The sequence below is a fragment of the Cenococcum geophilum genome, assembly GCF_001692895.1.
Source record: "Cenococcum geophilum 1.58 unplaced genomic scaffold K441scaffold_59, whole genome shotgun sequence".
NCBI lineage: Eukaryota > Fungi > Ascomycota > Dothideomycetes > Gloniales > Gloniaceae > Cenococcum > Cenococcum geophilum.
In genome coordinates, this window is record NW_027137617.1 from 520,506 (window position 1) to 587,911 (window position 67,406).

At 39.4% G+C, this 67,406-nt stretch overlaps 8 protein-coding genes across 8 annotated transcripts in view; 5 read left to right on the forward strand and 3 right to left on the reverse strand.

Annotated features, from left to right (window-relative positions):
• Nucleotides 1–2,770, forward strand: part of K441DRAFT_285914 (purine and uridine phosphorylase) — a 3,253-nt gene extending 483 nt beyond the window's left edge. Inside the window, exon 1 of the mRNA XM_067640960.1 lies at nucleotides 1–2,770. This exon is cut by the window's left edge and continues 483 nt beyond it. Coding sequence (XP_067498701.1) covers nucleotides 1–2,611 — 2,611 coding nt within the window. The 3' untranslated portion in view covers nucleotides 2,612–2,770.
• K441DRAFT_410535 (TPR repeat-containing kinesin) lies at nucleotides 2,656–3,021 on the forward strand (the record flags this gene model as incomplete). The annotated part of the gene is made up of 1 exon (XM_067641509.1): nucleotides 2,656–3,021. A coding segment is annotated over one exon (366 nt), but the record flags the coding sequence as incomplete, so codon positions are not given.
• An 18,057-nt stretch (nucleotides 3,022–21,078) lies between these two features.
• Nucleotides 21,079–25,089, reverse strand: K441DRAFT_620035 (structural maintenance of chromosome complex subunit SmcA). Its single transcript, XM_067645904.1, has 7 exons — nucleotides 24,901–25,089; nucleotides 24,555–24,812; nucleotides 22,697–24,502; nucleotides 22,576–22,648; nucleotides 22,397–22,524; nucleotides 21,736–22,346; nucleotides 21,079–21,685 (listed from the first exon to the last, which is right to left on the reverse strand). The coding sequence occupies exons 1-7, from the start codon at nucleotides 25,045–25,047 to the stop codon at nucleotides 21,316–21,318; spliced, it is 3,393 nt and encodes a 1,130-aa protein (XP_067498703.1). The 5' UTR covers nucleotides 25,048–25,089; the 3' UTR covers nucleotides 21,079–21,315.
• Nucleotides 25,090–25,394: 305 nt separating this feature from the next.
• On the reverse strand, nucleotides 25,395–27,395 carry K441DRAFT_668025 (fumarate hydratase-like protein). The gene is made up of 3 exons (XM_067649933.1): nucleotides 26,801–27,395; nucleotides 25,730–26,747; nucleotides 25,395–25,674 (listed from the first exon to the last, which is right to left on the reverse strand). Exons 1-3 carry the CDS (start codon nucleotides 27,252–27,254, stop codon nucleotides 25,488–25,490), a joined length of 1,659 nt encoding a protein of 552 aa, XP_067498704.1. The 5' UTR covers nucleotides 27,255–27,395; the 3' UTR covers nucleotides 25,395–25,487.
• A 398-nt stretch (nucleotides 27,396–27,793) lies between these two features.
• On the forward strand, nucleotides 27,794–30,150 carry K441DRAFT_668026 (uncharacterized protein). Its single transcript, XM_067649934.1, has one exon. It carries the CDS (start codon nucleotides 28,105–28,107, stop codon nucleotides 29,704–29,706), a length of 1,602 nt encoding a protein of 533 aa, XP_067498705.1. The 5' UTR covers nucleotides 27,794–28,104; the 3' UTR covers nucleotides 29,707–30,150.
• Nucleotides 30,151–30,374: 224 nt separating this feature from the next.
• K441DRAFT_645445 (kinase-like protein) lies at nucleotides 30,375–33,023 on the forward strand. The gene is made up of 4 exons (XM_067646796.1): nucleotides 30,375–31,199; nucleotides 31,250–31,674; nucleotides 31,730–32,619; nucleotides 32,672–33,023. The coding sequence occupies exons 1-4, from the start codon at nucleotides 30,605–30,607 to the stop codon at nucleotides 32,763–32,765; spliced, it is 2,004 nt and encodes a 667-aa protein (XP_067498706.1). The 5' UTR covers nucleotides 30,375–30,604; the 3' UTR covers nucleotides 32,766–33,023.
• A 159-nt stretch (nucleotides 33,024–33,182) lies between these two features.
• Nucleotides 33,183–34,964, reverse strand: K441DRAFT_668027 (uncharacterized protein). Its single transcript, XM_067649935.1, has 4 exons — nucleotides 34,612–34,964; nucleotides 34,432–34,540; nucleotides 34,135–34,329; nucleotides 33,183–34,069 (listed from the first exon to the last, which is right to left on the reverse strand). Exons 1-4 carry the CDS (start codon nucleotides 34,918–34,920, stop codon nucleotides 33,210–33,212), a joined length of 1,473 nt encoding a protein of 490 aa, XP_067498707.1. The 5' UTR covers nucleotides 34,921–34,964; the 3' UTR covers nucleotides 33,183–33,209.
• A 275-nt stretch (nucleotides 34,965–35,239) lies between these two features.
• On the forward strand, nucleotides 35,240–37,054 carry K441DRAFT_681319 (uncharacterized protein; the record flags this gene model as incomplete). Its single annotated transcript, XM_067651460.1, has 6 exons — nucleotides 35,240–35,500; nucleotides 35,576–36,348; nucleotides 36,408–36,525; nucleotides 36,603–36,635; nucleotides 36,740–36,963; nucleotides 37,042–37,054. The coding sequence occupies 6 exons, from the start codon at nucleotides 35,240–35,242 to the stop codon at nucleotides 37,052–37,054; spliced, it is 1,422 nt and encodes a 473-aa protein (XP_067498708.1).
• Nucleotides 37,055–67,406: the final 30,352 nt, after the last annotated feature.

Genomic DNA, 67,406 nt, shown 5'->3' on the forward strand with positions numbered 1-67,406 from the left:
GGCCCACATGCCGGACATGGGGAAAGCAAACGCGGCAAGTGTGGCAGCCCACTGCCGAGCCAGCTTCGAAGGCATCAAACTCGCTCTAGTGGTTGGGGTGTGTGGCGGCGTGCCTGTCGGCCGCGATGAAGAGGAAATCTTACTCGGAGACGTCATTATCAGTACTGGCATTATCCAATACGACTTCGGAAGGCAGTTCCCTGATGGATTTATCAAAAAAGAGAAGTTACTGGAGAGTCCAGGGAGGCCTAACACGGAAATCAGAGCTCATTTGGCGAAGCTTGAGAGTGGATGGGATCGCAGAAGGCTACAAGATAAGACGTCTGAATATCTTACCGTCCTACGCAAGGAATCAGGCGAGACAGCAGACTACCCGGGAGCGGGGGAAGATAGACTATTCAAGCCAGCATATCGTCATAAGCACCAAAATGCGTCCAGCTGTGCAACATGTGCCGCCTGCCAACAGAGGACGGACCCTGTATGCAATGTGGCTATGGGGTCAACTTGCGAGGACCTGGGATGCGATAGCGAGAAGCAATTACCCCGCCGTCGGCTTGAAGCAGTCCGACAGGGCATCTTACCAACAGAGCAGGCAAGGCTACAAAACCCTATGGTTCACTTTGGTCTGATCGCGTCTGGGGACAAGGTCATAAAGTGTGGAGAAATTCGCGATGCCATCTCCGAGAGGAATGGTGTCATAGCATTCGAGATGGAGGGTGCTGGCGTATGGGATAACGTCCCTTGCGTTGTCATCAAAGGGGTATGCGACTACGCGGATTGCCACAAGAACAAGAAGTGGCAGAATTATGCAGCAGCAACAGCAGCTGCATGTATGAAGGCGTTCCTGGAGATCTGGACTCCGACCGTCAACCCAGAACGAAACGAGCAGCGAGGATTTATGGCCAAACTCGTCCTCTTCTTCTGCCTGATGACGGTCCTATTAATAATACAAACAGCATATCACAAGTGGGACAGTTGGTTGCCAGTAACGCAGAATCTACGAGAAGAGGGACTGGATGCGACTCAGATTTCAAGCACAGAATCCTACTGGACCGTCCCGTTTGGGCGGAACAAGGACTTTGTTGGACGTGGATCGGAACTAGTGCGGCTTGTTGAGGAACTCCGACCTGGTTTGCCCGAGGATGATTGTCAGCGCATTGCCCTTGTTGGCCTTGGGGGAGTCGGCAAGACGCAGATTGCGCTCGAAGCATCCTTTCGTATCCGTGAACAGTGTCCGGACTGCTCTGTGTTTTGGGTTCCAGCCACAGATACCACAAGCTTTGAAGGCGCCTATCGCGATATTGGTCGAAAGCTTCAGGTTGAAGGAATCGAGGGAGATAAGGCAGACGTCAAATTGCTGGTCAAAGCTGCCCTGAGCCAGGAGCGTGCTGGGAAATGGCTCTTAGTTGTCGACAACGCGGACGATATGGAGTTACTCTATGGCGAAGCTAAGGCAACGAACGGCCACAACACCACTGCATTGGCCCGATACCTTCCGTTTAATCGGAAGGGTTCTATTCTCTTTACAACAAGAAATCGAAAGGCTGCAGTGAAACTAGCAGGGAAGAATTTGGTCAGTGTTGATGCGATGAGTAGACCCGATGCTCTTAAGCTTTTGGAGACCAGTCTAGCTGAAAAGCGGATGATGATGCGCAACACGGAAAGCACGACACAATTGCTTGACCTTCTAGCCAACTTGCCCCTAGCAATACGGCAAGCATCGGCGTATATGAACGAAAATCAGATGTCGACAACTACGTATCTCGAGATTTATCGATCAGATGACGACGACATGATCCATCTGCTAAGTCAAGACTTTGAGGACCTAGGTCGATACGAGAACGTTAAGAATCCAATTGCCATGACTTGGCTAGTCTCATTCCGCGAGATCCTACGCCACGATCCGTTAGCCGCCGACTACCTGAGATTTATGTGCTTTCTGGCGGAGCAGGATATCCCGCAGTCCCTGTTAGCGCCAGCCCCAAAAGCAAAGATGGTAGAAGCTATTGGCACGCTGAAGGCATACGCATTCCTCACTGAACGGGAGGACGTGGGTTCGTATGATATTCACCGGCTCGTCCAAGTATCGGTGCGAAGTTGGCTAAAGGAGAGGGGAGAATGGAATGTATGGATCACGAAGGCACTACAACAGCTAGCAAATGAATTTCCTTTTCCGATACACGAGAACAGAAACGTGTGGGTTAGGTATCTTCCCCATGCGCAATATATTCTGGAGTTGCGTGAGCGTTCCGACAACGAGCAGGCGGAGCGGGATCTTCTATTCAAAGTGGGCTGCAGCTACCGTATTATTGGAAAGTATAAAGAATCCGAAATAATATATCGGCAGACGCTCGAGCTGAAGAAGAAGGTACTAGGCAGAGAGCATCCTGACACACTTAACAGCATGAACAACCTCGCAGTTGTGCTCGGGAACCAAGGAAAGTATGAGGAGGCGGAGCAGATATTTCGGCAGACGCTTGAGCTGAAGGAGAAGGTGCTAGGCAGAGAGCATCCTGACACACTTATCAGCATGAACAACCTCGCAGGCGAGCTCGGGAGCCAAGGAAAGTACGAGGAGCAGAGCAGATGTATCGGCAGACGCTCGAGCTGATGGAGAGGGTGCTAGGCAGAGAGCATCCTGACACACTTATCAGCATGAACAACTTCGCAAGCGAACTCGGGAACCAAGGAATGTACAAGGAAGCGGAGCAGATGTATCGACTGACGCTCGAGCTGATGGAGAAGGTGCTAGGTAGAAAGCATCCCGACACACTTAACAGCATGAACAACCTGGCGGTTGTGATCGTCAACCAAGGAAAGTACGAGGAGGCGGAGCAGATATGTCGGCACACGCTCGAACTGAAGGAGAAGGTGCTAGGCAGAGAGCATCCCGACACACTTAGCAGTATGAGCAAACTCGCAGTTGTGTTCAGGAACCAAGGAAAGTACGAGGAGGCGGAGCAGGTACGTCGGCAGGCACTCGAGCTGAAGGAGAATGTGCTAGGCAGAGAGCATCCAGATACACCTGGTAGTATGTACGACCTCGCATTTGTGTCAGTGATCTTATTGGACTGGACTGGACTGGACTTCGGGATCGGATCCGAAATCTGAAACCCCTCGTCATCTATTCGGTATCAGCACCACACTCACCCTCCAGTCCAGTTTCCTGGAGAAAGGATTCCCAAACACTGAATTCTGTAATACGGACATGGAAGCTGTCGACTAAAATCGGGTTGTCTTACCACCCTGACTCGGCTACTTACCCCTTTGACTGTTACGGCACTGGCAGAACTGGCAGAACTTGGCAGAACTTGGATGGCAGAACTTGGCAGAACTTCGCACCGGCAAGTTGCCACAGATTGCCGTATATTGCGGTCACGTGACACAAAGATCTTATAAAACATTGAGCGGCGCTACTCTTCTTCTCCTTTCCTTTCCCTAGCTTTAGATTCTTGTTTATAGACAATCCAATTATATAGGCTTGCGCGTCCCTCTTACTGTGCCTATGTCTATTTACTAGGCCGATGCTATATATAGGGATTAGGCCTTCATGAAAGATATATAGCTTAATCTATAACGGATCTATATACTACGCCGCCCCCAGACTACCTATATTATACTACCCGTATTAAAGACTTAGGAAGTTAATAATAACCTAAAAAAGCCCCCTATAGAGAGCTTAGGCCCTATATAGCTACGAAGAATAGCAAGGAATATTAGATGCTATACTAAACTAATAAACTAAAGGGATAGCTTATAAAAGATAGAATAGGAGCTAAGAAAGATTATAAACCCTAAACTATAAAATACGGTCCAGTAAACGGCTATAAGGAAACCTACAGACCTCCCACCAGTTAATATCTGCTATATTAGCGCTATAGGATTCTACCAAAACTTAGTCCAGCTTAATACTATTACTTTTATAACTAGCTTATACAAAATTAACTAAATACTTAAAAAAAAGGAAAGCAAGCTTATAGACGAGGAGCTAGTAGAATAGAAACTACCCCATTAATACTAAAAGTTTAAGGACGTATTCTTTAAGGCCGCATCTAATATACTTCTATTGTACTAACTATACGACCATAAAATCGAGATTAAGTCAGATAAGGGAAACGCCCTTAGCTATACCCCCCTTTATAAACAATATATTACTAAGTTATAGGCCACTAAGTAGTACCTTATTAATAACCTAGTAAAGGGGTTTATTAAGCCTAGCTAGGCCCCTTTCGCCTCTCCTATTTTCTTTATAAAAAAGCTAAACGGAGGACTTTATTTATATATTAACTACTATAAGCTTAATAATATAACCCGCAAAGACTGTTATCCGCTACCCCTACTTAATAAGACACTAGCCTAAATAAATAAAGCTAAGGTATTTATAAAGCTCGATATCCGTTAGGCTTTCTACTAAATTAAAATAGACCCTAGATCTGTAGATCTTATTATATTTTAGACTTAATATAAATTATATAAATATAAAGTACTTCCTTTTAGACTAACTAACGGACCGGCTATATACTAACGATATAATAATAATTCATTGCTTAACGTCTAATTTGGATCCCTATTGGGCCTACGCGGACTACTCCTTATATACATATAGGGAGAAAACTCTATTTAAGAAAACCCTATAATCTATCTCCCTACCTTTTAGAACTCGCCTATAAGGCGCCTATAAATCACCTATAGTGCTCCTACTACCTTACTTTTTAACCTTCTTAGGAACTACTACTACCGTAATAAGCCTATGGACGCGCTAGTATCGCAAACTTTACTCTACTACTATAGAGTTATTAAGGGGCGCCCGTTACTCGCCCCCTTACCCTCTATTACTATTTCCTTTATAACCCAGAATTGGTTTAGTATATTTTAGCTAATAAGCTACTAGGTAATCGCCTTAAGGCCTTTTTATATTAAGAGCAGTGTCTTATAGTTCTCTATACTAGCTACTAAGAGTATTACTTTTTAGTTAGTGCGTAAGGGGCATAACAGTATTACGTATTTTAGTGTCTATCTTAGCCAGCTATATTTATATCTTAGGCTACCTACTAGGACACTTACCCAGTAGAGCTAGTCTTTTAGTCCTATTATTCCTATTCTTAAGAGTATTACTATTATATTTTCTGCCTTTATTAGGCCTTTTTAGAGCCCTAAAGTATTTACCCCCTATAGCGTTAACCATACTACGGCTTAGGTTCCTCTTACCTTAGTTAGCCTCTATACCTTTAACTCCTATATACCTCTCCAGCGTTAGTCTAGCCAGTATTATATTACTATAGATAGTTTCCTAGCGTTCTTTTATGCTCTACTTTAGCTCCTTTTTCTCTCTTACTATTATCCTTACTGGCCTCTTACACGTCTCCCTTCCTCCTCTATATAGGCCTAGGCCCTAAAGTAGCACTATTCTTCTTCTACTTTCTTTACCTATTTATCTAATATATCTTCCCTACTTTAGGGTTATTAGTTTATTCTCCTGCGAGGCGCCCTAGGGTCCCTCTATAGTTTATTTAAGCATATCTTAATATACTTTATAACGTTAGAGTTACGTTCCTTTTATACCCTTTATATTGCAGCGGCTTTAATATATAGTTATAAGGGGGGAATATTAGCTTCCTTCTTAAGCAGTGCTGTGGCCGTTTGCTTATATCCGCCTATTATACTTTAGAGGCAGGCTATTTAGACCTTTTAGAGTAGTTTAAGGAGCGATTTAGGGGGGCCTTTCTTAGATTCTCCAATGGCCTAAATACTAGACCTATATGTTATAGTTGGCCGGATAACTACTATATATAGTAGGCGTAACCTTTAGAAGCATAGCAGGTAGTTATATATTAGCTATAATATAGTAGAGTTCGATATACCTACTTATCTAGGCCTCTACCCTAGTTTTCAGTGGCTTATTTCTACCTTTAGGCGTCACCACCTCTATAGTTAAGACTAGGCCAAAACCTCTCCCGCCTAAGTAACTCCTATTTACTCCTTAAGCGTACCTCACTAGCGTACTGCCCTAGTAAGCAGCCGTACTACCCTAGTAAGTAGCCATACTACCCTAGCAAGCAGTCCTATCTATTAGTACACTAATACGCGCATCTGTTCTCTTAAGCTATATAGTAATCTCTCCGGCTAGGACATAATCCTACCTACCTACTAGGTGCACTAGGGGTCAGAGCCTAGCTAAGGGGTAAGGTCCCTAAAGCTAGCAGTAGCTACTACGCACTACGCCCTATGGGGGCTAGTAGTAATATAAGGGCGCAACACCCTATATATACTACTAGCTCCCGTTTTACGTTACCTATAAAAGTCTCCTTATAATAGGCCGACCGTATCTTATAGGAGGGGGCTATAGACTAGGTCCCGTACCAGGCGACCTACTCCCCCCTCTCCTACTAACTAAGCTTATATCCCCCCTTCCTATAAGCTGGCCTATATCTCTAACTGTTAAAACCTTATCTAACTAGCCTGTATTTCCCCTACAGCCTCCCCCATATATATACATTAGGTTACGTATACCACGCCTATTAAGACCCTCCTATAAGTCACCTTTTAACGCCATAGGGCCGTCAAAGCTGGCCTGTGTTTCCGCTGCCTAGAGCTTTACCCATATTTCTACCTCGTTAAGCCATCTAGTCGCCGTCGCGTCGCTGTCGCTGTTAACCAGGTCGCGCGCACTACGCCTATTAAGACCCTCTTCTAAGTCACCTAGGTGTACTAAATACCAGATAGGCCCTTATAGAGGGGCCTTAATAAGTTCTCTAGGTAGGGCCTTAATAAGTTCTTCGCGGTAGCCTTAGGGCCTTAATAAGTTTTGTATAAAGTATCTATAACGCGTTAACCTTAACAAGTTCTTATAAAAAGAGGATCCTTACGCCCTTATCACGTTCCCTTTGCGATCTCAGAGCTAGTGCAAGCCTAAGGGTGTCCTGTCGTACGCCTAGGCGCGTCCACGTCGACTAGCTGGATAAGGCCAGTTTTGGGCCTGGCTGCGAGCCAGGTAGTTATACGTCGGGCGGTTTTCGTATCCTAGTTTCCCTTAATGCCCCCCCTAGATGGTATAGTAGGAGCCCTAAGTAGGGGCAGTAGGTCTCCTAGTGTTGTTAAGGGCGATGCTTTATACAATACGTCGTACGCGTCGCGAGCTCAACACCATAGAGTTGCCACGACAGCGCTGCGCGCGCTGCGACGGCTCTCTACTATCGCCTCTGCACTTGGCCATCAAGAGGAACGAATTCCAGATAATATTTCTACCCGTGGCGACGTAGACGTGTGCAGTAGGGCTTCGCAGGCTATACTAACGATATATAAACAATATACTCTTTAACTACCTTAATAACTTCTACACGGCCTACCTAGATAATATTATAATTTACTCTAAGAATAAGTTAGAATACAAGGAGCACGTCTATAAGGTCCTATAATAACTCTATAAGGCTAGCCTCTAGGCTAATATTAAGAAGTTAGAATTTAGTATAAAGTATATAAAGTACTTAGGGTTTATTATTAGTATAGACGGAATTAAGGCTAACCTAGAAAAGACAGCCGTAATTAATTAGTAGGAACTACTACGGATTATAAAAGGGATATAGTTATTCTTAGGCTTCTATAACTTCTACTAACGCTTTATTAAGAACTATAGCAGGATTACTTAACCCCTTAGCCGCCTTACTATAAAGGACTAACCCTTCTACTTTAACACCGCTTATAAGTAGGCTTTTAATAAGCTTAAGAAACAACTAGTTTCCGCTCCCTTACTTACCTACTTTAACCTAAGACGGCCCTTAATGCTAGAAACGGATACCTTAGATAGTGTTATTGCTGGCGTTTATTCCTAAAAGCAGACAGACGGAGAATGGCACCCTATTACTTACTACTTAAAGACTATAATAGATGCTAAGCTAAACTACCCAATCTATGATAAAGAAATATTGGCTATTATCTCTAGCTTTTAGCACTAGCGAGTATAGCTAAAAGGGACCCCTAAACCTATTTAGGTAGTTTTAGATTATAAGGCCCTAAAATACTTTATAATAACTAAGGCCCTTATAGCCCGGTAAGCGCGCTAGGCAGATTTTCTATCCTAGTTTAACTTCCTAATTATATATAGGCTAGGCGCTACTAACCGTGCGGACGCTTTTATAAGATATAAACAGGACCTAAATAACCAAATAGCCGCGAAGATCTTATTACGGACCTAGACGCTACTATAACTAGAGTACCTTAACCCTTAGATATAGGAAGAACTAAGTATAAAATCTCTAAGCGCCAAGATATATCCCATTAACCCTATAGAATTCAACCTTATTAATAAACTACTGTAAGTAAATTATACGGACCCTTCTCTATAGGAATACCGCAAAAAGGCAAAGGATGTTACTAGCCTATAGTCCCTTAAAAATAGACTACTTAAGCACTAGAAACGGCTAGTAGTAGTAAAGGAACGGAACTTATAAACCTAGCTTATTACTAAAGCATATACCTAGGTCTCTATAGCTTACCCTAAAAAAAATAAGACCCATAAGATTATTAATAACCGTTATTACTAGCCCAGAATAGTTATAAATATTAACCGTTACGTACGGAACTGCAACAACTACTATAGGTCTATAATTCTACAAGATAAGACCCTAGGATTATTAAAACCTCTCCTAATACCTAACCGCCCTTAGTAGTATATCTCTATAGACTTCTATAAGCTACCTATAGACCGCGACAGATATAATATAGTTATAATTCTAGTTAACCGCTTTAGTAAGCGCCCGTTTTTAATTCCCTATTATAAAAATATTAACGCTAAGGAGGCGGCCTAACTATATAATAATAATAATTCATTGCTTAACGTCCGATTTGGATCCCTATTAGGCCTACGCGGACTAATCCTTATATATATGTGGGGAGAAAACTCCATTTAAGAAAACCCTATAATCTATCTCCCCACCTTTTAGGACTTGCCTGCAAGGCGCCTATAAGGCGCCTATAAGTTACCTATAGTGCTCCTACTACCTTACTTTTTGACCTCTTTGGGAACTACTGCTGCCGTAATAAGCCTACGGACGCGCTAGTATCGTAAACTTTACTCTACTACTGTAGAGTTATTAGGGGGCGCCTGTTGCTCGCCTCTTTACCCTCTATTACTATTTCCCTTACAACCTAGAACTGGTTTAGTATATTTTAGCTAATAAGCTACTAGGTAACCGCCTTAAGGCCTTTTTATATTAAGAGCAGTGTATTATAGTTCTCTATGCTAGCTACTAAAAGCATTACTTTTTAGTTAGTACGTAAGGGGCATAACAGTATTACGTGTTTTGGTGTCTGTCTTAGCCAGCTATATTTGCATCTTAGGCTACCTACTAGGACACCTACCCAGTAGAGCCAGTCTTTTAGTCCTATTATTCCTATTCCTAAAAGTGTCGCCATTATATTTTCTGCCTTCGTTAGGCCTTCTTAGAGCCCTAAAGTGTTTACCCCCTATAGCGTTAACCATGCTACGGCTTAGGTTCCTCTTACCTTAGTTAGCCTCTATACCTTTAACTCTTATACGCCTCTCTAGCATTAGTCTAACCAGTATTATATTGCGGTAAATGGTTTCCTAGCGTTCTTTTATACTCTACTTTAGCTCCTTTCTCTCTCTTACTATTATCTTTACTAGCCTCTTGCGCGTCTCCCTTTCTCCTCTATATAGGCCTAGGCCCTAAAGTAGCACTATTCTTCTTCTACTTTCTTTACCTATTTCTCTAATATATCTTCCCTACTTTAGGGTTGTTGGTTTATTCTTCTATAGGGCGCCCTAAGGTCCCTCTATAGTTTATTTAGGCGTGTTTTAATATACTTTATAATATTAGAGTTGCGTTTATTTTAGGCCCTTTATATTACAGCGGCTTTAATATATAGTTATAGGGGGGGAATATTGGCTTCCTTTTTAAGCAGTACTGTGGCCGTTCGCTTATATCCGCCTATTATACTCCAAAGGTAGGCTATTTAGACCTTTTAGAGTGGTTTAAGGAGCGACTTAGGGGGGCCTTTTTTAGATTCTCTAATAGCCTAAATACTGGACCTATGCGTTATGGTTAGCCGGACAACTGCTATATATAGTAGGCGTGACCTCTAGAAGTATAGGCCCTATATAGAATTAACGATCCTAGATAATGCGATATACTATACTTGGCCCTTATAGGCCGCTTATACCGCATATACACTCTACCGGAGCTTACTGTCTACCCATACTCCTAATACCCTTAGGCCCTAAACTAGTTAACCCCTAAAGCCTTAGATGCGGATTATGTGCTAGAGATCTATAGATTAGTTACATTTTCTTATAAAATAAATTAGCTAGTATTTCTCTAGTAAGAATTAGACTCTATATTATCTTACCTATTTTATATAGGTATTATAAGCTTTCTCTAGCATTCTGCAATTCTCTGCGGCTAATAGCCCGTATATAATTAGGTTTGTATTATTAATAAAGCCTATCCCCTAGGTCGCCCCTTCCTTAAAGGAGTTAAGTAGGTTACTTATAAAAAAAGGAAGAGTATAGGTAAGAGGGGTGATCCTTATAGTATTCCTGTTATAACTATAATAGGGGGGCTCTAGTATCCGCTAAAGATTAGTAATGTTTCTTTCTAACCTATAAACCCTTAAATAAATTATATAATCTATTTTAGGAAGCCTTTTGCCCTAAGGATATATAGGAGACGCTTATAGGGTACGTTATCGTAGGCGCCACTAATATCTAGGCTAAGCATTAATACTATAAAGTCCCTTCGCATCGCCTATGTAGATTTAATAGTGGTAGCGAGTAGCGTAAGTGCTAATAGTATTGAGCGGTTCTTTCTTGCCCCTATTTAGCTCTATAGTAGTAGGGCGTATTCCTTAGCCGTGTCTGCTATATGGTTTACTATTACCTTTTTTAAGATCTTGCTAAGGGTGTTTTCTAAGGTAATAGGGCGGTAGCTTCCTAGGATTAAGTAATCTACTTTACCTTCTTTTTATAGGATAACCATCGTTATAGATCTTCCGAGTTATAAATAGTAGCCTATAGTAAAGTATGCTCTAGCTACATCTACAAGCTAGGGTGCTATAAGTGGTCTATAGGTCTTTAAGGCCTTATTTAGAATCCTATCTAGACCTAGTGCTATATTATTTAAAAGGCGGCTAATAGTTCTAGCTATTTCCTCTATTGTTATATCGCTGTTAACCTATATAGGCAAGTTACCGGTGCTTTACCCGTAATATTACTAAGGTCTACTAGAGCTAGTTAGGGGAAAAACCTCTCTATAAGGATCTTTACCTTCTTATTGTTGTTGTTAATAGCCTATAATTCCCCTGCTCTTTATAGGGGTAGTAGGTATAGGTCTTCTGCTAGTCGCCCTGCCTTTTTCTTTACCTATTTCGCTATAGCCTATAGGCCCTTATTATAGGGGAGGCTTAGGTTAAAAGTGTGCTTATTTATAAATTATCTCCAGTTGTTTCTTGCTTCTTTTTTTAGGGTATTCTTTAACTAGTTTCTTGTATCTTTATATCGTCTCTTATCTTTAGGATTATAGCTACTTAAGTATTTCCTTCTTACTCGTCGTTGGCTAGCTATAAGAACTGCGCATTGTGCGGACCATATATATCGCGTATAGGGGCCCGGTCTTAAGACCGGGTAGTGCTCTTTTAGCCTATTTTTAATCGCTGCCTAGATCCTTTCTAGTCTTTAGTTAATTTCCTTAGGGGTAGCTAATAAGCCTTGCTTATTTAGTATCGGGTGGATTTCTTCTAGGTCTTAGAGTTATTATTCCACTATATTAAGGAAACTATCTGCCTTAAGCATCCTTATTACGTATCTTTTGCTATTTAGTTACGCCTTAACATCCAAATCTAGCTATATCTGGATGGGGATATAGTCTAAGGTAAGTGCCTATTCTTCTTTAGGGTTATACCTTTTAAGTCTCTGATATAGGCCTTCGTCTATAAATATAAGGTCAATTGTGCTTCTAGCAGGTCCTCATTGCCATGTAATTACTCTAGGGGGGGTGGCTAGCTTAAGGCCCCAGGTATCTATAGCTTTTAGTAGGCACTCTACCTGTCGTTTAGCAGCGACGTAGATACCCCCCCACCGCAGGTGGTGGAGGTTTATGTCTCCTAATAGGATAGACTCTATGCCTTCAGTTTTGAGTAGGCTTATTACTAATATAATATTCTCTGTTTATGGGACCCCTTCGACCCTAGGGTTATATACATTAATGATTTATACCGGTCCTCTATATATCTAGATTGTTATAACTATAATATCTGGATTAACTGCCTACTATAACTATAAGGATAGGCTAATAGTTTTACTAATTATAAAGCATACGCGTGTAGCTGCTTTTAGTTTATATAGGAGCTAGAACGGCCTAACTATATATTCACTACGTCTACCGCATTTATAGACTACCAGATACTATTATATCCGATTATAGCCCGTAATTTATATTAGCCTTCTAGAACGAGTTTACCTAAATCCTAGGTATTAGGCTAAAGCTCTTTATAGCATACTACCCCTAAATAGACGGTTAGACGGAGATTATAAATTAATATTTAGATTAAAGATTCTAGCCTTTTATTAACTACTTCTAGGATAACTAGGGTAAACTACTACCCCTAATAGACTACGCCTAGGCAACCCTACCCTATAACTCTATAGGATTTGCACCTATCTAACTAGAAATAGGGTACTTACTATTACGGCACTGACCTAACGCATACTGTTTCATACTATCTCGTACTGTTTCCTACTATTGGCTAGCCTACCACTAGCGACTTGGCGGCCGGCCCTACTATTTATATACAATACCCCTTTTCCACCTTCTTCCCCTCTTTATACCACAACGTAGTTATTTAGTCTACTTTATTACAGCACTGTGATAGTTTATAGTATCTTTAATTTGCGCCCCATCGCGATCACTAATTCCTTATACCCTAGCCAATTAACCTCTACCCTAGAGCAATCGTAACCTATACGCGCCTCTACTGAAACTGACACGTCCCTAGTATAGTCCTAGAACGATCCTTAGTTTTTACCTAGCGCTTAGATGGGCGACACTAATAACGCCAAAATAGCTAAAACCTAAAACCCCCGTAATATCTTCGTAGACCTCTTTATAGAGACATACCCTAATATTACGTAGACAATCCGCCACTCCCTACTATACCCTAAAACCTTTAAGCCTAGCAAAGTTTACCTTACCCTTATTAACTATACTAACGAGTTCCTTAATAATATTAAAGTAGGACTATAGTATATATATAACATAAACACCGCCAATAAAAAAGCTAACGAAAACCTTAGTGCCCTTATCGCTTCCTAGATAGGAACTATTAACTCCTAAGTAAAGACTATTACCGTTCTAAAACAATTAACCCCTATAATAACGGTAGTAACCTAGCAAAAAAAACGGAGATCTAAAGACCCGCNAATATTNAGCGGAAAAGGNACCCTACTAGAATAATAAGCTAATTTCAAGACCTGGCATATTAAAATTAAGGGAGTCTTTAACCAGGACTAGGACTACTTTAATATAGTTTAGTCCCAGATCCTTTACATCTCGGATATACTAGAAGATAAGGCCTATAAGTTTATTAAATAGGGCCTAGAGCTTATATACGAGAACCCAAATAATATATCTATATAGAAATGGCCTACTAAGAAAGATATACTTAAAGACCTTACTACCTACTATAAGGTCCTTAATATAACCTAAGTCGCAAAGAATAAGCTTAACCATTTCCCCTAGGGCGAGCGTAATTACTAGTCCTAAAAGGGAGAGCTTAATAAGCTAATAGTCTGCGCCAAGAAGACAAATAAATAGAAGGTGGACCTACTCCGAAAGTTTATCTCTCCAAAAATGGAAGAGCTAGTACTTAGACTTGCTTATAAAATTAATAACAGCGACTATACAGGTTAGAGTAAATAGATAGATGTGTTCGCTAAGAATCTTATAAACTATATACACCAAGCCAACCTTAAGAAGAACGCTAACTACCGCCTATCTGCCTAAGCCCCTGCCCCTATATTAACCCTAACCCTAGCAGTAACTAGAGAACCTATAAACCTTAATAGAATCTTAGACACGGAGCGTAAGCGCTGCGTTAATAATAAACTGTGCCTTGCCTATAGCCTGCCTAGCCACTAGAAGGATGCCTATAACCCCGCTAAGATAGTAAACCTAGTTTTAATACCACCCTATTAAATAATACGAACTAATAACCGCGGACGCGGTAACTATAAAGTCTATTATAGACGCGGCGACCGCGGAGCCTATTATAGCCGCGGCGGGCGACCTCCCCCCTTTAACCCTATAGCTTAGTTACTCTAAACTATACCCTATATAGGAGCTCAACCCGTTAATAATACCTAGTATTAGTAACTTCGCGCTAGCGAATATAAATACGGCTATGTTATTAGTAAGGTATTATCTTCCTATACCTTAACTAAAACTAGACCAATACCGCCAGCCAGACGGACACTAGACCGCCCCACTAAGACAGCCCTATACTTTAGTTATTAAAAGGTAGACCCTTAAACTAAATTACGTCTAAGGGTCTAAACCATATAAGGAGGAAAACGAGAAGATTAGGTCCCTGCTACTAGATTAATTAGTCCTTTCTATTAGTAAACTACTACTTAATCTTAAATTAGCAAATAGTAATAAGAAATTAATCCTTATTTAAACCTAACTCTCCTTATTACGTAACCTATACCCCTAAGTTTATATTAATATAGTAAGCCTAGTAGACTCCGGTAGTACTATAATAGCATTTACTAACGTAGAGTCTATTATAAGAAAGTATAACATTATAATTAAAAAGCTACTGGCACCTAGGCCACTACGCCTTATAAACGGTATCCTAACTTCGCTTATTACGGACTACTTTACCACCTAAATATTAATCGGCCTCCATACTCTTTTTTATTACTAAACTCTCGCCTACTACCCTAATTATCCTAGGTATGCCCTAGCTTTAGAAGCACGAGCTCTGTCCCAGCTTTAGGAAACTTAAGATCTGCTTTAACTTAGACTACTGCTCTAGGCACTGCCTCCTATAGGGGATAACTAATGTTAGCAGGGACGCCCTATATAGATACTTAGCACTACTAAGCCTAGTGCCTAGGACTATATATAAAGCCCTAATAGTAAAAGACGTTCCTAATAAAGGGGAGCCCGTATAGCTGTAAAGAAACGAGATAGTGGAAGACTAGACTACCCTAGCACTTAAGACTAAAACAACAGGCTAGCTAGCCCTACTAAAACTAAGGAAGAAGGTCTGCTTTACGCCGCTACTACTAAGAATCCAACCCCAACCCAGGCACTATTTAAACCCCAGCCGCCTAGCCTAACACCTAGAACTAAGCCATATGCCATATACGCACACTACAGCTCGCGTTATAGTAAGGATTAGCTATAGAACTACCGAGACCTAGATAATAAAAACCGCGCTACTGTAACGCCTAACCTTATACCTATCTCCTACGCGTATTATATAGGGCTACTACCTCGTTTCCGCCCCCCTAGGCCAATTAAGCTATATTAGCCTAGCCGTAGCACTAAAGTACCAGACATGCCCTAACCTAAACAATATTAAATACACTCGTGCTATTAATTTCACCCAGTTCTGTAAATAAAAAGACGTAAAGGTAATAAGGATCTATATAGCAGAGCTAGTAGAACTAGTTAAATAAGATAAGCACTAATAGCTGCTTAAAGAGCTGCCTATAGGCCTAATAGAAGTACTAAACCTATTAGAAAGGTCTTTCCGCCGGCTAGTAGAAGGCGACTATATAATAAAGGAAGCCCATAAAGTGCTCCCCCCCTATTTCTATAACTTCCTTAAGATAAATCTAAAAACTAAACCCAAGCTTTAATGTCGGAAGATAGTTAATACTAATGTTAAAAAATTCCTAAAAGGCAAACTAGGATTAACTTGTAAAGACATTCTATAACGCCTACTAAAGGAGTTTAGTAAATATATTAAGCACTTCCTCCCTAAGAACGTAGATAAGCTACCCCCTTACTAACTATAGGACTATAAAATTAAGATTACCCCTAGAAACTAGGCCCTATACTATAAAAATAGACTACTCTTATCTGCTAAACTTAGGTGTATAAAGAAGTGGATTAATAAGATACTAGATAAGGGTTTTATCCACGAATTAACCTTACTAGCTACTGTACTACTCCTCCTTGCTACTAAGCCTGGCGGTAGTATGTAAATCTGCTATAACTACTAAGGCCTAAACATAGTTACTATTAAGAATTAATACCCACTGCTACTAATTTATAAGACACTTAACGCACTTTATAGTGCTAAGTACTTTACTAAACTTAATATAATTGCTGCGTTTAACTAAATCCGGATTGCGGAGGGCTATAAGTGGCTTATAGCATTTATTACCCGGTTCGGACTTTATAAGATACTAGTTACACTATTTAGCCTCTATAACGCACCCGCTACGTTCCAAAACTATATTAACTATATTCTACATAACGCCCTTAACAACTACTACACTGCCTACCTTAATAACGTCCTTATTTTTTCTAAAATACGTGCCGAGTATACTAAGTATATAAATAAAGTTATCTAAAGACTTAATAATGCTAGACTTTAGATTAATATTAATAAGTTTAAATTCTACTCTACTAAAATAAAATACCTTAGCTTAATTATCTCAACTAATGGCATAACTATAAACCCTAAGAAGGTACAGGCCTTATAGGAATAGAAGAACCTAACATTAATTAAAGAACTATAACAATTTTTTGGCTTTGTAAACTTCTACTAACAATTTATCTAAGGCTACTCTGCTATTGCTATACCTATAACAAAACTCCTAAAAAAGGATATAGAATAGTTATAGGGACTAGAATAAGCTAAATTATTTAAGGCCCTTAAGGGAGCCTTTACTTTAGCACTAGTACTAGTATACTATAACTACACGAAGAAAATAATGGTAGAGATAAATGTATTAAATTAGGCTTCCGGCGGAGTCCTTTCCCAGTATAATAATAATGGAAAATTAAAACTGGTTGCATTCTTCTCTATAAAGCACTCTACGCCAGAGTATAACTATAAAATCTATAATAAAGAACTCTTAGCTATCGTTAAGGCTTTAGAGGAATGGCGTCCTAAGCTATAAGGGACTAAGGAGCCGTTTAAAATTATTACCGACCATAAAAACCTATAGACGTTTATAACTACTAAGTAGCTAAACTAGTACTAAGTCTAGTAGGCAGAGTTTCTTTTATAGTTTAACTTTGTAATTATATACAGACCCAGCAGTAAAGCTACGCTCCCTAACGCCTTAAGCCGGCTACTAGGAATAAGACCTAAGGATACTAATAATAAACGCCTCCGCTACCAAGCCTAAGTTATTATACCGCCCCAGAAAGTTAACCCTATAATCTTAGAAGAATTACTATATAAATCCTATAACTCTAATAACGCGGAGTTTATAGCCGCTTTAGACCCTAAAATAGCTAAAAAGTCACTAGATAAGTTAATCTGGCTAGGATACTAGGAGAATAAACTTATAAGAGATATAGTAGCAGCCCTATATAATCGGAAAGCTCGCTAATAGCTAAAGAAGATTAGGAAATTACTTTATTATAATAAGTTAGAATATAGTATTATTAACAAACAAATCTACTTCCGCTAATATCTCTTTATCCCTAACACCCTAGACCTCTACCTAAAAGTTACCTATTACTCTTATAGTAGCGGCCCCGCGGGTTACCCTAGCCGGGTTAAGACTCTTAACCTCTTAAACTAAACATACTAGTGGCTAGGAATCTCCCAGTTTATAGCTACCTTTATTAAAGACTATGCCCTATGCTTTCGCACTAAGACCCCTTATTCTGCCCCGCCTGGTTTCCTAAAGCTACTAGAATTACCCGCCTACCTATAGACCGATATCTTAATTAACTATATTATAATACTGCCGGTATACTAACGCTACGGTAAGGTATACGAATATATCCTTATTATTATAGACCGCCTAACTAAAATATAATACCTTGTCCTAGTAACAGGACTCTTAATAGAGGAGCTAGTTAATGGCTTTATTAATAATATATATAAGCTCTATAGTGTACTAAGCACGATTATCTCCAATTACGGTATATAATTTATCAGCAACTTCTAGCGATAACTAAGTAAACGCTTTAAGACAACCTTGTAACTAAGCTTAGCCTAGCACCTAGAAATAGACGGCTAAACTAAAATTATTAACGCTGCCGTAAATAAATACCTCTATGCTTTTATTAGCTTTATATAAGATAACTAGGTTAACTACCTACCGCTTACTAAGTTTACTATAAATAACTAAGTTAATAAGAGTATAGGCATCTCCCCGTTTTTTACAAACTATAGCTTTAACCCTCGCCTTAGAATTAAGCCTGCTAGCCTCTACCTACTAACACTATTAGTATAAGTAAAGAAGAAGTTCTTCCGCGTAGATTCTATAGCCAACCGCTTTAAGCGGATATTAATATAGCTTAAGGCCCTAGCCTGGATTTTATAGTAATACTATAAAAATAATATTAATACCCGTAGGGACAAGAGCGCGTTATTCTACAAAGGCGATATAGTTATAGTTAGCTTAGAAAATATAAAGATAAATAAACCTAAGAAGAAATAGGACAACAAATAGGACGGCCCGTACCCCGTACTCGTAGTATACTAAGGGGCAGTTATAGTAGACCTTTTAGACTATATTTAAGTAAACAAATCCTTTTATACATCTAAAGTCCGCCTCTAGGCTGCTAAAGAGATCCTTAGCTAAGCAAATATTAATACTATAAAGCGCCGTAATATATAAGGACGAGTAGTAGAGAGAGANNATAANNGCAATATAGAAGACAANTNGGAGTTTAAGAAAATCCTTAATGTATATAATAAAGACCCCTAGGGCCTAACTTATAAGATTAAATAGAAATATTATAAGGATATAACCTAGCAGCTAGAGAAAGACCTAAAGGGTTATAAATAAGCTATACAGTGCTTTTATAAGCAACATCCTAAGAAGCTAGGACCCCCAGACTAGGCATAAGATAAGGAAAAGTTACGCTAAGGTCACGGCCGACCACCGTATTAAAATTTGTAGTGGTTAAAATGTTATAGAACTTTAACCAGCAGTTAAAGTTATCTAATTGGCCAAATTCTCGCCAAGAAACGCCACGCTAATTGATTTAGGTAGCGGTATAGAGTTCTACCAACCTTACTCACTAAACTAACCAATTAGGATTTTCTATGCCCGGCATAGAAAATCGCTATTAGCTTGGTTAAGGGCGGTAAGCGGAACTAATATCTTTGCTGTAAAAAATAGGCAACCCCGTACACTGCCTATCTTTAAGTTATCTATTTGGTTTAGGGACCAAACCATCTAAGGGAGAGAAGTACTGTTATAGCACTAACCTAACGCATACTGTTTTATACTATCTCGTACTATTTCCTACTATTAGCTAGCCTACCACTAGCGACTTGGCGGCCGGCCCTACTATTTATATACAATACCCCCTTTCCACCTTCTTCCCCTCTTCATACCACAACGTAGTTATTCAGTCTACTTCATTGCAGCACTGTGACACTTACCTTAAATAAGCTTTGACTAGGATAGACTAGAAGGACCACGGATTATATATAAAAAACTATCTTATAAGGAAGCCTAGCAGTACGCCAAGCGCTTAAAAGAAGCTTAGATAGTAGCCTATACAAATCTAAAAAAGGCCTAGAAATTAATGGAATAGTAGGTAAATAAGTATAGGCGCGAACCTAACTTTACTATAGGTAATATAGTTTAGGTTATAATAAAGAACTAGAAGACGAAACGGCCTAGCTATAAGTTAAACTATTAAATAGCGGGACCGTATAAAGTCCTTAAAAAGATAGGTAACTTATACAAAGTAAAGCTCCTAGATTTAATTAAGGTTTACCCCGTTTTCTTACCAGATAAGCTATAGAAAGCTATAAACAACCTATTACCTAGACAAAAGAACAAACCTCCCCTACCGATTTAAGTCAATAGCGACAATAAATGGGAAATTAAAGAAGTACTAGCCTGTAAACTAGTAAGGAAAACGCTAAAGTACCGCATTAGTTAGAAAGGCTATAACCTAGACCCTACTTAGTACCCTATATAGAACTTTATTAGTAGTCCCCATAAGCTTTAAGAATTCTATAGCTATTACCCTAATAAACTAGGACCCCTAAAGTACCTAGATAAGTAGATAAAGTACTAGCATAGCAAAGATAATAGGCTACTAGAAGAATATAAAAATAAGAACGCCCTATAGAAGTAATACGGATATATAAAGCCCGAGGGCAGGCTTTACTAAAGAGGGGGGTAATATTACGGCACTAGCAGAAAATGGCAGAACTTGGTTGGCAGAACTTGGCAGAACTTTACACTGGCAAGTTGCCACAGATTGCCGCATATTGCGGTTACGTGATGCGAAGATCTTATAAAATATCAAGCGGCGCTGCTCTTCTTCTCCTTTCCTTTCCCTAGCTTTAAATTCTCGTTTATAGACAATCCAATTATACAGGCTTGCGCGTCCCCTCTTACCGTACTCATGCCTTGATTGACTAAGTCACTAACAAACATCGTCTTTTACTACTAAGATATAATATATAATCTTTTTATAATTCTCTATATTACTAATATATTACTTCTATATTTACCTTTAGGCTATTAGGTATAGTTAAGGTATTAATTAGTTAATTAAGAAGACGTATTTCTTAAGATTTAGTATATATATTTTTAAATCTAGTAGTTCTACACTATATAATATATCCCGCTCGCCTTTTAGTATTAAAATAGTTATCCCTAATTACGGTAATTTACGTCCTACTGGTATCGATATAAACTAGCCAATTAGAGGAGCTAAATTTAGTGCCTATGCTTAGGAATTCGAAGCCTTACGCACGGACCACTTGCTCGTAGGACGCTACCGTGCTAAGGGATATTAGAATGTTCTTATCCTAGACAATAATTTAGGTAGTATTGCCTATTCTATAGTGTTAGGCCGATGACTAGCCTGGTGAAAAAGATATATATGATGCTCTATAAGGAAGAATCTAAGGGGCTCGATCGCCCGAGAAGATATCTACGAGATGGCCCGTGTGGTGTCACGTGACACGTAGCCGAGCTCAAAGAGACTACCCAAGTACCCCCCCTACTAACATATAGTATTTATTAGAGAGCCAATTACAATTTTCTTAGGAGGCAAGCGTTAGGAACACAATTTCGTTCATAGGATTTCGGTATTAGAGTACTATATTTCTCTATAATCATACCACGCCTCACGCCTTCCCTTTAACCCGCAAGGCAACCTCTACAAGTGCTGGGAAATCCAGATCACGGTAGTCCTCGGGCATATGTTCGCCACTGGCAATGCAATGTACTTTCATTTTCGGATGGAACTTGAGGCCGTGCAACAGCTTTGGCGTGATCAAAAAATACTGACTTGTGTGTTCCTGACAGGCGATATCTACCATGCGCTCATGGACCATGCGCTCGTTTCTGGGATCCATTCCCTGGTTAATCTCGTCAACAACTCGGAAGGGTGATCGAGCCATTGATTGTAGGGACATGAGGTAAAATATAGTAGAAACCGCGCGCTCGCCGCCAGATTGGCGATGGGAATCCAATATAGAGAGTTGCTCGTGCTCCCTGTAGTAATTAGTGGGCGGACTCTGCTGTAGTGAAGAAGAGGTACTTACCGAAACCTGACTTGAATCTGGATTGACCATTGATCAAAGTCTTCATCCTTGTGTACGCTGACCTGGCCAGCGCACCCAATTTTTTCAAAGTTCTTTGAGAAACCATCGCTGATCTGGGAAACGAGGGCATCGAGCTGCGGCTCCCACTTCGCCCGAACTAGGTCAATCTTTTCTTGTACATGAACAAGATTGCCGGTCAGCTCGTCAAGCTTCTTTTGCATTGCTTCAATGTCCCTGGCACGCTTCTCAAATTCCCTGATAGCGTTTGGATTGCCATCTGACATTAGGTCTAACCTCGTAGTAACGGATTCGATCTCCGAGTTCAACTCCGCAATAGTAAGGTTGCCGCCAAGTTCTGCATGAATTGATTCCTCTTCCGTAGTGCGTGTTTGAAAGATTCGTCTACTCTCTTCGAGAAGAGCTTTGGCGTCGTTGTGTAGGCGAGTGTATTCTTGTTCAGTTTCATGAACGTCTCTTCGACGTTGATTTAGCATAGCTTGTACACGTGAATTTTCTTCAACCAAAACCTCAAATTCAGAGGAAGCCTCAATAAGCCGGATTTCAGCTTCTAGTAAGTCGTCATGAACCTTTCGTAGGAGTTCCACTGCGTTCTAATTGTTATTAGATACCATAGATAATAAGAACGCTTAGATATACTTACGGCATAGTCAAGAGCTAGTTGTGCCTTCTCTAGACCTAATCCTTCCGATTTTGTCTTAATAGCGAGTATCCGCGTTTTTAACTCAGCTCCAGTTGTTTCTAACCCTGTCTTCTTCTGTTCAAGACTAGCTGTACAATTCATTAGCTATACACAATCATCCAGGCTAAAAGGTGGCAAACCTAATTTGGTAGGTAATACACTAAACTCGCTAAGAATCTTTTGATTTTGAGCCTTTTCTTTTTCTAAGTCGTTCTGGAAATCCCATTAGCCAAGTCCCTTGGACAGAAGTCATAGTAATACCTTCTCGCCCTTGACTTCCTCCATAGCCTGTCTAAGACTGCTTTGCTCCTCTTTTAGCTGTTCAAAGGATTGCTGAAGCTCCTTTATCTCATTTTCGAGCTCTCCAATGGTTTGGCGAAGTTCTCTTTCAGCTCCTAGGTCGATTGGTTGATCTGTCCAAAACCGTGCTTGTTTCGTGGGCTGAACCCGTGTCGATACGGCCATTGGTCCATACTCTCGTCTTCGTATGACCCGATAGGTTTGTTTTCCTGCCACCCAGCTTTGGATTTGGCTTTCCTTAAGCCTCTCAAATTGTTGATCATCGTGATTCTCAAGAGTAATGCCAGTCCTATGTAGTTGCACACTATCACAAAGCATAGAGAGGACAGGCTCAGGTCCAGCCACGAAATCTAGAAGCCAACCATTGAGGCTGTAATTCCGCAATGCGTCGTTTGGGACAGGAGGTCGCCACTGATCAAGGCCGCGGTTGGCAACACGAATTGAAATATCGGAGAGTTTCAGCTTTCCGTACAGTTGTTCCTGCAGAACCTTAAAGTCGTTACGAGTTGTGCAGGTAAAGGCAACAAAGTCACTGTTCTGGAGAAAAGACTCGACGGCATCCGCGTATCTAGGATCTTTAACGGAACATTCAATAATTGGAGGACCATACACTTGTCCTTCAAATGCATTTTGATTCTTCTGGACCCATTCCCAGGCGATTGCAGTATCAGATGAGGCTTTGCGAAGTTTTGCGCCCTGTTGTCCTGTTTGTGACCTCAGGTTTTCTAATTCTTGTAGAGCTTGTTGCCGCCGCTGGTTTCGCGGAGTGACTTGGTTGTGGGCTTCATGCATCTCCCGCTTGAGGTCAACGGCTCGTGCCTCGATCTCGCGAAGGCGTCGAGACTTCTCGCGAATCCTTTCATTGTACTCTGCGGGATCGAAGTCGATCGGCTCCTCTTCCATTTGTCGTTTAATACGGGAAATAGTTTGTTCAAGCCGTGCGACATCAGCTTTTCGATTTTTGTCTCCTTCACGCTCAGCCTTAATCTCATCCTCACAATCCTTAATCATCTCTTGTATGCCACGAAGCCTTCTGACGAATTCATCCGCTCGGTGTTCCACTTTTGGAATTAGAGTCTTTCGTAGCTTGACGACATCCTGGATCTTATCACGGTAATGCTGTTTTGCATTCACAGCTCTTAGAGATGGTTCGACCTCCCGTTCTAAACGCTTTAGGTCACGTTGAGCATCCTTCTTCCTGTTCTTAGCATCCTCTACTTGTTCTTTGGTAATTCGGTACTGAATGAGCGGCCTCATCATTTCCAAAGCTTTCGCTTTGACTTGGAGGTTCTTCCGTTCCCTCATGTGCTCGACATCAGCTCTCTGCATATTCTGTCTCGTCTGCATCGCGTTAAGATGTTCTTGGTCATGAATCTGTGTTGCCTGCAGCTTCTTTTGGTCACGGCGGAGATTTTTGAGTTCTTCATGCATCTGTACCATTTCGTCGGGCGCCGCAGCCCGCTGTGTCTCCCTGAGAAGCTCGACTGGGGTGAGTTGGGCAAATTCAACCACTCGGTCCTGAGGAAGGAATTGGCACAGATTGTCAATCTGAATAGAGAAGGACTTTGCAAGCTTGAGTATTTCCTTGTTTGGTGTCTGGTGTCCGTCGTAGTAGAAATGAGACTTGTTCCCTTCCTTTTTGATGACTCTGCGTATAATGGGGTTTTTTCCATTCGTCTGTGGACCGCCTGCAAGCTCGATTTCGATTTCTGCCTCGCGCGATCCATGTTTGACAAACTCGCCAAGTTCCTTGGCTCGTCCAAGATGCTGCGAACCGTTAGAAGTGCTTTATAAGTTGTGGAGGCGTTATTCAGCATACCTGCGGCGACCAACCGAGTCCCAGGCATATTGCACAAACTAGTGTACTCTTACCCGTGCCATTTGGTCCGATTATCATATTTAAGCTGGGACCAGGGTGAAACTCTGCTGATGTGTACGTGACAAAATTTGTGAGCTTAACTCGGACGATGGAACCAGGCTGGTGGGGTTCAGTTGCGTGGCTGGCGCTATCGTTTACACCGTTTACATGACGCGGATGAGTGGGATAACTGTCGGGGAGGATAGTGTCTTCCGAGGACTACGGCTGATCAGCAAGAGCGCTTGACTGACCTACAACGTCTATAATTGACAACAACCAGCTTCTGAAGGTGGAAGATGTAACGAACCATTGGTGACGCGCGTGGATTCAGTCGAACACGTTTGCTTCCGGATGAGTGCACGGAAGAAGGACTGGAGGTGTCGCGCGGTGCTTCCTCGTTTTCATTGTCCTTGTCGCTTCGTCTGCGACGGTGCGGCATTGTAAGCCCCGGCATGGTTTCGGAAGGAGAGGTTGCTGGCTGTGCGGAGGTGATGGCCTTGCGGGAGTGAGGGTCGACGCGACACGCGAAGCGAGCTAAAAGTTGAGTCGTACGGCACCTTGGCAGCACATCGCTTGGGCAGACGCAGACATCCGAGCGTCAATCGTGGGGCAATGGCTCTCGGCTGCTATCCCTTAACCCGTCGGCGCCCATCTGTCATCGATAAAGACCCAGGTATTTCGTATTTACCCAACTTTCCAATTGACCTAATTCTTATTGATAAGAGAAATACCAATTTTGACGGGTTAAAGGATAGCTCGGGACATTTGGATCAGATTTATGCATTAAGTCTTCATATTTTTCAATCAGACTACAGTGCAGTTACCTGGCACAGGCATGGCGGCGATGGCTATAATATTTACAATTCATAAATTTTAATGTTTGACTGTGTCCAATTATTTCTTCTCCTTGGGAGCAATCATCAGTTCCGGTCGAACATATCTGTCGAAATCCTCTTCGCTGAGCGCCTTGAGCTCCAGAGCACTCTCCTTTAGCGTCGTGCCCTTCTTGTGAGCGTTCTTTGCGACCTTAGATGCCATGTCGTACCCAATCACAGGGTTTAAGCAAGTGACAAGCATGAGACTGGATGTTTTAGTTAGCCCGAGCTTACAAGTCTCTGGAATGTAGAGCTCATCACCTTTCGTGAAGCAATGCGCCAATGCGTTTCTCATCAGCATCCATTCCCTCGACGAGGTTCTTCTCGAAGCTCTTCATACCGTCGGTAAGGAGTCTCGCACTGTGAAGTAGGTTCCTGATCATCACCGGTTTAAAGACGTTAAGTTCGAAGTTTCCCTGCGACCCTGCAAATGTTACAGCGGCATGGTTGCCGAACACTTGAGTGCAAAGCATCGTCATTGACTCGCATTGCGTCGGATTCACTTTTCCAGGCATGATGGAAGATCCTGGTTCATTTTCTGGAAGCTTGAGTTCGCCCAGGCCACATCGCGGTCCGGATCCCAGGAATCGAATGTCTTGGGCAATCTTGAAGAGCGACACGGCAAGAGTGTTGAGCTGACCCGAAGCCTCTACAATCGCATCGTGTGCGGCGAGCGCCTCGAATTTATTCGGAGCGGTTATGAACTCGTGCCCGGCCATCTTGCTAACTTCTGCAGCAATGGCCTCATCGAAACCCTTAAAGGTATTGAGGCCAGTGCCGACTGCAGTGCCCCCTTGAGCTAGCATTCTTAAGCGAGGCAATGCGGACTTCACCCTCTCAATGCCGAAATCCAACTGTGTAACGTATCCGGAAAATTCTTGGCCCAGGGTCAATGGTGTAGCGTCCTGAAGATGAGTTCGTCCGATCTTTATGATTTTTCCGAACTGCTGGCTCTTCCTGTCTAGTGCATCTCGGAGGCTTTTGAGGGCCGGAAGGAGCTCCCCTTCTAATTCGAGGACGGCAGCAATGTGCATGACGGTAGGGAATGTATCGTTTGACGAGGCGGACATGTTAACGTGGTCATTGGGGTGGACTGGTTTCTTGGAGCCCATTTGACCTCCGAGGATCTCAATGGCACGATTCGAGATGACTTCGTTGGCGTTCATATTTGATTGAGTACCGGAGCCTGTTTGCCAGACCACGAGGGGGAAGTGGTCTACGAGCTTCAATGATGCAACTTCTTCGGCTGCTTGCTGAATAGCTTTGCCTAATTTCGGGTCTTCCAACAGGACCTGTCAGCGGAGCTCCTGCAATTCGCCTTTCGATACCTACCCAGCCCAAATTTCATGTTCACTGTCGCCGCAGCACCCTTGAGAATGCCAAAGGCTCGTACGATGGGTGGAGGCATGCGGTCCTGAGGCTGGTTGATCTTGAAGTTCTCCAGCGAGCGCTCGGTCTGAGCACCCCAGTATCTGTCTGATGGCACCTGGATCTCTCCGAAGGCATCGGTTTCTGTTCTCGTCGGCCCACCCATTCTTGCGGTAGAAACAAATGTTCGTAATGCCGTCTTATGTAGATAAGGTAATTGGGAGCGATTGGGAGCGAGGATTCGTTTATTCAGCACGGTAGCAGTATTCGCAGAAGGTTTTGAGAAGGTGGTTGAGGCATGAAACGATCGAATTGCAATGGATGGGCATGGTTTGGCATGTGCATGTGATGCCAAAGGACCACCCGGACGCAGCAGGGCCTCGGCGGGGTGGAGCTTGGTTCCAGCAGAGCGGATCATAGCTCTATGCTGGGGTTTTACGGGCGGGGTATGGGATTCGAGATGTGAGGGGGGAATTGGATTTAGGAGATGATTAGAGATGGCGATTGAAGTTCTTGGGAGCAGTACGAAGTGTCTGCTGCTTGCAGAGCCCCTGAAGACTGATGCAATTGGGAAAATACGGTGGGAAAATTCATCGGAAGGTCCCGGAGACGGAGATGGTCAGTGCCATGTCGGCCATGCGTCCTGCAGAGTCCCCGGTCGCTTGAATTAGTGACTGCAGGCCTGCCGCTTACGGCAGGAAGTTCTCAGTGTTGGAAAGAGCGAAGCGGAGAGGAGTGGTGGGTTTGCCATGAGATAGAGGTGGTGCACCCGCTACATCTGCTACATCTACCGTATCTGCTGTATCTGCTACCCAGGTATATCAAATATTCCTTGTGGGTGGGTCGGCTTGTTGACTGCTGAGGAACCTAGCCATCAACTATTAGTTGCTTGAGCCGGTACCCCACCAGCCAATTGCGTTGTGCATGTTTTGTGACGACTCTCAGCCTTATGTCTCCCTCTCTGACCCCTCTGCTCCGCAAGGAGCCTTGCACCTAGGCTCACCACTCACCACCCATCACCTCCACCCCTCAAGTTCTAAGGGAACATGGGTGCCGCTCCGTTGTGATACACAGCTACTCGCATTCACTCTTACCCAAGGCCAGAACAATCACCAGTGAGCTACATAGGACCTCTATAGCTTTCCCAACTGTATTTATAATACCCAGCATCTCCTCCAAGGACTACCTTATCCACTCATCCTATCTGTCTCTTCACTAAACGGACACGCCTTAGAGCTCGCCTGCTGTCAGCCTGGCAACAAGTCAACATGTCAGATCCAAGGCCTGCGAACTCATGGAGCGGCCCAACATCCCCCAACGCTGCCACTATTTCAGCCTCTGCGCCAACCCAAGGACTCCCGAATCCGGATACTTCGTCAAACTCGTCTAGCGCTAATACTCTCCGTGGGCTAGCATATGGCGACGCCTTTCCTGACTTTGGAAGTGCTCCTGTCTTCGGGTACGAGTGGAGCGATGATCGAGCTCACATGCCTTATCCACCCAGAATGCCAAGCTTGCCGGCTTCACAGGTGGGAGTGCGTCCATCTGCTCCATCATACGGGTATGCCTTTGGGAACTTCCCGCAACAATCTCCGGCTGGGTCTTACTCACAAAGTCTGAATCCCTTTCACAATGTCAGTCATAGCCCATCACCACCAGATTCATATCCTGGCCTACACCCCTTTCACCCATATGACTATTCCCCGCATCCTATTCATGGCCAAATCAACAGACCATCGGAAGTCCAAAACGTCCCCAGCTTGAACGGCGGTCACTACTACTCAGGCGGTCCACCGCAGCATTACTACCCCAGATATCATTCAATGGGTGAGCATATCCACGCCACCCATCCACCGTCGCTGGTCTCGCGCCCCAACGGAATGACTCCAAATTTACCACGGAGGGTCTCGGCTGAGACTCCGGGATTGGCAAATGATCAGAGCCGACCTGCGATGTCTAGCCGAGCTGCTCAGCTTACCGAACGCCGGGCACGGCGGGCGAATCTTCAAGCCTGGAGTCAAACTGACACCGGATCTCCAGGCGGAATGACTGCAAGTGCCAGCGCTCGACGAAATGATGAAACCGTTTCTCCCCGAGGTGGAAATTCTCATTATCGACGAGCACATGTAAGGCCTCGAATCGACACTACTGTTGCTCCTTCCCCCCCAGAAACCGATGGTAGCGATGAGGAGCAAATGCTCACTCGCAGGCCTAGGCCACCTCATGAACGAGCTTTCGGATATGTTGGAGTACAAGGCAACGCCGTGACCCCAGGACAGATGTTGAAACTCCGAGAACAGTTAAAGCCCTTGTTATTTAGTGAGATACCCGAAGGTGTAACCCCTATGTGCGACATCTGCCAGAAGGACTATTCAGACTCAAAGGTTGAGCCTACTGAAGAAGTAGAAATCGCAATTCAGCTGCCTTGTAAGCACGTCTTCGGTGAACACTGCATCAACACTTGGTTCGATACATGCAAAAGTCAGAAGAACAAAATTACATGTCCTATGTGTCGCAAAGTCTTGGCCGGAGGAATGGGAGGATCTGAGGGATCCGCGCTTGCAGCTCTCATCGACAGGCTTCAAAGGACTCCGACTCAATCGGGTGGTATGAGGGAATTAGCGCCTGAGGATTTCGAAGAGAGCTATGCGCTACTTCGAGCCGTGGAGTTTGAGCCTGCTGAATTCGCCGCCTTTCACCGCAGTCGAGTTTCTGCAGCCAGCGTTGCTAATTCTACCGCTGGCGTTCCACTAGAGCGGCATAACACCAGGGACCGAAGCTTGTCACGTCTTGACCGGCAGCGCCAAAGAACACATACTGGTGTCTTGGAGCAGCAAGAGCCCGCCTCCGGCCATAATACTTCATCATAAGTTCGGATTTAGTGGGAGAAGCCCTGGAAGAATCTTAAATCGCTTATATCTAAGGTAGAAAGGATATGGTGGAAGATACGTTGGGATTTCCATTCAATCAATGCCTTGGATTTAGGGAGCATTCGTATCTTTTTGGTGGGCTTTTATCTTTCTTGGCGACCCGAAAACTTTCTCAGCACATGGATGACGGTTATACAGTTTATACGTTCACGGGTAGCATATACTTCTGGGGTATTTCATGATATCGGATTCCTCCTGACGTGCATCTTACCTTTTACTATATCACATGTGCCAAAGATTAGAGTTGTTGTTAGTGTCCGAAGCTATTTGAGTTTTATATTGCGGCAATTAATGAGAAATATTTCAATTGGCTGTGTCCTCAATGTTACTAAAATCTCCCAGTAGATTTCTAGCCTTAGAAAGAGACTACTGGAGGAAGACGGTAGCTCAAATACGTGCGGGCCTGCGGCATGTTTTCTGTTAAGGTATTCCCCCCGGCACTTGATCTCTCGGGTACGGCTATAGGAGGAGGTGGAAGTAGTAACGATGAGATGATAAATAGTAGTGGTGGTGATGATATAGTGACACGCGATGGTGGCTCGCACAAGCACCTCCAGCTTGTTTTGGGACGCACGGATGTTTGTTGTCTCCCCCACCAAAAATCATTCCAGCAACACATCTCTACCTTTGCTCCCACCACCGCTATACCTTCATATATAGTTGTTGCCCAATTCACTCACATCACTGTCTGGGGCAGTGTGGCTTTTCTCATAAGGCATCTACGTCAAACACTAAGCTTCCGCGCTCGCATCCTCTCTCCAACCTCTCCAAGCCGGCCCCACCAGACTTCCTTCCCTTCGTTCAGGCTAACGCTCGTCCTGGTGGATTTTGGTCCACCATGGCAGCAAGCTTTTCGCATTCTATGGGTGATGGACAAAACTTCAGACTCCCAATCCCCCCTCCTCCGCTTCATACTCGCTCTTCAAACGACATGCATGACCGCCCGTCCACTCCCTCTCAGGAGCCTTTCATGAGCCCTCATCAGACCCCGCAGGGAAGCCCAAGCAAACACCATTATCCGCCCGGATCTTTCGACCTTCCAAATGTTTTCGACAATGCTATGAGATTAGTTCCCACGATCACATCTCCGAAATCTGGACGACCGTCACAATCACCAACGTCCCCAAACAAAACCAATATTCAGGCTGCCGAAGACATCGATTACTCGGCCCAAGACTTGACTGCTATTGGCCCGGGGAGTCCGACGCGGAAAGCCAACAAGGAGAATACACCTCCAGGCGTGCGTCCTGGGATGCAAAAGGAGACAAGCTTCATCAACCATGCCGCAGCCTCACGTCAAGAGCCATATAAACCACGCGAAGCCGACCAATTGACACGCCAGACTTACAGCGTACAGAGAGGTTTGTCCCCTGAAGAATTGGAGAAGTTGAGAAAACCCTCCGTTAAGCGACTAGCAAATGTGACCCAATTGTGTAAGTCTGGGCGCTACATAAATTCTTAGTGTTTCATCTGACTCATGTAGATTTTCTCGATTATTACTATGACCTTCTCAGCTACGTGCACACACGTCAGAATCGACTTACCCAATTCAAAGCGCAGAACCCCCCGCCTCCTGCCACTCCCGAGGCAGAATACGACGGAGCACTTCGCACATACCTTGGTCGCGAACGAGCGAATCTCAGAAAGCGACGGACGCGGCTGAGGCAAGGGGACTTTCAAATTCTTACTCAAGTTGGACAGGGAGGGTATGGGCAAGTGTATCTGGCGCAGAAGAAGGATACCAGAGAAGTTTGTGCTCTCAAAGTGATGAGCAAAAAGCTGCTCTTCAAACTGGATGAGGTCCGGCACGTCCTAACCGAGAGGGATATATTGACCAACGCTAAGAGCGAGTGGCTCGTACGCCTATTGTACGCCTTCCAAGATGAGAAGAGTATTTATCTTGCAATGGTAAGCCTTAAAAATCGACGGAAGAAGTTTCAATATCTAATTTGGATGACGACAGGAATATGTACCTGGGGGAGACTTCCGGACGCTTCTGAACAACACTGGCGTCCTGCACAATCGCCACGCACGTTTCTATATTGCAGAGATGTTCTCTTGTGTTGATTCGCTCCACCAGCTTGGCTACATCCACCGCGATCTCAAGCCTGAAAACTTTCTCATCGATAGCACCGGTCATGTGAAACTTACCGATTTTGGTCTTGCGGCTGGTATGCTTGCACCAGCCAAAATTGAATCCATGCGTGTTAAACTTGAATCTGTTGGAAATGTCGCTGTTCCTTTCGGTCGGCCCATGGAAGAACGAACGGCTGCCGAGCGCCGAGAGAACTACCGGTCCCTCCGCGAACGCGATGTTAACTATGCTAAAAGTATTGTGGGTAGCCCCGACTACATGGCTCCGGAGGTCTTGAAGGGAGATGAATACGACTTTACCGTAGATTACTGGAGCTTAGGTTGCATGCTATTTGAGGCGCTAGCTGGATATCCACCTTTCGCAGGTGCAACCGTTGATGAGACATGGCAAAATCTGAAGCAGTGGAAGAAAGTCCTGAGGAAGCCGGTTTATGAAGATCCATCATACTTCTTAAGTAAGCGTACCTGGGATCTTATCACGCGCCTCGTCGCATCCAAAACTAGCAGATTCAGAGGCATCAGCGAGATCCATGGGCATCAATACTTCAGTGAAGTTGATTGGACCAAGCTGCGGGAGCAACGCGCGCCGTTTGTGCCAGAGTTGGACAGCGAGACCGATGCTGGATATTTCGATGACTTCGGCAACGAGGCAGACATGGCTAAGTACAAAGAAGTTCACGAAAAGCAGACAGCGCTAGAGGGTATGGCTGAGCGAGATGAGAAAATGAAGAAGAGTTTGTTTGTTGGGTTCACATTTAGGTATGAACCGCTGCCTTCCTGCTCGATTTACTTACGCTTATTTCCTTTGTAGACATCGCAAGCCACCCACAGATGAGAACGGCAAACCAGCCAGTCCCAGGAAACCACTTCCCATGGTGGACGAGTCTTTTGGGACCATATTCTAAGGCCCTGATGGCCTCGGTTAGCGGCCTATTTTCGGCCTTATACAGGGCACTGGTTGCCTTCGGTTCCTTTGCGATGCTGTCGTATTGCACGTTATGAGTAATGCGGATTGAAAATGAGATGAATCGTGGTATCTTAATTCTGGAATCAGTAGAAGGGATGGGGCGTTATGAGCTGACTTCTATGCATGCTTGTCGAGCCATAGGCGCGAATGGTTTTCTTGCTTCTTGTAACACTAGGAATAGAAATTTAAATGTTTTGGAGAAATTCCCTACGTCAAATTTGAAATGCACTGGGATAACTCTTAGCATGATTAATTTTAACATCCTAGGAGCTTTATAGAGCAGTGGAAGAAGACTAATATAATAGTAAAAGTCATAGAGTTCAAAAAAAAATTTTTAAATTATTATCTTATGTTACACTTCATATAGGGGGCCCTTTTGGTATTATAATTTGCTACGTTTTACTAAGGAGAATAGCTTTGATTTTCTTTTTCTTTGTCTGGACATAGCTTGCGCAGTGGAGTGTGAGGTGGATCCCTGAGCACATTTACCCCTAGGGATTACCAAAACTTTTCCATATTCCTCTTCTGCTTGCATCATCCTTGCAGCTCTACAGCTTACCAATGCAATCTTTACGACTGTTTGCACTCCACGTGCCCTTAGCCCGACAAACAGCTCCGCGAATGCTTTCGCCCACACAACACTGTCCTCCGTTGACTTTCCGACCATGTCGAGGTCGACAATGAAATATACAAGTGGCAGGCCCGCCAATACTGCTCCAAGAAGCCCAAACCATTCCGATACCGTCGTCGCGCTTTGGAACATCGCTGCATTAAGCGCGACTGACCGTTCATCTAGCAGCGTATGGTTAATACGGAGAACTTGTAGGACGAGTTGCTTGAGGACATCAGTGGCTGAGAAGTTGGTTTCAATTGCAGAGTCTGTGTGCCGAGGTCGAAGAGCCCAGATGACAGGAACCTCAGCGGCTGAGATGATTTCAATAGCGTCGGCGGTAAAGTCCCGCGCAATCTGACGTGTAGTATAGCAGCCGCGAACGGTGAAGATTGCGGAGGCAGGGTTGTCAGCCCATGATTGTAGATGGTGGGAGTTCCGGAAAGGTGAGATAGGGGTACTGTTTTGGTAGTGCTGACGGCGACGATTGCGCGTTGATTTATAGTAGCGTAGGGTATGTTCTGGATCGCCAAGCGCTGGATTTGATGTGAAAGTAAGGATTTGAGAAAACTGGATTTCGCAAACGCGTCGGCCAGTATCGAGGAAGCCTGCGTATTGCAATTTATGGTATTCTGTAAACAAATGTTACGCCAATTTTCGAATGGAAGCTTAAGAGGAGGGTGGTTCAGGAGCTAACCTTCTAGAGCCTGTCTAGTTTCTACGGCCACCTTATGTGTGGTTTGTTGTTCCAGTCGTACCTCTTGTAGCTCAATGCGCGTTTCCCGTAACTCGGCCATGGTCATAACTAACGCCAGGCAGTCAATCCTCGCGGCAGTTTCTGCTATATTGTTGACTAAATCTTGGAATCGAAGGCTGTAGGGACGTGTAATTGCTGTGAGCATATGTTTTAGTCTGCACTCGCTGTACTAGCTGGCTGCTCTCTAGACAAATTTGATGACTTGGGCGTATAACAAGACCACTAGGCTTTTCATACTTTCTGTGGGATAGAGCAATATTCGGAGCTCGGCTCGAGGTAAGGCGTCCGCAATCTGGCATAACCCCTTCGCGAGCTCCTTGACAAGATCCTCTTGGTTTTGAACGCTCTAGGTTGCGCAAAGCAGTAAGTATGGTCTTCGTATTCTCAGCAAAAGAAGTCAAAGACGAACGACTGTACAATAAATAAAAATTTGAAGGCCCCCAAGATTAACGATACGTATTCTGGATGGTGCTGGACAAGCACATCCAGGACCACGTCATATAGCGCTACACGGGACGACAGCTTCATCAGCCATTTTTGCGCTTTCGATTTTTTCGATGTGTTGTACCGCCGTTGCGTATCGTAGACAGCGGTTTGCACGTCAACCATACTGTGCTTGTCGCGCAGCCAGATACGCTTGCACTCATCTTCGGTAAACTGGGTCTTAAAGAGCTCTACAGCCTCGTTGAATGCCTCTTCGGCTGGGTTTGCGCTGCAAGAGTTCATGAGCTGATATGTAAAGTTTATGGGAGATTTTGCACCTTCCGTCATTGCCACCACTACTACCATTATGGAGCCATCCGGCAGTTGCGGGGTGATTTCTTACGCTTGTTATGCTTTGCATCGTGAAATAGTGGGGCATTTTCAATGCCATGCCATTGTTGCGAAGGCTATGAGATAACCCTAACCCAGGTGGCTATTAGATAAGCATGGGTAACAAGAACCGCCTAATCTTGCAGGGAGGGGTGATAGTTATCTTAACGACCTGGCCAGCCTGGCTATCCCACACTAACACCACAAGAGCCGTGGGAGAGTGGGTCGCGCTATGCAGCGGGCCATCCAACCAGAAAATAGAACTAGGCTATCGTTTGGTGAAACTCTACGTTCAATATTAGACCACGATACTTCGGGGCCAGCATTTCGAAATTTACCGAAAGGAACGAGACTGAAGGGAAAGAAAAGCGCAAAACCTGAAGAACCTCCACCGGCGACTAACCCAACAATCTCGCAAGATAAGACTGCAGGCACCGAGGAGGCCCAAGCAGAACTTCTTGCTTTCTTGGCACAAAAGCTGCGACTGCTTGTTGTATGTTTGATGCTGCTTAGTTTTCCGATCCAATTATTTTCGCCGTACCTGTAATCTGATTTGGTGCACCACTAGAATGAGAAACCCTATGACGAGTCCCCTGGTGAAACCCGAACCTCGTCCGTTTTCAGCGTTCCTTTCTCGCCCCCTATACCCCAAGCAGACGAAGAGGCGCCACAGCACGACAAGTTTGTGGAGGAGCTGCAGCACAACTTTGCGCGGAACTACATAGAAGACGACATTGACTCTTTGCCGAGCTCATGTTCCCCACGGGCCTCTACACTAAGCGCCCCAAGAGCTAGCCCGTCCAAGCAAATTGCTTCAACCCCTGAACAGGTTGACTGGAGAAATCTAGTTTGCGGGCTAGTTGGTGCTGACACAGATGCATCTGACGGTATTTTACTCAATTCTCTACAAAATATGATCAAGGCCTTTGAAGAATCAAAAGTTAATCTCAAGGCGCCAAAAGCGTCCAAACCCGAGTCCTCGTACCAAATCCTTCATAGGGTGCAGTGCGCTAGTAACGCCAGCCCCAGCACTTACGTTGACTTACCCCATGTCCACTCAGGAGTCTATCATTTACGTGGACAGGAGACGGTATCTAATTTTGAGCTTCATATTGAGAGGCACAAAGAGCTTTCGTTCGTGATCTTCAAGGACTACGCTTGCTGCTGTACGAAACAGTACGTGCCGGCAACTAAAGATGGCCAGTGGCTTGTAAAGAAACCATCTACATCATCTCCAAGGGCTTGTGTGCTGCCCTTAAATCAATGGCAAAACGATCGCGTCGAGGAAATCTTTATCCGAAATTTGAAACGGGAAAGGAGATACCCCGACACTACCTTTGGGTATTCCATGAGAGAGAGTTCATTGCATCTACGCTGAACTTGCTCAAGGACCCATATAGAAAACAACTTCACCTGTTTCTTACCTTCATTGAGTCTGACAGAGCGAATGAGTTTGCAGAAGTCGACGCGCAGCTGTCTAACAAGGTTATCAGTGGCAAATATCTGGAGTATATCTTCGTAAGTATGCGCTTGATTTCCCCTAAACATCGATGTCTTTCTAGAGGAGGAACTAACTATCTAATTAAACTTCTCAGATTCCGGACGAAGTTGTCCTTGTTAAAGAAAAGGTAAAGGTAGCGAGTATGACCGAGCGTACATGCAGAATTCATGGCCACAACGTATTGATGAGTTCGTCAGTCTTGCTTAGAATGTTCCAATAAAATACTAAAAGAAAGCTAGGGATCAGTCAGTCATCTTTAAGTTTGAAGCCACTGCTTGGGATTACGACGGCTATTTTCAAAAGACGCACACTAGTCTGACCATAACGCTCCCATTTCCAACAGACAAGGCCCATTCGATAAAAGCGCTTTCCGCCTATCCTATCCGATACATCGAGGGAAAGCAAGCATCACTTGCAGAAAGGGGTAGAAATTTCTGGAACTGCCGCTACATGCAGTATGTCTCGTATAATGGATGGGACGCTACTCGGACATCATATTTTGTAAGCGAGACATGCAAACGATATAGCTTTAGAGTATCTTCCTAACGTTTCTAGAATGGTGTAAGATTCATGGTCGATATAACGACTTACAAAATAATGCACCCTGCCACTGATATAGCAAAAAGCCCGCGAAGCCCTACTGCACGCGTCCACGTCGCCGCGGGTGGAAACATCATCAGGAAACCTTACCTTTTGATGGCTAAGTGCAGAGGCGATGGTAGAGAGCCGTCGCAGCGCATACAGCGCGCTGTCGTCGCGGTTCTGTGGTGTTGAGTTCGCGACGCGTACCATCGTACAAAGCATCGCCCTCAACAACACTAGGAGCCTCACTGCCTCCGCTTGAGGCTCCTGCTCTACCACCTAGGGAGGCCTATCAAGGGATACTGGGATACGAAAACCACCCGATGTACGACTACCTGGCTCGTAGCCAGGCCCGAAACTGGCCTTATCATCAGCCAGTCGACGTGGACGCGTCCTAGTCGTACAACAGGACACCCTTGGGCTTGCACCAGCTCTGAGATCACAAGACGAGGGCGTAGGGAAACCCTTTTTTATAAGAACTTGTTAAGGTTAACGCGTCGCAGATACCTCGTACGAAACTTGTTAAGGCCCTAAGGCCACCGCGAAGAACTTGTTAAGGCCCTACCTAGAGAACTCGTTAAGGCCCCTCTACGAGGGCCTATCTGGTATCCGGTACACCCAGGTGACTCAGAAGAGGGTCTTAATAGGCGTGGTGCGCGCGACCTGGGAGACGCGACAGCGACGCGACAGCGACGCGACGGCGACCAGACGGCTCAACGAGGTGGAAACACGGGCAAAGCTCTAGGCAGCGGAAACACAGGCCAGCTTCGACGGCCCCGTTCGACCTACAGGTGACTTATAGGAGGGTCTTAATAGGCGTGGTGCACGCAACCTGACGCATAATATATGGGGGGAGGCTCTAAGGAAACACAGGCCAGTCGTATGAGGACTCGACAGTTAGAGACACAGGCCAGCTTATAAAAGGGGGGACACAAGCTTGGTTAGTAGGAGAGGGGGGAGCAGGTCGCCTGGCACGGGACCTGGTCTATGGCCCCCCTCCCTGCAAGACAGCGGTCGGGCCTGTTCATGAGGAGACTCTTACAGGCCACGCGAAACGGAAAACCTCCCGCGGGGGCGTAGTACGTAGTAGCCACTGCTGGTCTAGGGACCCTTACCCCTTAGCTGGGCTCTGACCCCTAGTGCACCTGGTAGAGGGCAGGCAGGATCACGTCCTTGGCCGGAGAGACTACTAGCGTGGCTCGAGAAGAACGGATGCGCGTGTCGTGTACTAATAAGACAGGACTGCTCGGCTAGGGCAGTACGCTAGTGAGGTAGCGCTTAAGGAGCAAACAGGAGTTACTCGCAGGCGGGAGAGGCCTTTGGCTCTGGGGCTTAAACCGTAGAAGGTGCACCTAAGGCTTTCTATAATTACAGGATGCAGCTACCGAACGCCCTCGTAGGACTTAGCGCCAGTAGGCACGTAAGACGGGAGTTGCGACCCTGCAAATGGCAGCTTATGCCCGTGCCGGCGGAACAATGAAGAAGGCGTAAAACTAGAGGCTATGGAAGGCTCCCAAAGCCGTGCAAAAGCATACCAACTCTAGGAGGAAGGACTCTTATATAGAAACCGCTGGGGGGGCGGACTACTAGTACTTGGGCTAATAAAAACCCATTAATAAGATATCCCAAAAGAACTGGTTGAGAATCCCCGTGTTATTTGGTGGTGGCAGCCAACTGTTTAATAGAAAGCCCCTCTAGGCCCTCATGCCCTTAGAGGGTCTAGGACCGTTACTAAAAACTGGGGTAGAGGCTTGGATAAGCAGGCACGCTAAACTCTACTATTATAACTACCTGCTAAAAAAGACCACTTGCTGGTCCTACCTGCTTAATTAAGCGGTAGGCCTTGCAAGCATACCACCCCTCTTTTGCATTAATTGTAAAGAAAAAAAAACATTGGCTAATAGTAGAAGACTGCGAGAATTCTTAGAGCAGCTAAAAAATTAGTACAATAGTACTAGCGTAGAAAACTCTATGGGAAGAATAAAAATTAATAGAAGTCTAGAAAGGAGGTAACTCCTACTAGGCTTTTTAGGTTAAAAGACAGTAGAGAGCAAAAGGACAGAAATAAATTGCAAAAGGACAGGGACAGGGGTTAGGATTTCTTACCAGTTTTTCTTAACCATTTTCTCATTCCCTAGTAGTTGTAAGTATCTTAGTATTTTTACTAGGAAACTATAAACTCCTAATTTAGGGGTTTTATAAACTACTAAGGACATAGCTACTAGTACATATTAAGCTGCCCCAAAAAAGGATTTATGTATATAGAAACTATAGCGCCATAAGCCCAGAGGCTGCATGCGCAGTATTGTACGTAGTATAATACAATGGATAAAAAAAAAAAAAAAAAAAAAAGATATAGCAAAAAATCGACTGAAGGATGGCATCGGCGGGCAAGCCATGGAAAATGACGCGCCACCCGATGATAAGTTCGTCCTATTGCTTCCATCATTCGTCTATGGTTTCAATATGCAAGAAAAAGAGTGGAGTATGTGTGAATTGATTTGCAAACAAGGGTCGGTGCTAATTAATCTCTACAAGCTAAACTTTTGGTTGCGAACATATCACCTGTGTCATGGAACCAAGACGCATTTAAAAGTCTGGTGGTCAGTGTGGGTAACAGTCAGCGTACAGCGAGCTTCGCTGACTGACTGCACTAATTGAATCGCTCGCTGTCCGCTCGCTGGGTATATATATACGCTGACTGCACAGCTGTCAGCGCGCTTATCCAAATCGGGTAAATTATATAGATCTAATAGAGTCATAAAGTTAAATTATATATTTTTGGCGGCACCTCTATATATATAAATATTGATATTGCCCAATTTTAAATCTACCCCGGTTTACCCCATATAATATTTAAATATCGTTAGATTTGTTTAGCGCGCCTACAGAGGCTTTAGTAATAACGTTAGTAATAAAGATTTAGATTTACCTCAGCGAGCTCAGACGCGATTTTTTAGCTAGCATCGGAATAACCTAAGCCGTCTTCCGAATTGCAAAATCACGTCTAAGAGGGTTTGGCGAGTTTTGTTAAAAGCATAAGCAAAATCCATAAAACGGAGATTGCGGATATCTAATTCATTTATTCACATAACGCGTTATTATTACCAAAAGTTTATACATTATTTTTAAGACTTAGGGCTTTTAAATAGTATAAATTTTATAATACGGCTATTGCTCGGTCCTAATATTAATTTCGTTAAAGTTAAAAAACGCGTTATTAAAAGCCTAAGCACGTATTATATCTTATTAAATAGTCTACTAATATTAATAAAACTATATAGATATGTAGACATCTGCTACTTAAAGCTATTACAACACTTAGTAGGTGCTATAGTTAGGTCCTTTCTTAAAAATATCCTCCCTTGGCCCGGAGTGCCTCTACTACTACTAGGCGTTATATCCGCATAAAAAACCTACTATAGCTCCAAAGAAAACCACTAGACGTTAGGGTTGGAAGCCTATAGTTAAACGGGAACGCTAGTAGGTCTTATAGAGCTTATAGAAGCTAGATAATTATATATAGGAGGATTTTACGTCCCTAGCAGAGAGATAGTTATAGGACGTGTAAGATAAGCTTCTGGCCTTATAGGAGGCAAGCAAGGACAAATAGTTAAGCGCGATAGATAGAGCTATTAAGCTTCTATATCTGTACAGCGGACGACCTAGTTAAATTAAGGTGTTAAGATAGGTAATATATAGGCGGAGGGACTTATTTCTAGCAGCGAAGACATAGGGTAAGAGTATAATAATACAGGCGATTCTATTACTAATTCGAGCTTCTGTTACTATTATTATATTACCTTTAAACACAATTAGAGAGGAGTAGCTATTAAAGATATAGGCTATCCTAGGAGTAAATCCTATATTTATATATACGGAGGTAATAAAAGTGTATACGGATATCCTAAAATATATTAAGGCGGGTCGGTTTATATATATTCTAATATTACTAGAGTTACTATTAAGTAAATGGTTCCACCATATCCTTACTTAGCCTACTTTTCACTCGCATATTTCCTTAGTTATAATTAATAAGTATTATCTAGTTACTAACTAGGGTAAGAGCTTCTGGCCCTATTACGCACAGCTCTTTAAGGTCTAGTCACTACTTAGTTTAATAGTGCCGTAGTTTATATATACTGTAATACTTAATAAAGAGACGTATATAAAGGTAATAAAGCTAATAGGGTTTTACTAGAGTATAATGGATCTTAAATAAATAAATATTAATTAGCCTAACCTATCTATTATTAGGGGCTATATTAAGAGGAGGAATAAGAATAATTATAAGGCACTATTCTTTGTTATTAAAGAGGCATTTAAGGAGGTGGTAGTAGAGGAGGATTATACATCCACGACCCTTAACTAGATATCCGTATTATCCGGCCAAACACCTATAGCGCCTAGTAGGATATCCGCATCTTCCAGTCAAATATCCGCTACCTCTATTTATTAATTAGTCGGGCGGATCTAAAATCCGGTAGGAGGTACTATATAGCTAAAGGGACGAAAGGTTCTAAGCCCCAAATTAATTCCTAAAATAATTATCTTTCTTTATACTATAAATTATATCCGTAGGTATATAAACACAATCCATTTATGGCTTATAACTAAGGGCTATACTATAAAGCAGGCTAAAATAGCAGTGCGGAGTTATTATGCGATATTATCTAAATATAACAAGAGTAGGGAGTATCGAAATTTCTATATAGAAGACTTACTTACCCGCATTCTTATTACGTCGGACGCCCTAGCCCATAATACGGATATTCCGGATATTATCCGTTCTATTATATACGGTTATTATCTCAATAAAAGCCTAAATATAATACTATAGTAATTCGGATAGGCCGCCTAATATAACGGTATTACTAAATATATAATTATCCTTATTAAAGACTGGTATAAGGGCGCTCTTATAGATATTACACTGCTAAAGCAAAAGTCTTAAAAACCTACAGCTCCTCTATCTACCCGACTCGGCCGTAACTTTATTACTACTAGGATGGCGATATAAAAGGATAGGGTAGCGGATTTCGCTAGTAATCTGGCTTTATTTATTATAATTAACAGTAATATTATCTCGCAGGTATCTACTTAGGAGGAGGAGGATTAAATACTTAATAAGAATATAATATTATTAGCCCTACTAATTAAGTATATAGAAAAANAGAAGAGGGNNAAGACTAATATANAGAAANGGGNNNTACTTCTAGATATATTATACGAGCTCGTGAATAAAGCTACTAGATATCTACGTAATATTCTACTTAAGCCGTATAAGGAGACGAGTCCGTTATTTAAAGGTCTACGCTATTACTCTAATTATAATAATTTGTTATAGGCTTATAAGGAGTATAATATTGTCGCACTATATATTAGGAATATTGTGAAGAGCAAGTACTTAAAGGATCTATTTATAAGTATTAAGAAGTGGATTAAAGGATGGCTTAATATAATATACTAGGATGCAGTTTAGAGTCTAATTTTTAGTTATATTATATCTAACAATTAAATCTGTATACTCTATATCTAACCTCCGCTAACTTATAAGGGCCTTAAGCGGATATTATCTAAATGGGATTATAGCTTCCTAGGAGATAAAGTAGACGTGCTTATCCGCTTTATTTATAAGGAAAAAACGTAATACTTTAGTACTAGCGTCTTATAGGCTGCGTTACAATCTAGTAAACGTGTTGCTATATCTAGAAGCTCGTCACAGACGCCTCTACTATTAGTAGGTCAATAGGGACCTATTAGTGCATTAACTGTAAAGAGTACTAGCCTTAATTAACCGTTATAAACTAAAGTATTACCGCCTTTATAGCTATTATTAGCATTTAGCTTATAAACGGATATAACCAAGTCTTAAATAACTTAGCTTATATTAACCTAAAACTTATAGGCGAACTAGTCCCAGACTACGCATACCACTCTATTACAGTCATCTTAACAGCTGGATATTTAATATCCGCATATATCTACTTAAAAATCGTCTAGTGCATATCCGTAAAACCCTTAACTTAACCTTTAGTATCCTAATAACTCCTTATAGCGCCTTTATTGTTCCTAACAGCTTCTTAATATAGCTCCGTATAATCCTTACAATTCTTTACTACCTTAGTTTATATCTTAAAACAGCCTAGGTATTAGTCCGCGGTATAGCCCTTAAGCTCCGCAGTAGAGGTCTAATAGTATTATTGGCTTAAATATAGGTGGCGCTAGTTTACAGTATAGTATTTAATCTCCACAGCGATCTCTATGTGCGGTTATTGCGAATTAACGTAGCTTTATTAATAATCCTACTAACAATAATCCGTTATTAATAGCAATCTGCGGTAATCTAGTGTTAATAGCGACGGCAAACTACCGCATTATGGCACCCTCTATAGTAACTTAGCAGTAGAATACTAGAAGGGAATTAGCTTATATAGTAGGTGTAGACGGATATCTATAGGGTTGGTATAGTGGTTCGGCAGCTTATCTATTAACCTAGGCTTATCGCTTACAGCGGCTTTTAAATAGTTTATCTAACCGACTATATACTAGTGCTTAACAACCGTATACTTCGCCTAGTGGCTTACTAGTATAGTTAGGAAGCTTGTTCTAACACGCAGACTTACGGGCTAATATATTAGCCACTATAGAGTTAGCTCCCTTCTAGCGGGTAAAATTAACTAGAGGTAAATCTAGCACTTACCGCCACTCTACTTAAGTAAGAAGTACTACCTCTACTTATATAGCTAGTGCCAATACAACTCTAAGCCAGTCTCTTTAGTAAATCCTCCCCTCTAGTACTGTACTAGCTAGCAGTATAATCTTAAAAAAGACGTAGAGACGTCTATTTACTAATATTAGTAGTAATATAAGTATAAATAGGCCGCGGCTAAAACGCTGGATATTAGAGCTTATAGCGCAGTATTAGGTCTTAGCCCTTAAAGCAATCCGGATATTAAAGCTTACAGCATAGTATTAAATTTAAATCCTTAGGGTAGCCTAAGTGTTAGAGCTTATAGTGTACTACTAAGTCTTAACTTTTAGATAAGCCTAAGGTTTAATATTCGCAATATAGCATTAGATCTCTAATTATAAAAAATTCCAAAGTTTAATATCTGTGGTATAGCACCAGTTCCTAGGTAGTAGGAAATCCGGAAATTTAGAATTTATAACATAGTATTAGACCTCCGCTCCTAGAAAATCCTAAGGCTTAGGATTTAAGTTATAATACTAAATCTCCACTTTTAGGAAACTCTAAGGCTTAGGGTTTATAGGCTAATGCTTAATCTCCGCCCTCTAAACTAGGCGTAGTTTAGAATTTATATGCTAATGCTTAATCCCCACCTTCTAAATTAGGTGCAGCTTAGAATTTATAGTTTAATATTCGATCTCCGCTCTTTAAACTAAGCACAGCTTAGAACCTACAGCCTAGTACTTAATCTCCGCCCTTAGTTTTAGATATAATACAGCTTTAGCAGGTTAGTATTTAATATTCCTTAGCGTTTTACTTATTTATTAACTTAACTAAGACTTAGGTAGAGCTCTAATTAATATTTAGGTATTAAGTATTAATCTCCATATACGTATTTAAATAGTCTATTAGATTCTTATTTAGAAAGACACTAAGGTTTATACCTAAAGCTCCCGAAACCTGTAGAACCTATATTATATTAGCTATTTAGTTTAAGTATTATATAAGAGGTAGTTAATATTTACTAAGGTAAGTCATTATAATAGTAATTGTTTATTAGTAAGCTAATTCGATAAAATCTACAGCATAGATATTTACCTTTAATTAACCTCCGTACCTTCTACCTCATAGTATTACATCGCAAACTTTATTATTGTTGTTTTATCTACTGTCTATTAGCATACTACTATCTATAATGCCTTTCTTTATACCTCTAAATACGTCTAATAGCTATTTAGTTAAGGAACTTAATACGCGCAACGTTAATGATAAAATAATTAAGGACGCTTTTAAGGACGCTTTTTCTTTTACTAATCCTTTAGAATATCTACCTAAAGAGTAAGCTTTCTAATACCAAATTATACCTGCAGCTAATATAATTTTAGGAAATACGTACTAAAGTACTCTTTATTAGATCTAGCAGAGTACTATAATAAGGTTATTGCGAAATCCGCTAGAAATCCGCTTACCTCTTTATTACTTACCTCTTTACCGCCTACTTCTTTACTGCTTACCTCTTCGCTATCTACCTTTAAGCTGCTTATTTCTTTATCGCCTGCTACTTCTAAGAAGTTTAATCCTCGTTATGCTTCTACTTCTCTTAAGAGGCAGGCTAATAAAATTGCTATATAAAATATTTAGTATAAGATAGCCTTTAAATCGTATGTGTTAACTATACTCTTTTAGTATCTTGTCTACTAATTTACCTCTTATAGTAACCTAATGGAAATGTTGGAGATTTTAGATAACAATAAAAAGAATAACCTTAATAACGCCAACTCTCCTAAAAGCCCTCCTTTATCCCCTTATAATCTCCGTAGCCCTTATAAGCTCTATAGTATGTAGACGGCCTAAGCTATAACGTTAGATATTAACATAAACGAGCGCCTTCCTATTTAAGTGCCGTTAGTAAATAAATAGTATACCCTAAAAGCTAGTGCTTGGGAGAATATAAAGGAAGCTCGCTAGCGGATATATACCTATATCTAGAATATTAAGGGTAGCTTTAGTATACTGTGTAATCCACTTGTAACGGGACTGTCCCGTTATAGTAAGGACGTCTCGGTGAAACACTTGACGATAGTGGAATTCTATCGAAGCCTTTTGACGCACGTGCACGTACCACGGCTACCCCTATATCTTGACCACGTCGACCCGAACCTGTTCTGTTCTTTGTCCGAACGTCTCATTACTTGCAAGGTCTATATAACTTAGCTCTTAATAGAATCTTATTTCCTTTAAAGCTGCCATAAAGCACCTTGCCCCCTTACACCACTATACGCTCTATACGTTAAGTAAGACTATAAATATCGCGTTTATAAGCAGAACGCTAGGCTATATTTTAGAGGTATGTGCTTAAGATATCGCTTAAGTGGTAGGTTGTGTAAAAAGGTATATACTAATAGTATACCACCATTCTATCAGCTAATATGCATATAGGATAATTCGCTAAGATTAGAGCCGGTTACACCTTAGCGCAAAAAACGTGCGTAATTAGCTTCTACTAGTAGTCCGACTAGAACACCTACTAAGAAGGTATAATATCCGCATCTTAATAATACGGATATTACTAATATCCGTATAGCTTTATACCCGCACTATCCCCCCTTTAGAGACCTCCCCTCCCCCTAAAACTCCTTCTTGTAGTAATATACACAGCCGTAAAGGCACCCATTCTGCTGCTACTTTTCCTACTCTTTTACTAATTCCTAATACGCGTAGTACTGCTTCTGGTACTGCTGCCGCTTCTACTAGCACAGAAAATATTAGGGCGTATTTAGCAATTACTGTTTCTATACGCGTTAATATAATTTGTAAACGGGTAACTAAAATAGCGAAAGATACTTGGGCTATAGATCGCCGGTTAAGTAAGCTTAAAGATTCTCTAAGTGAGATAAAGGATAAACTTGCGTTTATAAGGTGTGGTATTACTACACTTATACGTAACGCTGGGTTGCTAGATATAGAATTTAAATAGATATAGGTTAGCTGTTATTACGGGTTTAGAGTAATAAAATGGTAGCTCTTGTCTCTCTGCTATTATATATATAGAAATTAAGTCTTTACCTTATATTTAATAGATATACTTAATTAATATTATAATATCTATATAGGCTAGGATAAGGATATCCGCATAAGCTAGGATAGAGATATTTATATATCCGCACCGTTAATGTTTACTAAGGTAAGTCACTATAGCAGCGATTATTTATTAGTGAGCTAATTTAATAAAATCGGCAGCGTAGATATTTACCTCAATTAACCTCCGCACCTCTTCTTCCTCTACTAACCTTCTACCTTACAGCACCGCACCGCGAACTTTATCATTGTTGTTTTATATACTGTCCCTTAGAATACTACAATCTATAATGCCTTTATTTACACCTCTAAACAATATTAATACAAATAATAGTAACTAGGTGGTTAAGGAACTTAATATACACGACGTTAACAATAAGGAGTTTAATGCTATTAGGCACGCTATAGCTGCTCTTACTAAGCCTTTAGGCTCTGTTTTTAAAGAGTAAGCTTTTTAATACTAAATTATGCCTATAGCTAATATAATTTTAGGAAATATATACCGAGGCGCTCTTTATAGGATTTAGTAGATAATAATAATAAGAATAAAGCAAAATCCGCTAAAAACCCGCTCACCTTTTTACTGGATGCCTTTCCACTGCCTATATCTTTGCCGTGGGCTACTTTGCTATCCACTACTTTACTATTTGCCTCTTTACTGCCGCCGCCTAATACTTCTAAAAAGAGGCTTAATAAGGCTTGTTTATCTTCTTTTCTTAAAAAGCGGGCTAAAAAGGCTGCTAATACAAATATAAAGCTTAAGATAGCTATTAAATCGTATATATTAGTTATACTATTTTAGTGTCTTATCTACTAATTTACCTCTTATAGTGACCTAAACACTATATATAAGGTTTCTTTAGATAGTAAATCTTTAGACAGCGACAAAGATAAGGACCTTAATGATGCTAACTTTTGCAATCTCCGCAGCCCTTATAATCTCCGTAGTACTCCTAATATAAATAAGCACCTTCCTATCTAAGTACCGTTAGCGAATAAATAGTATACTCTAAAAGCTGGTGTTTGGGATAATATAAAGGAAAGTTGCCAGCGGATATTAACACATGTTTGGAATATTAAGGATAGCTTTAGTAAGCTGCGTAATCCGCTATATACTTTATGCAAAAAGTATAGCTATAAATATTGCGTTTATAAGAAGGACTCTAGGCTATATTTTAGGGGTATATGCTTAAGATATTGTATAGGTAGTAGGTCGTGCGGAAAGGTATATGCTAATAGTATACTATTATTCTATTAGCTAATATATATATAGGAAAGTTTACTAAATCTAAAGCCAGTTACACCTTAGGGCAGAAAATATACGCAATTAGCTTCTACTAGTAGTCCGGCTAAAACATCTACTAAAAAGGTATGCTATCCGTATCTTAACAATACGGATATTACTAATATCCGTATAGCTTTATTATCGCACTATCTCTACCCGCGCCACTACACCTCCCCTTCTATTAAGACTCCTACTTATAGTGGTACGCACGGCTATAGGGGCACCCGCTTTACTACTACTCCTTTAACCCTTTCGCCAATTGCTAGTATGCTGGGTGCTACTATTACTACTACCGCTTCCGCTAGCGCTGGGTCTATTAGGGTGTATTTAGCAATCGCTGTTTCTATATATATTAATATAGTTCGTAAATAGGTAACTAATATAGCGAAAGATGTTCGAGCTATAAATCGCTAGTTTAATAAGTTTAAAGATTCTTTAAGTAAGATAAAGGATAAGCTTGCGTTCCTAAGATATAGTATTATTATACTTATATATAATGCTAGGCTACCAGATATTAAATATAGGTAGATATAAGTTAGCTATTGCTATAGGTTGGCTATTATTGCTAGTTTATAATAATAAAATAGTAGCTTATACCTTTTTGCTACTATATATAGAGGAATTAAGTCTCTACCTTATATTTAATAGATATACTTAATTAATATTATAATATCCATATAAGCTAATATAAAAATATTCGTATAAGCTAATATAAAGATATCCGTATAAGCTAATATAAAGATATCCGTATAAGCTAAGATAAAGATATTTATATATCTGCACTACAAAATAGCTTACTATTATATTATATACTACGCACCAAGAAGATTATACGCCGGCTAGAGTTAATATTAATAAAAAGAACTCGATTAATATATTAAAACGGAAATGTACTATAAGTGTTAGACTTATAAGGGGATATCACGTAGCTACGGTTCGTAGATAGTATGATGATTGTTATTCTTATTAATTGATTCTTAAAGAAAGGGGTGAGGAACTTAAGGTTCCTTACTACGCTAGTGCCGCGGCGGCACGTGACGGCAACTTGCCGCACGTAACGGTAACTTGCTATATATGGTGGTAATATGCCTTATATAGTAACTACTTGCCTTTATTCCCAATACTAGCAACTCTTTTTTTATAGTTGCTATCTATATATATATACCGCTTAACTAGCATAGTAAATATTAATCCTCCTTACTTACTATTGCTATTATAATATAAGTCTCGCTATCCTAAAATTTACCTTTTAGTATATGGTGCTTTCTTATTTAGGAGTTATAGGTAGATATTATGTTTAGAGGGCCGTTAAGGCGCTAGTAGTAAGCGAGCTAATAGCGATTTTCTATCCCGGGGATAGAAAATCCTAATTAGCTGGATTAAGTTAGGCTCCCCCTTTAAAAAAGTTTTGGCAAGAGAATCTAACTAATTAGACAACTTTAACCGCTAGTTGAAGTTCCTAGATATTTTAAGATCTTACGTAACTAAGAAATTTCTAGAGACTCCCTTTTAACCTAACCTTTAACTTATATATATAGAGTATTTATATTAATAAATGTCTCTAGTGCCTTGTTTAGGTTCGCCTTTATTATTATATCTATTAGGTTATTTTGGCTATTAATCTATTAAATCTTAAAGAGTTCTTAACGCTTATAGGATTGCTAAAGTGCCATAATATTAATTATAAGGCGTTTCTCTTTTATAGTACTAAGCTTAACTAAATACTTATAGAGGGAATATAAGTTAGTACACACAATTATAGGGATAACGGGAAGTTCGAGTTAATCTGTAATTATCTTTAGGGTAGTTCCAATTGTAATTGCTATATTAACTCCGCCAACCATTCTATATATCTCTAATGCTAAAACACTTTAGGTAATGCGCTTACTCTTAGTTAAGCTCTAATAGATAAGATTACTATAGATTATAAAGTTATTCTCTCCAGTAAATTCGTTTATAATAATAATTTTATATCCCAACTAAGAGCTAAAATCTTTATTATTTATAAATGATCTATTAATAAATATAAAGAGCTTAGCGGTAGGAAGATTAATAGGCACGTAAAGTAGTCCCTAATTAAGATAGTTTATTTACTAGAAAAGACGCTTATTTAGGGTAAGGATATTATCCTTAGTTGGTTCCTAGTATTAGGCGGCAATAGAGAGATTAAATAAAGCCTTAGGTTAATAGATAGAAGCAATATAAGCTCCGTAAGCACGTTACTCCATATATCCTTACTTTAGAGAATTAACGTTAATAATGTTAATCTTCTTACCTTAACCCTTTTAGCGCAGAGTAATAAAATCCTTATTTAGGGAGAGGATGCATCTATTAAAGAGTAATGGTGTTGTTAAACTAAGCTTTTTCTTTAGCTTTGCTATAAGATTTGCCTTTACTAGCTCGTCTTCTTTAAGAGCTAAAAATTGGTCGTCTCCTAAGATAATTGTATTATTAGTTTGCATGCCAACAATTCCAAATAGAGTTCCTGTAGTTATAATAAGGAAGTAGGGATTAAATATAGAAGTAGTTATTAAAAGCTTCTCTTTATAGTGCTTGCTATAGGTAGCCTACTAGTGAGTTCCTACCTCTATAATTCTATATAATGGCTTAAGCATAACCATAATCATATCTTTAGGATACTAGTGGCGAATTTACTCCAGAAGGTATGCTAATATTAAGCGCTAAAGGTACGTCTCTAATTGGGTGTAGGCTTAAGTAATATCTTATAAATAAACCGCCATTCTATTCTTTATTAAGGAGGGAGCTAGCGTAATAATAACTCGCTAACTAGCTTGTTAAATTATAGGAGATTATATAAGAATTACCTCCTTACTATTATTATTGTAACCTTAGATAATAAGTCTTAATTTCTTAAATAGGGCGTTAGTAGCTTTACCTTTAATCTTATTAACCATTCTTAACTTAAAGATATAAACTTTATCGAACTTAGTAGGGTCATACTTCTTAAATTTAAAGACTCCTCTTATAATAAGACCGTTAATTTCCTGCTTATTAGATGCTTGGAAAGGAGCTCCTAAAGTTATAATACGGCCTTCCTTTTAGAGCTGTTTTGCGAGCTTAAAGTTAGCCTTCTCTTTAGCTATTATAAAGGCCATTAATAACTTATCTCCACTTTTAATAGTAGTAACGAATTGCTCTTTAAAATTAATAAGGTGTTAGCGATTTTGTAATCCTTTTAGGCGACCTCTACCGCGTTATAGTTGCGGTATATCTACTACAATTATATTAGAATTATAGTCTCCTTCTAGAGTACGTTAATTGTGGTTCTCCTTTAGGGTATCCTCTAGGGTATCCTCTAGGGCATCCTCTAGGGTATTCTATAAAGGCTCGGAACTATTATTCCTATAGTAGGGCTTAATAATGGTTAAGCGGAATTAAGTGGGTCTATAGGGCATCTAAAGAGTATAAGTTTAACTATTACTTGTAATGAGTTTATATAGGCCTAACTATCCTCCCTTCTTACGCTATACCCGTACTTTAGATTAAAGTGGCAAATTAAGCGTAGTTAAGATGTTTAGGCCATTTCTTATTCCTAATACGTTATTAACCTAGCGCGTAGCGTAGAGACGTTATACCTCTTTTGTTGCTTTGCGGATAGCCTTAGCTTATTACATAATAGAGGGAAATAGTAGAGAATTGTTAGTTATTTAAGGGTAGGTACTAAAGACTAGTAACGTAGGTACGAGCCTATTTAGACTAGCGGAATCGTTAATAGCCTTAACAGCCATCTATAAAATAAGCTTTTTGCTAGCGTTCTCTAGTTCTAAAGAAATAATCTTATACGCTTAGCGTAATGGCGCGTAATATTATTCTACTTTTCTAATACTATTATGCGCCTTAATAGGGACTTCCTTAACCTGAATTGCTATTACCTTTATCTATTATTAGAACTCTATAGATAAGAAGTTCTTTTTTACGTTATAGACGATTTAATTAGGGGGTCCTAGGTAGATATTAATCTAGTATAACTAAAGGGTATCCTATGCGTTCTTAGCTAATATATCCTTTAAGAATTATGCGGCTTAGAAGGAGGTTAAGAAGTTAATAACTTAGAGTACTGGCTTGCTACTAAGATATATAACGTTAACAATAATATAGAAGTTAAAGTTGTAGTTATCTTTAAGGGTAAACTTAAATCGGCTAGGGGACTTCTGGTTTATTTAGTAGTAATAATAGTACTTTATAAGATACTTAATTGCCTTAACCTTAACTTTATAGCCTACTTACTAAAGAACCCTAAGTAATTAATAAATAGATAGGTGGCTAAAATAATGGTATAGTTGGCGTAATTCTAACTTAGTTAAGTGGCTTTAAGTAATACTCTTTTTTAGTTAATAAAGGAGTAACTAGGGGTAACCCTACTTGCGTATAACAGGTACCTAATTGTCTCCCTAAATAAGTATATTCTTAAGGTTATTAAGCCTAACGCCTAATTTATTTATATCTTTAATGTAAAATAGAAATAGAGTATTTGTAGGAATAATATAGAAACTAATATACCCTAAGGGGGTTTAAACCCTAATTGTGCTAAAAGAGATTATAGTACCTTTACCAAAACGAATTATATATTGGCCTGCCGTTAAATAGTTAATCTAAATAAAGTTATTAAGCTGCTAAAGGGCTCGAACTTAAGGTTCTCCTACTATAGATACTCCTGCGGCTCTAATATCTGGCATAATACTATAGAAGATATTCGCTGAGTATCTATTGTTAAAGGAGAACGCGGAGCTCTCCTTTAGCTTATTAAAGATATCTAACTTCGTGATAGAATAGAGCGTAGATTGGTTATTAAGAACAGTAACGGTTTATATGCTATCTACCTTACTATACTTAGTAAAGTATTAGTTAGGAGAGTAGTTCTTAATTTCTATATCTATAAGGAGCTGTTTGGTCTTATTAACCTTACCCTTAAGATCTTTTACGCCTTTATATTAAACTAGGAAGCTTTAGAAGTAGGCTATAGTGACCTTATAATTTCTAACGTTTTTTATACTCTAACGGAACTTATTATATGCCTCTTTTTGCTTATTAAGGGAGTATCTAGTTAACTAGCAATTTGGTTTCTTATAAACGTAGCACTTTTTTTAGCAATTACTTTAAAATAAACCTCTATAAGGACCTCCATAATTACCTTATAGTTAACATTAATTATACCCTTTACCGTATTCCCTACCACGGCCGCTATATATTTAATTAGTCTAGTTATAATTATATTAGTTGGGAATGCTTAGTTAGGTAGGGCTTTTGGTATAGAGCTATTAAGATTCTTGTGTTTATATTATAGTACCTATAGCGGAGTGTAGCTTAGCATATACTCCTTTAAACGTATTTATAGGTTTATATAGCGCTAAGTTATACTTAGGAACGCTATAGTATGCTAAGATAACCTGGTCCCTTAGGCTGTTTTTATTTTAGTAAGTTTTAGTAAGGCTATATTAGATTTTCTAGAGTTTATTAAAGAGTAGTTAAAGGCACTCTAAATAAGTCTTTATTAGGTTAGAAGTAATAACTCTCTAGAACATAGTCTCTTACTATTTAGATATATAAAGTTAGTAATTCTTATTAGTTTTAAAGTGGGCTCTAGTAAGCTAAAGTATTATATTAAAGTTATAGTTTTTACCCGTAATATGGTTATAATAGAATATTACCGCCTATTTCTTTAATATAATAGAGAAAGCGTAATAGTACTAGTGGCGTTAAATTCTAACCTTATTGCAACAGTTATAAAAGACCTATAGTTTTACTCTAAGTATGTTATATAGTTCTTCTCTAAACTTCTTCTCTTCGTCTGAATATACCTTTATTAGATTCGTGACTTCTTATAGTAAAGGCTTACCGGTTAGCTAGAGTAGAGGAGGTAAAGGTAGAGCAACTCTAAGTGGGAGAGTACCTCTAGGTGGGAGAGTAGCTCTAGGTAGGGGGTTAGCGTTCTAGGGGTTTTAATATAAATTAAAGTTGCCTTCTAAAGAATATGGGTTATTTTTAGGTTTCTGTAGTTAACGTATAATTTTAGCTTCCGTCTATATTAGTTCTTCTATACTAGTAATAATAGCCTAAATATTGCTAGTAATTAGGTTACCGTTTTTAGTAATATATACCCTATTCCTATAAAGGAAGTCTTAAAAGTCCTAAATAATATTAACGTTGCTAAGTGCCTAGGTATTAGCAGTCTATTCTATAAAATCCTCCCTAAAATACTTCTATAGTTATAAGTCGGCGTAGTATTTATTTTGGTAGAATATAATATAGTGTAGAAGAAAGCCGTTAACTTATTTTACGGTATAAGTTATTATATTAAAGGCGAATTTATCCTAATCTTTATTAATAAGTTTCGCGTACTTAGCTACCCCTAGTAGTAAGGAGTCTTTCTAGTTATTTAAAGTAGGCGTAGCCATGTTTTTGGAGGGAGGGAAGTGTTATTAGTATAGGGATTATTGTTTAGTACGCGTTTGTAATATATATTTGCGGTTATAGGGCTTAGGACTAGTTCTAGCCTTAAATTATAAAGACTTATAAAGCGTATTATTCTATATAATAGACGCAAGAATCTATAATCTTAAAAAGGCTTAGGACTAGTTTTAGCCTTTAGATTCTTAGATTTATAGAAGAGTTTTATTTAAGGTTTAGGACCAGTTCTAACCTTAAAAGACAGCTTTCTCTAGCATAAGTAGCACTGGTATAGTGGCTTATCTCTTCTTAGTAATACCTAGCTGCTCTATAGTATAATAGTAAAGTTAACCACTAATTAGTATTGGACTTATAAGGGAATATTATATAGCTACGGTTTATAGATAGTATAATAATTATTATTCTTATTAATTAATTCTTAAAGAAAGGGGTAAGGAACTTAAGGTTCCTTACCACGCTAGTGCCGCGGCGGTATGTGACGGCAACTTGCCGCACGTAACGGCAACTTGCCACATGTGGTGGCAATATGCCTTATATAGTGACCACTTGCCTTTATTCCCAACAATAAGCCTAAGTATTTAAAAGTCCTCCAGCATATTATCTATAGCCTTATTAAATCTGTCCTTATAAAGGTTATATAGTAAACCGCTAATATAAGACATCTGTATATTAAAATTAGTAATACCGCCCTATAAGAGCCGCTCTAATCTAAGTTAAAAAATAGTAGGTACCTTAAACCTAACGTTCCGTACCGCTAACGTATAATAAAAATATATCCGCAATTAAAACAATAGATTACTGTTACTCTTAGCATTTATTAAGCAACTTATATACTAACTATTATATATATTAGCAGAGGTATAGGTGTAATATTAGGACAATAAACCATATAAATATATTTTATAGCTTCTCCTAGTACCTCTATATTCTTATTGGTATTACTAAAGCTATATATAAGGGGATTAAATGGCAAACCGGCTACAGTTAATAGAAAGGCGTTAAATGTATTTACGCCGTCCTTTACAAGTTTCTTATATCCGCGCTATAAAAGTAAAGGAGCCTTAAAATCCGCTAAGCGCCGCGTATATTATATAATTAAATCCTTTCTAATTTAATCTACAAGATAGCGGATATCTAGCGCTGGAGACTTAGTCGTATATTTACTATTTATACGTTTACTAAATATACGCTTAAAAATATTGCGGAGCGCGTTAGTGTAACATATTATAAGAATACTCTATTTAAATAGCTTGTCTATACCAAATATTGAATTCCCACGCGTCTAGATTAACTTCTTAAGTTAAAGATTTAGCAGTTAATTAAGGCGATTTGTCTTAAAGAAGCTATCTAGCCGCCCTTAGAGGTTAACTAAACTATTAATAAAAATAGCCCGTTAAAGTACTAGATTATAAGCGCTTGTTCTAACTAGTCGCTATAGGATTAGTATATTATATATATAGTTTTTTAATAAGCTTCTAGCAAAATATAAGTAAAGGCGGGGGATTACACGCTTTAGTAGTCCGATATCTATATACTTAATGGCGTATTTTAAAAGCTTATAAGTATTAATAACTTATAGAAACCAGATATAATTAAAGAACTCTATATTATAGTTATTAGCGGCGGAGCTTAATATACCCGTAGAGAACGACGTTGCTACTAGCTAATGTGCGTTAGTAGGTGGCTCTAAATAATTAAACGTGCGCTAATTTGCATCGCGGCATATATCTCTTAAAAAAGCCGCTGTGCGGATATCCTTAATATGCTCTAGAAATTGCTGCGGAGATAGGTTTTGTATATATCGCTCAGCCTTACTATTTACCTTAATATTATACTTACCGTAAATATAGAGTAGGAATAACGCAATAACACAAGCGTTAAAGCTTTAGAGGATTAGCTCTTCTATATAATAAAATAGGGCCTTTTCCCTAGGAATATTACGCCGTTCTAGGTAGTTTATATAGGTATAAAGCGCTAAAAACTGCTGCGCGGCTTCCTTACCCCTATAAAATGTACGCATAACCATATACAGGAAGTTCAATTATATATACTACAGCCCTAAAATAGGCAACACCCACTTATAGCTATTATACGCACCTTCTGCCTTAACCCGCTCCTCTTTATATAATTAAATAAGCTTTACAGTTTTCTAATCTCCGTATACTAGGAAAAGCCGGTTATTAAAAGCAGTTTCGTAATTATACTATAGTTATTCTAGGAAAATATTCTCTATTACGCGATAGTTGCCGTTAATAGAAGCCTCGCTATTTAAAATAGGTCCTAGAGTTATATACTCTGTCCTTTTATAAGGGAGAATATTAACTACTGGTATATATGGATATTTAATATCCGCGTTAGAGTTAAATATGTTATTAACCGTAGTAGAATATACGTATCGAATGGCGTCTGTAATAAAACTTATAGATATCCGCTTCTAGAGGTTATTAAACCTATTCCTAGCTATATTAACAACCTTATCTAGCTTAAGTTAACGGGTGTTGTTCAGCATTAACTACTTAAGACACCCTTTAGGTATGCAGACTCCGCGTAAAATCTTTCCTATAGTATACAAATTAAACTTACTAATCTCGCTAATAACCTAATATTAAGTCTTTTAGCAATAGTCAAAGTTATTATAAATAATGCAGATATTATTATAAATAGATAAAAACTTAATTAGTTTCTTAAGGGTTATTAGCGTTAAAAGGGCTATTAAAATTAATAGAACCTTCTTTAAAATATTTAGCTAGCCTAAGCTTTTTAGTATTAAGAGTTTTATAACTGTTAATTAGACTAAGGCTATATAGAAAAGACAGCATACGGCGCTTTATACTAAGCGCCTAAAGATATAGACTAAGTAAACGGGTAAAACTATTTACGGAGTTCTAGGCAAACCCTAAGAGGAATATAAAGGTAACTATAACTATACGTCCGCCGTGCGGATCCTAACTACATTCCTCTTTATTTAGTGCGGATATCCCCTTAATAAGCTAGAATAGTAGCGGACCGTGCTACTAAATAAACTTAGCCGTATTTTTAAGGTTAATATCCTAAAACTTTATATCTAGAGTCCATGTATTAAAGGGGCCGTGTTATAATTATAGTTAGTAAAGTTCTTTCCGGATACAGCGGGTAGTATAGGTTACTAGCGTTATATAAATATTAGCCCTATTAATAAGCTCTTCTTATATTTTCTTTTCCTCTAGTAAAGTAATAAGTAGGTCCCCTACTTTCTTCTTTTTTCTATTGCCTCTATACCCGTTCTTACTTTCTAAATACTTAAAGATTAGTTTATAAAAAGACCAGCCCCATTAATATAGAAGGTCCTTTATAATGTTAACCTTCTCTTTCTTTAATGTCTTTATCCGACTAGTAGATAGAATATCCGCTAGAATATCCGCTAGAATATCCGCTAGAATATCCGCTGGCTGTATAGAGGGCTAGCGGCGTAGATGTAAGCGTTCAGCGCTAGTATTTACTACGCGGCTTAGCAGTGTAGAGGTAGAATTAGGGCCTCTACGGCAACAAATTCCTCTTAACGTCGCGCGTGTATAAGGAGCTGAAGATCTCATAACTTATAGAGTAGGCTTTTCTCCATAATTTAGTGTAATTTTTATGTTAACAGGTATTGTGGGAGGGTAGATTAATTTTGTTAAAGTTAATAAGGTCTTCTTATATAAGCCGTGTTTAGGTTTTCTATAAATCTCGCCAAAGTGCCTTAGGAGTTCTCCCCCCTCCGTGTACGTTTCCACTTAATGCACGGTCTTTCCTTACTAAAATTTGCCCAAATATACCTTTTTATACCACCTATAACTTAATAACCTTTTAATAGAATTTTATAAAANTTTAAATATAGCTTATTAAATACTAAAATAATAATTTTATATAAAAATATTATAAAATATTATAAAATATATATACTTAAAATTAGGTTAAAAAAGTACTTTTTTAATAAGACTTAATATAATTAATATTATTATTAATAAAGCTATTATATAGTTAGATTTTATATATATTTGTATTTATTATATAAATAAGTGTTTTTAATATTTATATAGTTTATAAATTATATATTAAGTAAATTATATTAAATTTTAATATAGTTAAAATATATATATTTATATTATAAATAAAGTTTTTATATAATAAATTAAAGCCATAAAATACTTTACTATAAGTAAAATTAAGTATAAAAAATATAATTAAGATTATTATTATATCTAATATAAAAATTGAATTTTTTTAGTATAGATAAAAAGTAAGCTTCTTTATTTTATACTATAACCAACAATATTTTAAACTTTTTATTTTATAAATGCTTTTACCTTTTATATAATAAGCTATATTAAAATTTTTATATTAATTGCTATTATAGTGATTAAGGTATAAGCATTTTAAAAAAATTCTATAAAAAAATTTCCAGAACTATATACAAGCTAACTATATATATAAGCCGGTTACCTATATATTAAAAAAGCTTATTTATATTATAAATATAGATATATATAAAATCTAGCTATATAATGGCCTTATTAATAATAATATTATTATTATTAAGATTTATTAAAAAAGTACTTTTTTAACCTAACTTTAAGTATATATATTTTATAATATATTATAATAGTTTTATATAGAATTATAGTTTTAGTATTTGATAAGCTATATTTAAATTTTTATAAAATTCTATTTAAAGGTTATTAAGTTATAGGTGGTATAAAAAGGTATATTTGGGCAAATTTTGGTAAGGAAAGACCGTGCATTGAGTGGGAACGTGCACGGAGGGGGGAGAACCCGTAGACCAAGAAAACGATTACCGTCCTAAATTAGCTTAGCGGACGGTGCGGATATTTCTATATCCGCAATCGATTTCTTAGTCTAAGCTTCTAAGGTAAGATTTAGATTAGGTAGCTCGGCTAATTAGTAGAGGCTTATATAATGTAGAGTTGTTTAACTTATTCGACTTAGGGGTATTTTTAACCACAAGGGGACTAGAAGCAGTAAAGCTACAACGCCTATAGATTACTAAGTAGCTTAATTAAGGCGTAGATTATAGAGATAATAAGGAGGAAGTAGAGGAAGAAGCTCTACTACTTGCTAGTAGGTAAAATATAAGGTGTATTACATTGCCCCGTGTTAATAAAAAGGTAAATATTATAATAGATAAGTTTATATACGTGACGGGGATTTTAGGAAAAAGTGTACTATTTATAATAGGTATCCTAGGGGTTTCCTGTGCTTGGCGTGTTAGTAGCTAACCGGATTTAAGCCAAATATCTAAATATCCTTAACTTCTACCAGAAGCTTTAAAATCTATCCTTTTTTACCACCTATACAGCGAGCTGTTAGCGCGCTATAGACTAACTATAAACTGACTATTATAACTCCTTATCTTAGTAAGCGACTTAGACGGCAAATAAGATAGTAAATCTCGCTAATACTTAACTAGTATAGCTTTACTAGACCCTTACTAGTGTAATGAAATTAGGTTTAGTTAGGATTACTTAATAATACTGTCTTATTTGCCGTCTAAGGGCCTTTGGTACAAAAATATAAGAGGGTTAACTTATTAATAGAACGCGATACTGCTAAAGAGTAATATATCTCTACTAGTTAACCACTATAAAAGGTAATTAATTGTATTTTAAGGGCCGCTTTATTTATCTATATACTTATTTATACATTTTAACTAATATAAAGTTTAAAAATTAGGGGTTAAAGTTTTTTAACGCGTCTTGTTAGGTTAACTTATCTGCAAATTCTCTCTTAATACCTTAAAGCAAGCGGTATTACTAACGTTAACATGGCGACTTGCGCTATAACCCCTTAACTTCTCTAGCCTCTTTAACTCCTCCTAAGACCTAGTTATATACTACCTAAATAAAATATATACTAACCTTAACTATCCTACAGCTCCGGAGGCTCGTATTAGATAGTTTTAAACCCCAAAATATTAAGCATTAGACGGAAATACTTACCCGTACTATATACCAACTCCTTAGGGGAAAGAATCCCTATATTTAGTAGGTTAGGGCGCTTCGCCAACTAGTTTATAGAATAGGGGATATTATACTTATTGCAAAAACTAGCTTTAGTAAAAGTATTATATTCTATACTTTCTTAGTCTTAATTGGCTAGATTATAATATAGCTTATCCTATTAAGTAAGCTAGGCAAGGAATAAGTTAAGTTAATTTATTAATACCCTAGTATAAACCTATACTTAATATTAGCGGATACAAAATTCTAGAACCCTTAACTGCTTAAGGATATTAAAAATGGTGTATATACCTATATACTACTTAGGCTAGAGTAAGCTATATCTCCTAAATTTTAAAAGATTTTATAGAATCTAGTTTTTTAGTATTAAGTTAGACTGGTAGCTATTAACGAGTGTTATATACTCTACTAGTAAACGGGGTTTTATAGCGACTTTATCTTAATCTATAAGCTACGCCGGTCTCTCCTATTAAGTATTACTTTCTTTAACTGCTTTATAACTATAGATATTAAAACAGAGTAAGTAGTAAAAAAATATAGTAGGTTTTAGCCGGAAGGAACTAAACTAGATATATTAGAGATTATCTGCACGTTTATTAACTAACTAGATATCTTAATTTATATGTTTTTAATACTAAAAGAAAAGATAAACTGCTATAAGCAGTTATACTTCTTACTTAACTAAGCAGTTATACTTCTTACTTAACTAAGCAGTTAAGTCTTTAGGCGGTAGCTTAACCCCTTAAAAAATCCTAAAAACAATTATATTTCTTAATGGTAGAAGACGTATTACAGCAGTCTTTTAGTACCTTAAGAAGTCTCTTATTTAGAAGAGCTATTTAGTATATCTTGCAAACCAAATAGTTGGGATATATATATCTTATATAGCGAAGCATAATTAGAATAGAATATATAATATCTTCCGCAATAAGCAATTGGATATTCGGATTATAGTAGCTACGACTACTCTTGGAATAGGTATAGTGTAAGCTTTGCAGGTGTGGGAATTGAACGAGCGACTTAATTATAAATCTATGGAAATCAAGTGGTATAAATACATGAAAGTAGACCCCGAACTCCGAAGCCTATAACTCATTTCTAACGTATCTGAGACATACGAGGGTAGTGCTGACGCAGGTGAAACAGGGTAATATATAAGGTCCGGTAGTCGGTTATATATAGATATCCTAGATATTTATATAGTTGTCTAATGGAATTTCCCAATTATAGATAATATTGGAGATCTATAGTAGAGGTTTAGTTGTGTAGTAATGGGTTATAATAAAACTAGAGTAGCTGTATTATTTGTGCTATATTAGGCGTTTAATTGGCTAGGATACCAAAAGAAGTTAACTTAAGAAGAAGTTACCAGTTAAATAATATTTAAGCTAAAACGTAGACGTAATATGCTCTTACGCAATCGCCGGGTAAGTCGGTTATAGTAATTATTTTCTTAGGGGAGCAGTCGCGAGTCCAATTTAGATTATAATAGCAACTTATTGGACTAGTACCCTTATTTAAACCAGAAACTTAATAGTATAACTACTAACTAGTTAACTAATAAGAATAAAGTTCGTCCCTAGATAAAGCAGAAGATTAAAAGTAGGGACTTTATAAGCGACTATTGGAGGGCTATACTAAACAGTAACTACTACTATAAATACCTATTTAAGTTTCTCTAGGAGGATAAATGTAATCCTAAGACGCAAACTCCAAAGGTACTACAGGAGAGTTGTTGTAACGGTATAGGTTATAACCCTAATTTTCTTATTATAACCACTACGCCAACTACTCCTATCTCCCTTTAAAAACTAACCTTGGGCTTAAAGTAAGGTATTACTCTCTAATAGCTGGCTAAGTAGTATTAAGTATAAGCGGATGAGTTGGTCCTAATAGAAGAGAGATTTACTTTAATGCTTTCTTTATATTTCTTACCTAGTTACTACTAGTAGGTAATTACACGCGCCTTTAATAAGGTTACCTTAGCTACTAAGTTTTCAATATAAACTATAGAAGATCTCCGTAAGCATTTCCTATTAGGTAAGTAGAAGTATGCTATAACTTAGAGAGAGTAGCTAGTTTAGTTCCTTCGCTAGAATGTAGATAGTATACTGGCTAAGTAGTTAGAGTTTAGGAAATCTAAGAAACTGGTATCTAGCACTAGTGACTCATTACCTAGGGCTGGTAGCGCTAGTAATAGTAAGCTTACAGCCGACGAATAAAGGGTATAGGTTATAGAAAAATAAACTAAGATTAATAATAAGACTGCTTTACTAGTTGTATTATAGTAGAAGAAGCTTATAGAGAACTATATACGCTTATTTAGCTTAGTACTAGAATTCCCCTTTTTAATAGTGGTGCCATCTTTAGCTAAAGGAGTCACTTTATCTCCTCTTAACTAGTGTAGTATGCTATCCCCTCCGCTATAGTATAACTAGTCGCTAGGATAAGGTTATAGTGGTTTATACTAGTTGTAGTAGCGAGAAATTAAATATAAGTAGTTGCAGGAACTAGAATTATAGAGTAGTAAGAGTATAGTGCCGGAGACTAAACTACTAGTACTAAAGACTTAACTAATAGTGCCGGAGACTTAACTAGTGGATTTGTAGACTGCTTCGCTAACTAATAGTATAGAGCCTAGCCTGGAACCACCTATAGCTCCTAATAGTGGAACCCGTAGAGGTAGGAAAAGAAGGGTAAAAACTGTAGATTCTACTACTAATAAGATACAGTAGGGTTTAGAGGGTATAGCCTCTATCTTATATAGGCAGTTAATATTAGCACCTATTAGTAAGAATATTAGCGGCCTAGTGTTAAAAAAACTATAGTAAAGAGATAAGAAATAATGGGCGGAATAGGCGTAAGCGGTTGTTAATACTAAAACCTATATATTTAGGAATGTAGGAGGTATAAATAAAACGGGCTTGGTATTCCTAAATAGTTTAGCTTTATTATATGCTAAAAGGGTATAAGTAGTTAATCTCTAAGTAAACTTTTATATTAAATTAAACTAGAAAGCAGTTAAGGAATTAATTAACCTATTTATTTAACTATTCTAAAGGCTATAAGTTACTACTTATTTATCCTAAAAAGAGAACTATAAACCTATCTGTTAAACTATCTACTAAACTATAATCTACTAGTTATATGTATAATTCCTAAGCAGCTTATAAAATATGCTCCTTATTATTATATATATTTATAAATATAGGCCTAGGCTAACGGGTTAATTGGGGAAGAGTCTAAGTAGTTAATAATAGAGGATCTTAAGTAGCCTAATTATAAGGAGTAAACCGCTAGGAGAGAGGCCGGTAAGTTAAAGTAGAAGGAGTTTAAGAGGTTAAAGCTAAAGGAGTAGAGCGTTAGGAGGGAGTTTAAGGAGTTAAGCGAGGATTTATAGATATGCACAAGAGCGGCTAAATTAAGGAGTTAGGAGGAGCTGGTTGATCTACTAGCGGAGGTATACTATTATACCGCTTTATCCAGTCTAAAAACCAAGCTACCTGTTTTTTTAGAGTTGCTAGTAAACCGGCCAACTAGTTAACTAAGACTTAAGATATTACTAAAGGAAATTAATAACGTGTGTATTATATTGCTATATAGCGGCAACTTGTTAGAGAATAGATTAAGTGGTTATATTTAATAGTTTAGTTAATAGTAAGTGTTAAGACTCACCACTACTATATATTAAGGTGGAAGGAACGCTAAAGTAGTTAACCCGTATATAATACTAATTATAATAGCACTTTAATAACTCGCTATATTAAGAAGATTAGTTTAACGTTCCTCTATTAGATAGACTGGTAGTAGTTAAATAGATGTGCTTAAGGCTATGCTATAAGATGCCGGAGTACTATAACCACAACTAGTTAATGTTAGAGTACTCTTACTAGTTAATGTCCGACCTATAGAGAAGGTATATAGCTGTTGTTATCTCTCCCTAAAAGGCGTGGGCTTTTTGTTATCCGACAGCTTAATAGGGTTAAACTGCTATAACTTCTATAAGGTATACGGACGTTATTATCTCTCCCTAAAAAGTGGGGACTGCTTATTATCTAACTACTATAACTACCGCGATTGCTAAGACTGCCAAGACTACTCCTAGCCGGTATTACCCTTATCCTTATTACTACTAATTATAATTAATTTACTAGTATCCTTACTACTTTTATTACTGCTAATTTAAGTTAGCCTACTTAAGAGGCTAAAGCGGATAGCATATAACTAGAGAGGCTAGTAGCGGTTAACTAGGTTACGGTTTATATCCTAGGTTAACTACTAGCCTACTTAACCCCTGCGAGCAACTGCTGCCCACTTATCTATAGCGATAGTATTAGAGGTGCCTATTAACTAGTCCTTAATATTATTTAGAGTTACTATATCTACGCCCTTGGGTGGAGTCCAGTCGCGGAGCCTATTAGGGTGGAGGTAAAGCGATAGCTGTTAAATCCGTAACTTTAGGAACCTAGTAGTATATATCTTAAATAGGTCGAGATAGAGGATATTAAAAAAGTTAATATTAAGGAGAGAGGAGTTGGGACGGCTAACGAAGCTATTAGGATTATAAATGCTAACTATAGTAAGTAATCTACTATAAGCAGTTAGTAAAACGGTTTTCTTAAGATAATAATATAAGAGATATTAGGTACAAACTATGCAGTAACTTAAAGGGGTAGACTATAAGGAGTAAGGAGTTAGTAAGTAGTCGTTAACTATAATAAATAAGGCGAAGAGAGTAGAAATAAGGGTAGTCTTTAACTGGTAGTTATAGAAGAAGTAGTTAATAATAAGCTAAATAAGTAGTTGGGGGGTGGTGAGCGATAAGCCGAATAGGTAGTTAAGGGGTTAAGGGGGTAAAGTGCAGCAGTTAAGTTAAGTGAAGTTAAAGTAAAGCAGTTAATAACTTTTATCTTTAGTATAAAATATATTATTAATTGCCTCTATATAATCTCTAAGTGCTAATAGCTTAGTAGTAGTAGTAGATTGCTTCTTATCTTTAGACGAAATAGAAATAATCTTATTAGGTAGAGTAACATTTTAAAGATTAAATAAGTAAATCTTTTTTTAAGAAGCTCTGTACTATTAGTAAGAATATTAATAGACTTAAATTAACTATTATAATTACTATTAACTGCTTAAATATATATATAACCCTTAGCCTAGAGATAGTATATAAGACTAAATATATTAGCAAGTGCTAACTTTTTACTATATTTGGAATTGGCTCTTTAACTAAATAAAGTCTTTAGTATAGTGTCACGGCTAGCTTCCCGTGGGAGCGGTTTGATAGATTAAGTAATAATAAGGGGCTATATTATGAATAGACTAAGGTAAGGGCTTGAAGAAAGGGGCGCGGTAGACGACTATGTATATGTTCGGTCGTCGGGGCAACGTTAAAGCAACGTTGATCCGTGACCGACGACGCCTCGATAGTAGCTATGTAGACGAACCGTCACATCACCCCCCTTTAAGCCAGGAGGATCGCCCTCGATCCTTATAGTCAGGCTCTCCTTATCTATCTCGCCCTTCCGTCCTTTTTTGCTTTATTGTCTTCCTCTAAGGGCTCTAGATCTACGTCCTTATAATACACCTCTAGCCATTATATTAGCTGTATAGGTGGTCTAGTATTATGGGGTCTCTCGTCGTGGAACGCCTTAATCTTATAGGGGGGCGCCGATAAAGCCGTCTGCGTTATACCAGGTATTATTTAGGTCGTGGCCTACCTAGTTAACCTTATACTGTAGCCTTCTATAGTAGGTTTTACTAGTAAGGATCTTATTAATCTTGTATTCCGGCTTGCTATTAATTAGGATTGGCTTCTCTAGCTCCCTATTTTAGCCCAGCAGGGGGTTATCTAGGTCCTTTCGCAGTTGATTAGTATAGAAGACGTTTAACATCTTTATATTTAGGGGTAGGTCAATAATATACGAGTGTCCTTTTATGCCTAGAATCTTATAGGACCCTATAAGCTATCTATCTAGCTTAATACTCAGTTGGTTAGTAGCCCAGCCCTTCCTAGTAATATATACTTAATCGCCTACTCTAAAGTCTAGTTCGTAATAGTGCCTATTTACTTACCTTATCTGTTACTCTTAGGCCTTAGCTAGGTTGTCTCTTACCTATTTAACTGCGTCCTAGGTCCTACGTGTAAAGACTTAAGCTTCTTATTATGTTAGCTTTTTATAAGGCGTTAAGGCTGCTTGTATATGTTCCTCCTAGTTAAAGTAAAGCCTTAGCTTAAATCCTAGCTCTAGCTTATATGGTGCGAAGCTAGTAGATTTATAGGGTAAGATTGCTTGTGCGAAGTCTATATAGGGGAGGAGCTTTAACTAATTGTCCTAGTAGTGGTTAATAAAGGGCCTTAAGCGTTAGTTAATGTACTAGTTTAGTACTTCTATATTACTATTGGTTTGCGGGTAGCTAAATATAGAGAGCTTTTACTTAACGCCGGTTAGTTTATATAGCTCGTCTGTAAAGGCTAAGATAAATTAGGGTCCTTAATCTAATATAACTGTCTCTAGAAGGCCGTATACGCGCTAGACGTATTGGTAGTATAGGTTTACTGCGTTAGCTGCGGTAGCAGTTTTATAGTAGGGTAGTAAAAAGGCTCTTTTGCCTAGTCGATCAACGACTATAAAGACGTTATTAAAGCCCTTTTTATCCGTTAGGAAGGACTTAAAATTAAAAGAGACGTGCTGCTAGCAGCGTTCACTAATTGGTAGGGGGTGCAGTAGGCCTAGGGTTTTATCGCGGGGTATATAGGTCCTCCTGTAGGTTCTATAGTTTCCTATATAGGTATTGCAGTCTGAGGGTAGTCCTAGCTAATAGTATTAGTCT

Bases quoted from the DNA above. Each gene is read 5' to 3' on its own strand.
- K441DRAFT_668026 (XM_067649934.1), top strand. From the start codon at position 28,105: ATGTCAGATCCAAGGCCTGCGAACTCATGGAGCGGCCCAACATCCCCC.
- K441DRAFT_668025 (XM_067649933.1), bottom strand. From the start codon at position 27,254: ATGATCCGCTCTGCTGGAACCAAGCTCCACCCCGCCGAGGCCCTGCTG. The intron at 26,748-26,800 runs GTAGGTATCGAA...TCCTGTTGGAAG, and splicing joins GAACATGAAATTTGGGCTGG to ACCCGAAATTAGGCAAAGCT. The intron at 25,675-25,729 runs GTGATGAGCTCT...TAAAACATCCAG, and splicing joins GGCGCATTGCTTCACGAAAG to TCTCATGCTTGTCACTTGCT.
- K441DRAFT_620035 (XM_067645904.1), bottom strand. From the start codon at position 25,047: ATGCCGGGGCTTACAATGCCGCACCGTCGCAGACGAAGCGACAAGGAC. The intron at 24,813-24,900 runs GTTCGTTACATC...GATCAGCCGTAG, and splicing joins ATCCACGCGCGTCACCAATG to TCCTCGGAAGACACTATCCT. The intron at 22,347-22,396 runs GTAAGTATATCT...AATAACAATTAG, and splicing joins AACTAGCTCTTGACTATGCC to AACGCAGTGGAACTCCTACG.
- K441DRAFT_645445 (XM_067646796.1), top strand. From the start codon at position 30,605: ATGGCAGCAAGCTTTTCGCATTCTATGGGTGATGGACAAAACTTCAGA. The intron at 31,200-31,249 runs GTAAGTCTGGGC...TGACTCATGTAG, and splicing joins AGCAAATGTGACCCAATTGT to ATTTTCTCGATTATTACTAT. The intron at 32,620-32,671 runs GTATGAACCGCT...TTTCCTTTGTAG, and splicing joins TTTGTTGGGTTCACATTTAG to ACATCGCAAGCCACCCACAG.
- K441DRAFT_668027 (XM_067649935.1), bottom strand. From the start codon at position 34,920: ATGAACTCTTGCAGCGCAAACCCAGCCGAAGAGGCATTCAACGAGGCT. The intron at 34,330-34,431 runs GTATGAAAAGCC...ATATGCTCACAG, and splicing joins ATTGCTCTATCCCACAGAAA to CAATTACACGTCCCTACAGC. The intron at 34,070-34,134 runs GTTAGCTCCTGA...ATTTGTTTACAG, and splicing joins AACTAGACAGGCTCTAGAAG to AATACCATAAATTGCAATAC.